At 40.3% G+C, this 72,089-nt stretch overlaps 1 protein-coding gene, 1 long non-coding RNA gene and 1 other non-coding gene across 4 annotated transcripts in view; all 3 read left to right on the forward strand.

Annotated features, from left to right (window-relative positions):
- The first annotated feature begins 19,839 nt into the window (after nt 1-19,839).
- Nucleotides 19,840-53,633, forward strand: LOC139763874 (uncharacterized). Of its 2 annotated transcripts, none has more exons than XM_071690260.1 (6): nt 19,840-20,312; nt 47,392-48,527; nt 48,719-48,881; nt 49,108-49,298; nt 49,475-49,609; nt 49,859-53,633. In XM_071690260.1, exons 2-6 carry the CDS (start codon nt 47,439-47,441, stop codon nt 50,090-50,092), a joined length of 1,812 nt encoding a protein of 603 aa, XP_071546361.1. In that variant the 5' UTR covers nt 19,840-20,312; nt 47,392-47,438; the 3' UTR covers nt 50,093-53,633. The 2 variants fall into 2 exon arrangements, with proteins under 2 accessions (XP_071546361.1, XP_071546362.1); XM_071690261.1 differs by lacking the exon at nt 19,840-20,312 and adding an exon at nt 28,239-28,494.
- Nucleotides 53,634-56,492: 2,859 nt separating this feature from the next.
- TRNAR-CCU (transfer RNA arginine (anticodon CCU)) lies at nt 56,493-56,565 on the forward strand. Its single transcript has one exon. It is a non-coding gene; the product is annotated as a tRNA-Arg (tRNA).
- Nucleotides 56,566-58,814: 2,249 nt separating this feature from the next.
- The window catches only part of LOC139763877 (uncharacterized), a 38,225-nt gene continuing 24,950 nt past the window's right edge, over nt 58,815-72,089 (forward strand). The window contains exons 1-2 of the long non-coding RNA XR_011716284.1: nt 58,815-58,976; nt 69,692-69,839. This is a non-coding gene — a long non-coding RNA (uncharacterized lncRNA). The remainder of the gene's footprint in view (nt 58,977-69,691; nt 69,840-72,089) is intronic.

A 72,089-nucleotide genomic window follows, 5' to 3' on the forward strand; every position in this document is an offset into this window, starting at 1 on the left:
TATGATTATGTTTGAGATCGATATGCCTGGTAAGATTAGGGTTGTCGTTTTCGAGCGAAATCAGTTATATCTAACCCACAATGTCCTCCGACCTCCAAAGTCATTCTGTATCTCTCGAGTATATCAAAAGCAATTTACTCTCCCGTCACAAATTCATATTCCTCGCAATTGATTAAACTATCATGGGTACCCAGCTATTAACTGACTGTGTTCTGCAGTGCTAGTGTAGGATTTAGAAAAATAAATTAATAGTTGCGAAGCGTTGAGTATAATGATTTACGGAACGATATAAACTAATGCTACAAACGTTACAGAATGAATACCAGGGAAAATGTTGGGCTAAATAATGTAGACATACGGATGCGTTCTCCAGCTGACAAACCGTAGTTCTTGAAAGCTTTAAGTCGTTTCCCATTCTGGTGCATTTCAGTGGTAAAATCACCTGTCATAAAACTGCCAGAAAATTTCTTAACTCTTCGCTGTCGATTGAAATATTATTCATTCACCACTTACGATGACAAAATGCTTCATGAATATTTTCTGGTAATCATTAAGTGACGCTTCAAAGAAGACTACTGACAAAGAGTACATCACTGGATTTGTTACAGTCAGAACTCTTCCAACCTGCATCGAACACTACGGATTCTAGGCTAGGTAATTGTCTTGAGCTGGTATCGTGTCGTGTATATATATATATATATATATATATATATATATATATATATATATATATATATATATATATATATATAATTATCTGAACTTATCAAATTGTTCAACAAAACTAAACCGAATGAACTGATAAGATTTTGGCAGTGTTTATTTTTTCAATACATCGGCAGCAGGGGGTCGAACGATATTATGCCGACAATTCATTTTCTTCGCCACTTTCTTCCCGCATTTATCAACATCTCTAGTGTGAAATATTTTTTGCAAATATGGTTTCACACTCATCAGTATGATGAGCGAAAAGATGAATTTTTATTTCATGAAGTTTATCTAAAAACGCACGACTCTTACAGCGCTTATGAAGTGCAGGGAAAACACTCAAACCAATCAACCTTACCTAACTCTCGCGCGGGAGCTCCACCCCGAGTCCCAACCTTGGCCTACCTCAAAGTAACTTAATCCTTCCTCGTCATAAGCCAGGTGTGGATGATTGTGCAAAAATGAAGAGAGAAGAGTCAGAAATTCAGGAATGACATCTGTATATTACCATCTTCACCCATCCGTTTCGTCGGTGTATAGAAATAAAATAATAAAATAACTACGTCGTATGATTGTATATTCTAAATAATTACTAGTTAAAATCGCCTAACCTATATAAAGCAATTACCGATCTAGTATACCTAAATACATACTACGGAAGGAAAATATATAACGTACAATAATAGAAATTTTCTCACCTCATTTCCCGGCAGGATCAAGTTAGGGCCTTGTTAAGAGTTGGTTTCGTACAGCTAAATTGGGTCAGACAAGGGATTGATCACACACATTTCCAATAATTACAAGTTAAGTTTGTTTATGGTCCAATCGAACATAGCGTCTTCCACAACGTTCGGGTGTTTCAGTCACGTCACTGCTCTTTATGTAATCTGTTGATCAATGTCAACCTTTCTGTCATCACTGCAGTAATGTACATCATTCTGAATAATATGACAGACAAATGTGCTCCAGGAAACTCTATAGAAACCAAATAAACGCCACAGTAAATCACTAAGGTAAACAAAACTCGAGCACGAATAATGGGCGTGGCTTTGTGATGTTTATTTACATTCGGAGATACCTTTAAATTGGCCCAAATAAAAAGAAGCCAATGAAAACCTGGAAACTTTTGGAAAATATAGTGAGAAAGAAAATATTAAATGTTGCTTAAAGCTAGAAATGGTTTAGGAGTTTTTGATCTTACGTTTGTGTTCTCATGTTTTAAGTCCTTTTTACCTTAAGATTGATAAACTCCGCCCATTTAGAAATTACAGCCAATCAGAACCTAGAATTAACGTTATCGTCAAGAGATAGCGAGGGCCAGATAATGCGTCACTTACACTTAAGTACTTTGAGGGTTCTAGTTATTGATTTCTTAATATAATAGACATATCATACATAGGATTTAAATTACAAACTCGCACACACGACAGACTGCCAGGAATTTTAGCAGATTTGGGACAGTCGTAGCCATAAAATGTTTATCTTGAATATTATTGGTTTACATATATCAGTAAGTATATTGCGGTAAGTGCAGTATAGGAGTATATTCGATGATTTATGAAAGAGAATTCTACTGTATAAGTTAGATTTAGCCTGTCATATCCCAAGCGATGCTGGAGCGTTGATGTAATTGCTTTTGTATCATTACCTCTGGCGGGATTTCACCCGCGAGCAAGGTAACATAAACGAGAATTATGATTACCAATAGTAAAAAGCGTAAGTTTAATGTCAGTTTTGAAATCTCCCAACCACCATCTCCAAATGTGACTCGAACCTTATTTCAACCCTCTTTTCGAACCAGTTTCGCCTTTGCAGGCCTTCACCCTCATACGTACTCCTTGCTAACAGTATTTGTTACATTTTCCTCATTGTGTACTTTATCTTCGCCTCTGACTCACCATTACCTCTATTTTTACCTCTCTCTCTTACACACACACCTTCACCTTCACCTCTCTTAACCTTACCTCTAACTCTTACTTCCTCCCCACTTTAACCACTTTCTCCTAGTTTCACCTTGCAATTCCCAGCCCTCTTCATCTCATTCGAATTATAGTCTTACTCTTTTTCTCTCACCTACACATATATTTATCACATATTCATTGACCTTGGTTATGAGTCTCCATATTACCTTACTTTTCAGCTTGAACCTCGTCATCATCCTATGTCAACTAACTCTTACTTAACTCTCCCTCTGCTCTTCCCGTTGCCTTCACCCTCACGATGAGCAAAAGGCTCATCATTGGTCCAGTCAAGACCAACAACCTCATTATTCTCTCACAAGCCGACCAAAAGCCTCATTATTCGTCTACCTGGACCGGTTCACCAGACCTGCTACTGGGATAACTAACGTGTACTGTATTCGTACCTATGTATTAGATACATGCGACCCTCATATACACCTATGTATACTTCGTTCTATATACTCAGTTTTTCGAGGAGTCATGTTATACCGACGCTGTACAGCAGCCATGCACGCGGGGTGGTAAAATGATTAAACAAAACTATATCAGCGTTCAGTTCACATCAGACCTGTTCTGAAGGCGAGCCACAACCTGTTCAGGCTCAGGTTCGTGGGATATATGAGAAAAATAATAAAAGAGAGACCCGTTAGATTACATAATTCCGCAAGTATGCGGTAGAACGAGATAGGCTTTAGAAAATATCGTGACTATGCGCCATATTACCTGATCTAGGGTCTAGTTACAGGGAGATTCAAAAACGTTAGATAAGACACCTTTGCGTGAATATCACCATGCGCTCAAGTTGTATTTAAAGCACAGCATAATCTTGAGAAGTAATAGTTGAGTCAGGATGTTACGTGATACGTTGCTCTATTATGTTATTTGTTGAGGATTATAACTCTTTTACCATGAAGTCATGATTAGTGCTTTGACATATTCATATGTTGTATGTGAATACAAAATCTAATCACTTCTTAGCCTACAGCATTGACTTAAAATACGTATCAGAGATCGCTTGTTACGAAAGACAAAGCCTCACCTTTACGAGCTGCTTTTGTCATGGTCACGTCACTGCATCTATTGAGCAGCTTAGCAACCAAGCATACCTTCCAAGAACCTGTTCAGCAATACAGAGCATGGTTTTAATACTTTGTCACCACATCTCCCAGCACTACTCAAAGAATCGTAAATCTTCACGAAAGACTAAGATTATCAGAAACCTCTCTCTCTCTCTCTCTCTCTCTCTCTCTCTCTCTCTCTCTCTCTCTCTCTCTCTCTCTCTCTCTCTCTCTCTCTCTCTCTCCAAGTGCACTTTCGAGTAATCATCTCATCATCAGGGGAGATTCAAGAGATATATAATAGTCAGTTGATATTCCTAGTATATCAACTGATTATTATATATCTCTCTCTCTTGTATCTCCCTTGATGATATGATCATTACACGAAAGTGCACTTGGGAACTTATTGTGTTTCATTTTCCTGTGGATTACATGGATTTACTAGATCACGCGGACTATATATTTAAGATCTTACTTCATTGTAGCGCTTTATTTGCCTCCCCATGCGTTTGAGATTCATGGCGTTGTCTTGCAGACTTCACTGATCCTATACAATGTCTTTATTCCAGCCTCCAGCGACACTTTCTCTCATTTTTTTTCTTGGCGTTTTAAAGTTAATCTGTCTGCATCTGGAGCTGGTTATGGGGGCTAGTGGTTGTGCGCTCTTGCGGATGCTATGGTGCTGCCGTGGTACTACAACGCAAATATTTTGCCCTCCATGAATCTTAACATTCATTGTTTACATTTACCTATACACATGAATATTAGCGATGCTGCAAAGCATAAAGACAACAAATGTTCGTCCTCACTCGCTGCACCTGCACAATGCGTGCTGAGAAACTTGGCTTACGTCCCGACCCACTCACTGCTGCTCCAATTATGATGATCCCGGCCTCCAATCTCTCCCACGTGTGACAGTATAATGCCCGACCGATGATGATAATGAAAGATGACCCACACTCGTGGCATAATTTCTAAATTTCAGGTATCGTTGAAATTTAGAGTTCATACCCTGACGGTCTGTTTGGAAATACATGAGAGTAAATGAGAAAGCCAGATGACAGGACCTGGTGGTCTGTGACATGGGTATCTGCTGGAGAACAGTAGTAGTGTCCTAAATTCTTAATCTATACAGATGGCGGCGAGATAGGTAAAGCTGTGATTGTTGGGGGAGGTTGATGTTCGGCTTGTGAACAGGGAGAGAGAGGGGGGGGGGGGGGGGAATGAGATGCGAAGGGTCGTCTCGACGTATTGATTGACTGATCCACCTGCTGACCAGCAGCGTCTGTCCCTCCCCACCTCAGATTCGCCCCGCTCGAACACTCCCCCAACATCCGAACTAAACAAGTCAACACAGACATATTTACGAAGTGCTTCTGTTTACTTCCCAGATGTTCAGATATATACGAAAAGCACATGCAGATGACCATCGTTTATCTGTTTTTGATTCTATTTAATGTTACCTCACGTAAACATTTTAGAGATCACACGTAAATATTTTGGAGATCATCTTTCTTTACCCCAAGACATTCGGATATTTCGTTGATCCGTAACCTTACCTTATCTTGGAGTCTGACGAGATGAAAGGGATGGCGAAAGGTCGAATAGATAACTCGTCAGAAAAGGTTCATTCCTTGTCGTATGACACTGGTGTTGAGAAGCTGAAATACATCCTGAAATACAAACTGAAATACATCCCTTCCCTTTGCCGTAATACAAGGGTGACTGACTTGCCAATACAGTTAACCATAATTAAATCTTGATAAATTTGTAACGGGTAACTAATCAACTCTTTCTCATGGGAATCTCAGAAACGGATAAAGGCTTGCTAAGTACCACTGATGTCAGATTTGAAAATGAATAGATTCAAACGGAAGTGATCATGAATGAGGAGGATTGTAAGGCTCACAAACACATTCTGCGCAAACATTTCCTTTATCACTTTAGAAAATAACTTAAATCTTTATCACAAAGGAAGGAGAGGAAAATATAGATGGTTACCAAAAGATTTTAGATTTAATCCTAGACGTAATGCTATAGACTTGGGTACTATCGATAAAGTGGCAACACTCACCAGGGAATGCCATTAAGAGGGATAGAGTACGATGCTTTCACTTCATTATCGTCATTTATGACCACGTTTTTTTATGCCATTATCATTTCTGACAGACAGATTCTTCGATATTCGTGAATGGCAACAAAAGAACGGAGACTTATCATCATCAAAGAATTTAAAATGCTGCTGGCGTGTCGCCTTTAATTCAGTCTTCAACAGAAGGCAAGACTGAATATCAATGAGCTCTATTCCGAACGCCACCGAAGCACTTTCAAATCCGCGGAAAGCTTGTCAGCAAACAGCTTTCGATAATGGAATCATCAGAACGAAGGTAATCACCTTGTGTGTGTGTGTGTGTGTGTGTGTGTGTGTGTGTGTGTGTGTGTGTGTGGATAGCCTCATCTATAATGTCGTTTGGGACAAACTAGTAATATAGCGGCAGCACGTGGCCGGATTCTGTACATGTAGACTACATGATGGGTCTCGTGGAGCTTCTGCAGAAGGGAGGAAGCGTTACTGGGATCCTGAGTTGGTGGGCGGTTGCTGTTTGTGCTTTGTGCTGTAGGAGGCGTAGTATTAGGCTCCACAGTTAAAGATCTTTCAGGAGACAGGCTTTGCCAATGTTCCATGGGAGTCCTTCCCAAGGGGCAGAAGAGTGAGAGAGAGTAAATTAAGAGCTGCTGTCGACGAAGGTCTCGGTCGAGAGGGCACCACAGAGCCCCTGTCGGGGAAGAGTAAAGAGCTAGAAGTCACATGGTTGATGCTCCGAAGCGCCCTGTCCCTAGGACCGATTGACTGACTGCCTTGACGCCCGGGTATGCTTGAGTCCGCCAAATTCTTATCGGTGGAACCCTGGAGGGCCTTAGACCTCCCTTGTGACGATCAATGTCTTCCCACTTGTGACCTTGGCCAGTGACCTACCAAGGTCACACACAAGGCACTTCCGGTTGTGAAAGACAGTCTTGTCCCCCTCGGTGCCTAGTCTATTATATGACCCATCTGGGTCGCACGGGATCACAGGGGGCTTAATACCAGTTGTTTGATGCTATAGCGACAGTGGACTAATGCTCTCCATAAGAGAAGTATACACACAATGTCAGGTTGCTGTCTCTGAAGTATGCAGGACGTGTGTGTGTATGTATGAAGAATGACGTTACGGTATACATCACTGTCATTTCTATCAATATAGACCCGTCTTAAGAATCTAGTGACGTAATTGTTTACGTCAGTCACTGTAAAGGGCTAAATGACCCCCGTCTTCTGTGACAAATCAGCTGCATAGCTTCACAAATCTAGCGGGACAAAAGTTTTCTCCTAGCTTCAGCACGATGGTGCATACAACCCTGGAGCACTTCCGTAAGGTCTTTGAGTATGACGGTTTGATGACCTTGGAGTCAGGTAAAAGGTCAGGCCATTGTACCTATGTATCGTACCGATGTGCTCAAAGGTCGCGCCGTTGTCCTTAATATTAGTCTTACTATCGTCCTCAAAGGACCTTAAATGGCATTGCTAGAATCATCTCAATGTATCTTTATTTTCATTTTTTCTTCGGCCAACGTGACAATCAGGATTCTATACTTTTCACAATTACTTCATCCTGAGGTTTGTCGACCCTTCTCTCAACTGTTTCTTCTGTGGACCATCGCGGAACTCCTCAGTCTTTTGCATCTTTCAAAGTTATTCAGCTGCCACAAAATATATTACCTGTTTTTTTTTTTCCTTTGATTAGGCTCATACGTTGTAGATTAACCTTCAAGAGTTTTGATTCATATTTCAAACGTCTATCCTCAAGAGAAAAAGGAGCTCATTCCACAGTATTGTGAGGTGTCAGTATTACATAATACCAGTTGTAACGAGTTGGATGTGCGAACATATTTTGATGTGGCGTCCTAAAGCCATCTTGCACACTCCGTGTTGGGTTGCTTGTCTTGAATTCCTCCTTAATAACATTACCCAAGACTGAATATCTTATCCCTAAATCCAAAGTGATTTTTATTTTTTATCAACTCTTGTCTTTCTACATGTCTATACACCTTTTATGCTTATCTAAGCCAACTTCTGTTGCATTCCATATCAGGAGGTAGTGCATCATTTGCAACTGTGAGAAATGACATGGTAATTCTGATATTCTCTTCCTTGAAAATATCTTAAATGAGAGAAAACTAAAACTTTAACATTATACTTTAATGCCATCAGTTTAACAGTTTAGACAACTTTCAGAATTTAAACTGCCGGTTCCTTTATTTAACGCTTCTTCCCTCCGCGTATCACTGGATGAAGTCTGTGTTGACGTAGCGGTGTCCCGCCAGCAACGCGCGTCGGTATAATAACAAATCCCGTCTTTATCCACGGACCCTATCACGTAGGCACGACCGTACAACACATCAGCTACATCCTTCGTGCTGCTGAATAGAAGTGACACCTTCGGCTTTCTATAGCAATGTGATGTGTTATAATAGTCCTCCTATAAAAAAAAGTTTGTGTGTGTGTGTGTGTGTGTCTGTGTGTGTGTGTGTGTGTGTGTGTGTGTGTGTGTGTGTGTGTGTTCTGTCGTGTCTGCGCTGCTCCTGATGACATGAAGTCCAAATCATTCTAATTCTCTCCAAGAAAGAAAACGTGATGCATTACATCATCAGATATCCATCAGCATACAGTAATGTGCCAAGATAATCAAAAAGCAAAAGATGAATGTGCATTCACCGCTTATGAAAACAACAGGTTGTAAAACATCAGTGAATATTATTTTTTCTGTCAAATGAACCTTCCAGTGTGGGCCTCATACGTGGTGAGAGTTTCTGTAGTCTTAGAATTTACTTTGAGACTTGGGAAGGTTTTATACATTTTTTTCAGTTGGTATGTAAATCTTGACGATAGGAGCCTTAATGACCCCATTCATCTATCTTTCATTCTATCTATCTATCTATCTATCTATCTATATATATATATATATATATATATATATATATATATATATAATTTTTTTTTTTTTTTATATATATATATATATATATATATATATATATATATATATATATATATATATATATATGTATGTATATATGGCCTTTGAATTGCTCTGTCAAATATTTCAAATATTTTTTAGGCATTAGTTAGAATTGTTTCAGCTGCTTTCCCACTTTCAATTCATGAAAACGTTGCTTAATTAGACTCTATCTTTTCCTATAAAATTTCCCGCCTAGATTTGCATAATGTATATTTCTAACTGCAGAATATGATTTACAGTTTCAAAACTCCCGTATAAATTCACAATTTATATTGTTCTCCGTTAAAAGCACAAAATAAACAAATTTCATACCAGGTACTTGTTAACCCCGGATGCGACGTTTCCGTTGAGGGACCTGAATCCGATGAGGGACCTAAACAAACAAAGGCTATTGTACCTCGACGTCTGTTGGCGAGAGACACTGTCACAATCATGAGGGGAATTTAATGAGAGAACTTTGAGGTCAAACCTGAATCATAAATTAACAGACTGAGAGGGTAGGGTACTTACTTGGCGAGTACTTACGAGATATTTTTTCCCGTAGAGTATATATATGGACGTATATCCTTACCAATTTACGAATATTTACGACAATACTTCGCAGTGAGGCAGGGCTAGCGTTTGGCGCCCACCACAGACAGAGTGAGATTCAATGAAGAAAAAACTAGAGCATCTATCAGGGAGGAGCTGCAGCAATAAACGAAAATGATGCCATTTTCTTTTGAAAATTGGTCCGTAAACTATCAGCCACAGGCGCGTCTATACAGACGGAAATCCTGAATCATAGTGGGCGTGAGAAGATTTAGACGTGCAGCCGTGTGTGAGTCATGATAATGCTTCACTGCGATCTGCCTGTCGACTCTGTCTGGCTGGGACAAGGAGTAGGGAGTGGGAAGAACAGAGGTAGGAAGGGTGACGACACTTGAAGTGGTGGATGTGGGAAGGACGGTTTGGGGAAGGATGGTTGACAGAGCGAGTGAGAGAGTACAGTTAGACTAGATCGGAGAAATGGAAGGAGAGCTGGAGTGAAAGGAAATGAAAAGGGAAAAGAAAATGAGTAAAGGAATTGAAGGTTGAGGAATGGAAGCAAAACGAGGCACGATTTTAGAAAAGGGAGACAGAGTAATGCGAAAGGAAATAATTGAAGAGCATTGGCGAAAGAGGAGAGCCTAGGAGGAGCGGAACAACAGCAAGGGAAGCAGAGACGGCAACTCACAGGCTAGCAGAGGTTAACGGCGGCGGGTGGAGCCTCTCCCACGCGACGTGATCCGGGTTGGGGGTGAGATGGAGGGATTCAAGTACCTCCTCTTTTAACTCGTCTCCCTCCTCCTCCACCCCCCCCCCCCCCCTCCATCGCCATCAAACTCCCCCACCTAAGGCCCGGGAAGTCCTCAGAGGGGAGGGAGGGGTGTTGAGTGGCGGGTGAGGAAGGCTTGCTGATATCAGATCAAACCTCCTTCCTATACTCTCCAGTCCCCACTGAGTCTCCACATACCAAGCTACATCCCAGTCCCCATCCACGCACCTGGTTTCCCCAAAGTGAGCAACACCCCAATTCCCACTCACAAAACATGGCAACACAAACTGCGACAGGTGAAAAACACACCATAACAAAAACACAGAACGCCACCGTCTACGAATTATAAAACCGACTGGTACATTTTGATACAAACAACACAAAACATACGGCAGAAATTAGAAGACAACAAAGACACAAGCTACAGACATAACTCTGAGGGGTAGAAGACCGCCCTTAAGACAACTCCAAGTATCTCTAAGACCTCAGCAGCAACACAAATATGAAACACTTTTGGTTCCTTCAGACCCTCATCAATTGTTTATTTATTCATATTCACCCAAGGACCTATTTTTGTGAAAGAGTCCTGGTGCTATCCAGGACCCCTTTCTAAGGGCTCCTGCAGCCATATTTGCACTACTTTCCGTAGCAGGGAGAGGCAGACTCCCTTGGAGTATTGAGTTCTTTGACAAGACTGTGCTCAGTCTGTCATGCATAGGTATACACAACGAACGACTCTTAGGCTAACTCAACTACTTTCATTTCAAAACCAAAACACACACACACACACACACACACACACACACACACACACACACACACACACACACACACACACACACACCACACACGAGGCATTCATCAACAAACCTCCCACACAGTTCGGTAACAATTAATCATACATCATCACCGTCTAACAATTACCTTCTGTTTCTCCTCTTAACCTTCTCTGTCGAACCACTTATTTCTCTCTCCCTCTAACCACACAGGTATAAAACAGAAGGCGAAGAAGGGGTGTTAGAAACGAGCAGAGGATTGGTGGAGATGACGCGCGGGAGGCGGTGGGGCTTATGGTGCTGGAGAGGCGGCGCTGGGGTTGATGGTGAGGGAGAATGTCAGGAGGGACGGCTGATAAATGATGCAGAAGGTGGTGGCAGAGGTGTGTGTGGTTGTGATGGAGAGGATAGTGATGGTGGGGTGTGACAGTGATGGAGACGATTATGATGGTGAAGCTTAGAAATACGAAAGAGTAAGAGGGGGCAAGGGAGAAAGAAATAGCAAGAAAATGAGGATAGGAGGGAAGGTAAATGGAGATCATGACTATCAACTCAGACACGAATGAAAATGGGGATGGTAGTAATCCGCAAGATAAAAGAAATTCTGAGTTCCGCCAATGCTTATAAAGTGAGGACATGGTCGCATGTAGCACAGAGCCTCCCAGCTTGATGCCTGCACTGGGAAATAAGCTAAGAATATTTTGTCATACATGCATTTTTCAACCTGCCTGCCTCGACCAGACTTACGCACTAAACGCTAAACTCTTTTGTTTTTATCGTGAGATATACTTCACTCCTTGAACACGACGGAGAGATTCTTGAGCACAACGGTATGGCCTTAGAGTACGACCATATGACCCTTAAGCACGACGGTACGACCCTTGAGCACGACGGTACGACCTTTGAGCATAACGGTAAGACCTTTAGATACGATGGGATGGCCTTTGACGTAAGCCATATCAGTAGAACTTACGTTATCAAGACAAATTCACTGAATCAAAAAAAGGCATCCCTGAGAGTGAAGGGATCATAGTGGTAGGGGAGCGTTATATCCGGGTCTCCCCACAGCAACGCTTGGTTCCACACCTCACCTCTAACGACCACTTGTGCCCTTGAAACACACTTTTGATGAGACCCTCATGTGGTGATAAATGAAGAGAGTCTTTGGCGTTACGATGCACGTAACAGAGGGACTTAATGGATTCCTTAGTATACTTTTCTTCATAGTAAATTGATCAGAATGTCGAGAGGGTAACTACTTTTCATTATTGATAACATGAAGATAAGACTTTCAAGATCATATCCATATGTCGTTTTAAGTTAAAAACGAGTAATTATTTTATGAATAAATTGTTAATGTCATAAAGTAGCTCAGTAGCATATGATGTCATAGAAGACTGGCTTTTGGTGGGGATCTAATGAGGATCCTTTGTTGCCTCTGTAATCCTTTTTTGCGTCACCGGTCACAGGATGAACACAGGGGTGCTGACACCAGCAAAAAAAAAAAAAAGCCAGTGCAACTAACAGTCCACTCAACCTTTCTCGCATATGTAAATATATCATATATATATATATATATATATATATATATATATATATATATATATATATATATATATATATATATATATATATATATACATACGTTAGACTATACACGATGTATAACCACCCTGAAGTATGATGAAGTGTGTCAGAACGCCGGTTTCCCTCAGTGTGATGTAACATGTTCGACGTGGCTGATGGTATCTCTCCCTCAGTATGATGAAGTGTGACTCATGGATATGATCTCGTCACACCTGAGGTGAAGAGGTGAGAACCAGCGTGAGTCACCGTCACCCTGTGAACGTAGAGCGGAAAACATATAGCACCATACGGCAGCATGTGTGTGTGTGTGTGTGTGTGTGTGTGTGTGTGTGTGTGTGGTTATACGTCTTTGGTTTTGGGTGAGCGTTTGGTTTTGTACATGTACATATCTGCGGCTCCAAGTGCGTGTTTGTGCTCATGTATATCTCTATGCATCAGCATGTGTGCGTCTGCAGGTGTGGGAGCCGTATGAATAAACAACTGCGGTCAATAATGTTAATGAGACTAATTTTCCTTGCACTGGGAGGAAAAACAGACAAAATGCATATAGAAAAACACACCTATGACACACACACACACACACACACACACACACACTCAACTATGTTGTGTCGTAGTTAACTTTAATTACTGTGAGTCAGGACAGGCCCCACCCGCTTAACGTGGGTTCCATTCTTGGGGCGCGGCATTCCGCTAACACCCAAACCAGGTATTCATTCTCCCCTCCGGGCTGGTCGACGAATAAATACTAGGTTTCGGCGGGTGTGTGTGTGTGTGTGTGTGTGTGTGTGTGTGTGTGTATACGCATGGCAGACAAAAACATGCTAGGTATATACAAGGGTAAGAGACGGGGTAATACACAAATGATCACACACAGTTTTAAAAATGGACCGTAACGACCCGCCTTGCCTTTTCTTTTTTCTCTTTTCATTAACCTCTTTATTTTTTAGTTAAGGCTCAGCCTTGATGTAGCCTTTTGTCCATGACGGAGCCTCCACCATGAAAAAAAAAGAAAGAACAAGCAGAGACCATTAGAGGGAAATGAACAAGAGACATTAGTGTTAAAGATAGTATTGTAAACTAACTGAAAAACGAAGATATGTTCCATTACCGAGAAACGAGAATGGACTTGCAGGGCTCTTTTCCAAGTGGAATTTGAAAAGATTCAAAGGAAGTCTGTCAGAAACCCACAATTTTTTTTCCCCCCCATGCTGCTTATAGTAAGTCCCTGAGTAACATAGGCGTTTAATATATAGACAAAATTTAGTCATTTGATGAATATAATTTCAAGATTAGTAATAGTCTAAAAAATGTTACATTCACGTTGACAAACAGAAATTTCAGTTTTCTTATTTTTGTCTCTGCCTGGTTCTGTCTCCACGATATTGAACAAGACCAACCTAAATCCCTTAATACGGACGACAGCCTTGACAACAGAACTACTTTATCCGAACCCTTGAACTGAATTTAACATTCATGGTTTTTATAATGGGTAAGAATGCATCCTAAGAAGTTTTTACCATGGCGAGCTTTGCTTGTGCTGAAATGGGGTGAATATTATCCATTTCACCTGACCATCCGACCAGTGCGAGTCCAGACCACATACTAATGTCCATTTTCCCTTAATTTCTGTCTTACTTAGTCTTTTCTGTTACTCTTTATCTTTGCAGGTGAAAATGAGGACGAAGACTTGAAGGACTTAGTTAAATGTGTGAGATTTCACGTTAACATTTTGCCGATCGCTGTTGACGGATGATTTTGTTTGTTCTCTATCGTACCGCGCATGCGCACGAAATCCGCACGTCCTGTCCACTCTGTTAGCCAAAATAGCGAGACTGTTTCTTGCCGTTTTATTGCACGCATGATGGTGATTGCATTCAAATAACTGTGATGTTCTAAGCTCGGATAAAATTTCATCTGTGATGCATTTACTAGTTAATGCGGTGTATTTACCAGTCATCTTATTTCAATTATCTTTTTCATTAGAATTTGCCATGGTCAATGGACTTACCACATATTTTGAGAGATTTATCTATATATTTCAAGGTTTTCTATCCTAGATAGTAGGTCAGTCATGTGATTCAGACTGATTAGTTAGATGTGGGTAACTGATCCAAACCAGATTAACCCAAACGGGTCTATAAATGGCAAAAGGTTTGACGAGGTAAACTGTGAATTGAGAAGGTGCTCTGGGCTTTTTCAAGGTGTTAATCCTCAAACACACTAACGTCATCCCTATTATTTTTCTTTATAAGCTGATGTGGCACGGGCAAAAGTATGACACAATAGAAGCTGTCACTTGAAAAGTAAAATGATTAATATATGTATATGTATATATATTTTTTTTTTTTTATACTTTGTCGCTGTCTCCCGCGTTTGCGAGGTAGCGCAAGGAAACAGACGAAAGAAATGGCCCAACCCCCCCCCCCCCATACACATGTACATACACACGTCCACACACGCAAATATACATACCTACACAGCTTTCCATGGTTTACCCCAGACGCTTCACATGCCTTGCTTCAATCCACTGACAGCACGTCAACCCCTGTATACCACATGACTCCAATTCACTCTATTTCTTGCCCTCCTTTCACCCTCCTGCATGTATATATATATATATATATATATATATATATATATATATATATATATATATATATATATATATATATATATATATATTCATTCGCCATTTCCTCACTTTGGCCCCCCTTCTCTGTTCCTTCTTTTGGACGAGTAAAAACTAGAGGGGAGGATTTCCACTGATGCGATGACTCCTTAAGCACGACAGAATGATTTCGGATGCAATAGCGTGACCTTTAATGTGACCCCAACGGATCAAGAGCTATAACGAAAAAAGAAGACAAAAAGCATGTAACACAGAATAAATCAGAGGAACTTCCGGCAGATAAGGGGAGGGGAGGTGTCAGCTGCACTCAAATTGCCCTGCGACTGCTGACCCGCAGTACAGATAACAAAGGCGTTTGCTCAATACTGGTCATAGTCATACGAGACTGTAATACATTCAGTAACACATGCAATTAGTCCCCACATGCTTAAACACACACACACACACACACACACACACACACACACACACAAATTGATGTGTGTTTTTGGACATAGTGTTTGAGAATATATATATATATATATATATATATATATATATATATATATATATATATATATATATATATATATATATATATATATATATATATATATGGTTAAAGACCTGGGCTTCACGAACATAATACTCTCCATGTAGTATAAGAGGAAAAGCAAGCATTAAGAAGACCTTTCTTTACGAGAACCTGCCTCTCCACTCCCCCTTCTTCTCAGTTAATGTCTTACTATATATATTTACTAGCCATGCCGGCAAGACAAGACGAAGAACAGACCAGACGTTGCCAGTCTGGTTGGTGATGATGATTCATACACTCTCTTGGTCTTTTATCTTTTCTTCTTACTTTACATATGATTGTTCGGCCTAATATATGAGTTAGCTAGTTGTGAATGTGTTATCTAGCTTGAAAAGTTTTGAACAATTTTGCAGGTGTGAGGTAGCTTTACATGTGTCTGGTTGTTGAGCATGTGTTTGCTGGACGGTGTCATCGAGTTTAACAAGAATTGGTCAGCTTTAAAGTGATAGCAGGCTTTAAAAGTATTTGGTAACTTTGCAAGTTCTACTTGGAATTACAAGTGTTAGCTAGCTTTTTAAGTGTTAATTAACTTCACAAGTACGAACTATTTTCGGATTGCACTTTGAATATCAGACTTAATCATTCTGACAGTAGCAGAGTGGCGGTATAAAGTCGCTAATTTCTTGTCAGATAAATCAATAATGGAATTGAATATAAGAAATCAAAAAGCCATTGACTCTATGGTATATGAGCTGCCAAATATTGGAAGCTAAAGTACGCAAAGGCCCGTTTTGATGAGAAATGAGATTTTAAATGATTTTTGGGGGAAATGGCATTTGATAGACCAAACTGACACTCTAGTATAGCAACCACTTTTGAGACTGGAAATAAGTTTTTCAGTAGTATAGATCAGGTATACTTTGACGGAAGAAATTAATAACAAATGCCTATTGTACGTACGTCAGTGGAACTATCAAATACCTTAAACGTTTTTATTGTTTATGTATCACAAACCACATAAAAACCTCACGGTAAGGCAAGATATGTAGTACTGGTAATCACATATGGGTACATGAGATAGATAACAGAAGACTTAATCTGCTAAAGGACAATGATAGTGTCTTCAGTCCCTAATTTATTAGCGAGAGACAGGACACTAAGTAAAAAATCTTCATACCTTCCCCTATTGATGCAGACAGGATCGTAAAGAAGGCTCCTCCCCCCACCACTATATAGACAGGAGATGGGAAGAGGCTAGTTAAGTAGAAGACTCCTCCTCACCCACCACAATAACGATTGAGCAGTAAAGCAGAGGGTTCCTTTCCATTCTGCATTACGGACAAAGACAGGATGATAAAGCAGAAGGCTCCCCCCAGTCATTGTTTGGGATCGAGACAACAATAAAGCAGAAGGGTCCTAACTGCGTAGTGTTACAGCAAAAGCTTCCATCCGTCACTCACTACTTTCACATGAAAGATAAACCATTGCCTGTTTATCATTTATCATTGCCCTGCATTCGAAGTGGGGTTACTGGCCACCTCCACTCGCTGAGGTGTCAAGGTCCATAAATCGCTGGATGAAGCGTGCAGACTGCGGGACTGTGGCGGCTCGTGGTGGATGCTGCTAGGCTGTGGCCGTCAGGGAGAGAGGGCTTCCCGTGCACAGGCTGGGGAGTATCGATGCGTCAGCCGGTGTGGCGAGTTTTGGATGGGGAGGGGCTGGGTGTTCTGCGAGAGAGAGAGAGAGAGAGAGAGAGAGAGAGAGAGAGAGAGAGAGAGAGAGAGAGAGAGAGAGAGAGAGAGAGAGAGAGAGAGAGAGAGAGAGAGAGAGAGAGAGAGAGAGAGTATGAAGGAAAAGCGAGACAGGTAATAGGTAAGGCGGAGAAGAAATAGAGGTAGAATGAGAGTACTTTGAGATGTCACGTGTCCATCTACAGTATATCATGATATCGTCATTCCTTCAGATTTATGAAAAATTTTAATGAAGGTTAAAGTATATAAGTAAAAATGGCTTTCAGATAAAAGTGCGATTCTAGAATTCGAATTTGTTACATCTGCTTACGAAAATATTTCGTGTAAACAATTATACTGGTATTAAAACGTAAGAAAACATCAAATATCTTCCACACAGAGTATGAGATGATCTAACAATAATACAAACGTAACATATACCGTTGCAAGTTACCATTCCTAATCAATAAAGTCTATGTATATGCCAATTATTCGTAAGCAAGTTTGTGGGAGTGGTTGACCTTCAACCTCGGGCCAACAGTGAGTCCCCGAGCGACGTCTAGCATACTGAGTTTCCTGGTTGGACTCGGCCCTCGGGTGAGGTAGGACCTGCTGGTGCGGTAGAGGCGGCGTCACTGCCACCACGCCCGCCTCCCAGCACCTCCCACTGTAGCCGTGTTCGTTGGCGCTTTTGTAAGACGGTTACATAAGTTAATGTGCGAAGATGTCAAAGCCACGTACCTCATTGTTCCACCTGCATGTATGACACTGTGAGTACGTTTGTATTCAGGCGATAGACCGCAGGTGTTCTACATCATTTATGAGAAAAAGTCAGTCGACAGTTCCAATAAGCGCATAGTCAGACACATATGTTTAAACTAAATTTGTTATTCCCTTAGTCTTTTCTTTCTTTTTTTTCACTAGTCGCTTACCTGCCAATGACCTCTGCTGTTAGTAGTACCCGACAGATGTCAATATTCCGTAATATTTATGGAGCAAACTCCCTGCACTTATGCCAAATGTTAAAAGCTATCGCAAGCTGATCAAGGCCAAGATCGTAAACCAGCACGAATCACAGCCTACAAAATATACGCCGCTTTTTCTCTGCCTCTTCTTCTGACCTGGCTTGATCTCGCCAGCCAGCCTGTCTTGTTTACACTCAAACGTTCCTGGGACCATGCGTGGCAGAGTCGTAGAATGATTTGCAGAATCGGCAACTACTGCGTCGCCAGTCTATTATTCCTTTACCTAAATACTTCAAACGATTCTCCAGAGAATTTTACTGGTTTCTACCTCACCTACCAAGAACTTCCTCTCTTGGCCTCATCTCAAGTTTCTCAGGAAATACCATTTTCCATAACGTGATTGAGTTCAGAGAACTAGGTTCCACGAAATATAACATGAACGTGTGCCAACTGAACCCCTCTCATGAGAGCTAAACGAATATCTCTTCACAGGAACCAAAGAGCATCACCTCTGGAAGCATAAATAGAAACCCTCACTTCAGCTACGATAATAACCTCCCTCGTTACATTACCAAAAGGTCACTCATACCTAGGTTGCAACAGAATTCTTATAGCCTCCCTCAGGTTCTTGACAGAAACTCGGCCTTCATTAAGGGCCAAGTGAAGACGCCTACTTATGAACAAGTAGAACTCCCTTTCTCAGATCTCAGGAACATCTCTTCATCTGGTCGGAAAAGAGCATCACAACTTTTTAAGGAACCTAGACTCAAGTAGTACATTAAAAGACCCGTTCTTACCTAGCACCCAAATGATAATAATAATGATAATAATAATAATAATAATAATAATAATAATAATGATAATGAAAATAATAATAAAAATAATACAATCAGACACTAAAGAATATTCACTTCTTCCCCAAAAAGTTTAGAATGTATATGAGAAGTATGGTACAACTTGAGATGATTTACTTTATTCTTTCGGATATGAATTCATTCCACACAGTCCAATTCAGGTTAAGCAATAGCTACACGCTTCAAGGATTAAGTATCGGGTACTTGCTTACTAAACCTAAATCTCTGATAGATTAGGCTAGAGTAGTCTGCTTGTTTCTGAGCAACTTAACGCATTTTATGACGCTCAGATGCTCAACTGAGCAGCATGGGTGAGAGGGCGAGAAGGCCTTTGTTACCTGCTGATGAAAAATATTACTGGGAAACGCCCTATCTGAAAGTAAGACTTATACATAGAGATTTATCTTTTCTAAAGAAAAACTTTATTGACCCAGATATATATACATATCAAATAATTTTCATGCTTCAGAATCGTTAACTTACCAGGTTAGTTTTTGAAAGTGTATTTCTTTAGGACTATAAAACTACTCGAAATTTCGTTTAGAATTCGAAATAATTCCTTTACTGTGCTAGTGTGCTTGAACTGATCTCAGAGATGTGTAGGAAGAGCAAAAGAAAGGAACAACAGCGGTGGCAGCAGCGACAGTTGGCAGCCACCACCTTACTCATTATAACGAACACATCGCTCTCTCTCAACCCCCGACCGTCCCACCACCACACATGTGCTCGGACAACACACCCACCGCTTGCCTCAGTCAGTCGCCAGCTCTGAAAGTGGGAGGACGTGTAGCAAACTCACACTTCACATTAACACGACTGCGTCTGCCTCATACAGAGACATTCCTTAGTTCTGAAAGACTTTGAGAGTAGACAAAGTACTGGCGAAGGTACCTTTTATACGTTTTAGAACACTCATCGCTCAGAAAACGCTTTTCGGATTTATTGTTTTCTGGCGTTGTCATCTTGAACGTTTGATAATCAACTCTTCGCTAACAACAACGTCAGTCAAGTGGTCCACAAGTACCACCCGTTACACGGAACAAGCAAGATTACCTCTGGTGTTAGAAAGAGGAGCAACAGGTTGTAACTCACGAACCTACCCGTCGACCCAGAACTTCGTCCACCGTGAGCTTTAATTCAAGAGGAAGACTTATACCTGCAGCCATGGAGGTGAGTTATTACCTTATAGAGGTAGTTGGTGTACTTTATATGTAGACTGGGTGGGTAAAGTGATTTTGCCTTTTTACCATGTAACTTGAGTGAAAAGAAACATGATATCTTTGAGTCACGAACTGGTTGTTTCGAATACACCTAAAGGCCATTTTTCCCGTATAAAAAGGTTGAGATTGAAATCATACCTGTCGTTATCAGTTCATTATCAAATGCTGGTGCGAAATCTCCCTCGGTAAGTGTCACTTGCCTCTGCGATAAGGAGACCCAAGTGCTACAGTGGGAAAACAAAGTGATGATAGATTTTTGTTTACCACAGCGTTAAAGCGATACTCTGGGATTACCGTAGTCCGACAAACAAAGCGTGGATGGGGAGGTGTTTACCACAGCAATACATAACCAAGGGGTTACTGTGAGCCAACTATAACTCTAGGTCTATTCTTGTGAGCCAACAGGAACTAAGATTACTGTGAGCCAACAATTACTAGGATTACTGTAGCTCACCAGTAACCATTTGAACACTGTAACCCAACAGTAAACATAGGATTACTATGACTGAATAGTAACCTCTGGATTACTGTGGCTCAACAGACAAAGTAAGCATGAGGTCGTGTTTACCGGTGGGTGGGCGGCAGGTGATCACGTGCACAGCGGCTGCTCACACCCGGGCTGGGGATGTAGCACACGTGCGCCCGGCCGGCCCGAAGGACTGCGTCGAAGGGCATCACTAGAAGTTGGGCAATGCCTTACATGGGGCAGAATGTTGATTATGTCTCCTACGGTTCTTTGTTAAGGAAAATTTGTACCTCATATACGCCTTGTTTACCTGTGAATAAAAGGCACATATCTTAATGTTGCGGTTTATAACAGACGATGTTTATTAATGTGTTTAGTATGTTCATATGGTATAGCACTATCCTTTAGTATACATCTGTGGCGTTTCATCCTAAGTTGTATTGGACTTGCATGACAGGAGAAACAAATATGATACTCCAGGCAATCTCCCACTGAAGTTCAAAGACTTGAAAAGCATTAAGGAAATATGCTCTAAAAAAATTAAGTGAAAGATCCATAGTATTGGTTATTTCTGCTAAGTTTTGAATTATAATGTGTTTATGGACCTTAAGACCAAGTTTGTGTTTGATATTGAGACATGAGGTCTATGAGGATATCATATTGTTAAAGGTCTCAGTTAACGGGACATGATTAAGCTTGTTCAGTTTCATCGTGTGTTGCAAAATGTTTGAATGAGACACTGGCTGAAGCACACTGTGTGGACATGTGAACATCGAGTGATGGCTGGCATCTGGAGGTTGGCCCAAGGCTCCTCCGGCCAACACACCACAGGTCTGGTAACTCCAGTCAGGTTGCCACATCCTCGGGTGCGTCGCGTCATACGTACGTACTGGTGATGTCATCCTCGCATCTAAGGAGTCAAGCCATGCTAGTTTTTTTTTTTTTTTTTTTTTTAGCGAGGTAGCATTAAGAACAGAGGATTCGGCCTTAGAGGGAATATCCTCACTTGGCCCCCTTCTATGTTCCCCCCCTTTTTTTTTTTAAGAAAAAAACGGGAGGGAAGGATTTCGAGCCTCCCGCTACTCCCTTTTTAGTCGTCTTCTATGACACGCAGTAAATACGTATCCATTTTATCGACTAACCCTTAGGGGCGGATGAACAGCTAGGTTGACTGCGGTCTGCATGCTGCAATCAGGATTCGAACCTGTGCCCTCGACTCTGGGCGGCTCGTGAATGCGTCACGGTCAAGGAACGCTAACTGCAGCACCATGAGATAGATCCAGCGCCATAGAATAAGAGTCTAAACTATAAACCTTCGATGTTTTACTTACGGTATCGTTACTAGGAGGTCGCTGCATACGTGATCTCTCACTATGGCTGGTGGATCTGGGTACCAGTGGCAACTGTACATAGATACGGTGGAGCTAAGAATAACAGGATGCGATTTCCTGTAGCGGAGATAACATTTTCAACGATGTAACATTTATATTTTTTTAACATTTCGACGTACACATCTGTTTTTCATTTATCAGATTTGTAAGGATTCATCAATTTAACGATTAGTTTCAAGATCACTGATTACATAGTTTGTATTATCTACTTTGCGGTTGTCACTGCAATAGTGTTACTTGGCAACAGTAAACCGATGTGGGTTCAGCTGTCCCAGGAATGAGTGGATAGCATAAAGGAAAAGTATGAAACGTAGTTAGTAAAGAAACCACTTAAGGTACTGGACGAACACAATAAACCACCTGAAGACTTGAGAGTCCGAAGATTAACAGAAATAACGGCTTTTGGGCAGGACATGGACAGGTGACTTGCACTGTATTGGTTACAAGTGGATTAACATGGGTCACCTTCCAGTAAGTCTGTAGTCTCCATTTTTTTTTTCTTTTTTATCACTGGCATTTTCACAAGGTTGGTGTAGAAAAAAAGATGTAGCATCTGCCTCGTGTCCAAATCGTTGAAGGATATTAGACGTAACTTGGCTCTGGTGACTGCTGCTTCATGAGATCTCAACGCAGAGAATGAACATGAAAAGTATATCTGATATGAATTAGGGCAATATGATGATATGGAAAAGTATGGTATTCCTTTGGGTTAAGAAATTATTCACTTGATCTTATTCAAACTGCATATCCTTCCAGTCGTCTCTGAGACAAGATACGTGAATTTGAATATTATTTACATTCAAGAGTAAAATTGTTAATACGTAACTTGGACCACGAGTCCTTTCAGACAAAAGTATTTTTGGACGTATGTACGGTAGTGAAATGGCTTGCTGAGCTACAGTTCCCTTGAGGCTACATAGCTATCTGTATCCCAGCATGCACAACGGATATTAGTGCTGTTGTCCCCAAAAGTCACTGTGAATCATACTTGTAGACTTTTGAGGAAATCTTTGAAAAAGAAAGAAATTTAGCTGAAATTTTACGCAAAGAGTTGAGAACAAGGATTTGAAGATTCACACAACAGCTTCCATGTTGTAAATTACAGCCATAACACTGATTTTATTGCGTCGTCTTGGGAGCGTTATCATAGTAAGACAAAGGAAAGCAGACAAACTAACATTTCTGCTTATTATAGTGTCTTCTCCTAAGTTTATGATAAACGTAGCCGTGTAAATGTATATGATGACCACATGCAGAGAGAGATAAAAAAGGCAGTGTTTTTATAGAGATTCGGGATTATTTTGATAAATTGAGAAATTCATTTTAAGGAAATCTAGGTGCAACTATGATTTTTTTTAATACTTTTTTTTTTTTTTTTCTGGGAGCATATGGGAAGGGCGTCGGCACCAAGAGTAGGAAGTTGAAGGGTATTAAGGGCACTAGACGACTCACTTTGCTTGTTCTGAAAATAGGTGTTTATTGGACCATTCTTCAACAATAATACCTTACCTTGTAAGATTTGAATTCGAATCACCCTTATAGTGCCGACGTTTATGTAATGACTGCGGTATACAGGGAGTGCTAAGTCTTTCGGGCTGTTCCATTGGTTATTGTGTGTCAAGGCAGAAATCTGTACATAAAGTTTTAGGAAGAATCCGAAGTATTTCGAAATATTTCTTACTTGAAAGTTGAAATAACCAAAATTAAATGACATACCGATTGTTGCAGGAAGGCGAATATGTGTCAGGATCCGGGCCAAGGTTATTGATAGACAACAAAGCATGTCAGATGTATCACATTTTGTATCATGTCTAAATATATAAGCTGTGAAACTGTGTACCTGCATGTTGTTAAAACTCGTGAACGAGGACATAGTGTTCACGTGTACAATTCGTGAAAGAAATACTCATTCATATTTATTATTAAGTTTAACCTCTGCGTCTTCATGATTTCCTTCATTGAAAATTATGTGGACCCTTCTTTTCAATAATCGATGGTGCTTCCTTTTTCTTGGTGAACTAGATCTTTATATGTTGGGAGAGTGTTTATTTGCGCTCTGGGGCAGTCTTGAGTTGGCAGTCTTGATGTGCTGTTATTCTTAACCGCTACACCCTTGAGAACTTAAGAGTTCTAAGAACTCTTCTAGGACTGAGTTAAAACAGGAAAAGGACTTAGAAAGATGAGAATCATATTTGATACTTTTTATTTTTCGTTCATATACCAGATAGATATTCTGTACCTGACTTCTTTCAACAAATACATGATACAGAGAAGCCTGTTTCTCTCATGGCAGCCTGTCATACAATAGCATGCTTTCTACTTTTTACGTTTTCAAATAGAGGCCACGAGATGCAGTGGTTGTGATACGTGGAAAGGCGTATCTAATCGCACAATCTCGACAGTATTCAGGATGTGAGATGTTATCTTTTTACACGTTCTAGTACATGGTGTAAGTGTTATCTCTGAGATGTTTCACTTTTTTCTTTCTCTCACTTTATCATTAGTGTCGTGTTTAAGCAGTTTCCACTAGGGCCCTACATGAAGATTTTCTTTGTGGCCATCCTACACAGGTTGTCATTACTGAGCTCAGATATGGAGTAGCTTGACAAACAGAGGTATCAGAACGGAAATAATGAATGTCACTGTGCAATAAGATACGGAGTGCATTAGAGTAGGTGGAATAGAATGAAAAGTAATGAAATGTAAGCATTATGAGGATTTTGTGTATAGTGAAGGTATTAATCTTAAAAGTAGGGAAAGGAAGCGTATATTTACTTGTGTAGGTCTATGCCAAAAGCAGCAGAACATTCACTAGGAAGTCATGGGAAACCCTACAATGTTTGCAGTGAACCCTTCCTGATGGTATCTTGTTAGTATGTGTTCCTTTCAAACATTACGCTAAGCCTTTTCAAATACATTTGACTTGTTTTGTCTTTGCGTGGGTGTTCAGTTACATTAACATAAAAGCTGCAGTATGCTGATAAGAGCCTCAAGAAACCCTAAGCATGCTCAACCAGAAGCGATAGGACGTGTTTAGCAACGGTGGGAAGCCCTGGACATGCACCCGGAGCTTGCGGAATGTAGGCTGACAGATAACTCACTCCAAGCCAGGAATTTTAACGTTAGACCCCGTAGCTGAAAGTGGCCTGCAAATTACCCAAAGATGAGCTTAGATTTCCAACAAGGGTCCTTGTAGTGTAGCAAGGATTTCTCCATGCGGAAGTCGAGGTAGACGTTATCGTAGGCATAACACCAAACCTGTACACGACATTAGGACACAAAGCGGAATAACCTTGGGGAAACCAGCTGTAGCAGGTAGGTTAGCTTGTTACCCAGGGAGAACAGATTACTGGGGTCCATGTTACGGAAGATAAGGCTGCGTACGCCAGGAAGCCAACCCCCTTCACCTTTCCTGTTACTCAGCCGCGCTTCCCCTGGGAGTACTTCGTGTTAAGCATAACAATGAAGTGAATGTAGGATGGAATTAAGGGCCGCTGAACAAGAAAGCAAATTTCCACGGTTAACGACATGGTCTTGTACCTCTTTTATTAGCACATATGGTAGATTCTATCTGCCCTTAAGAGCTTTCTCGTGAAATTTTTGTTTAACTCAGTATTATATTACGGGAAGTCATCAGTACCAGGTGTCGTTTTTGCTCGATGCTCCTCAACAGCCTAAACAATGGTGGGAAGATCAACGTGGAAGGTGAGTCGCTGAAAACTGACACACGTCAAAAGAAATTTTGCAGTTCACTTTCTCCTTGTCTGAGTATATATATGTGTGTGTGTGTATTTTTTTTTTGTGTGTAAGAGCGATTAAGTAAAATAAATATGTATATATGAAAGGTGTCCAAATAACTTGCGTTGTTGAGCATGTTAAAATTACTGAAAGTTCTCAAATTAATTGTGAGTAATATTTGATCAGGAACATTTTAATGTGAGAACATATCTTACGCCATTATTTTTTTTACTAGATTGTCTTACACACGCTCATGCTAATACTGCAGGCAGCGTGGTTAGCATAGCACTATATTGCTCGGTCTCGATTTTTGGGTTGCTTAGAGTTGGCAAGTCCCATACATGAAGATCCCGCATTGGCGCCATATTCCGCAATGCTGTAGTTGCAGAGATAGCTCTATAGTTTAGTATCTCTGAGTTTGGGTAAATCCTGCTTTTCGTTATATATATATATATATATATATATATATATATATATATATATATATATATATATATATATATATATATATAAATATATATGTATATATATATATATATATATATATATATATATATATATATATATATATATATATATATATATCCATTGTTGCTGAATTTTTTTTCTAAGTTATGATTAAATTGTTGTTTTTGTCTGCAAAAATGGCGTTTGATAGTCATAATATTGTCTGAAAATAGTGCGTGGAGATGAAATTCTAAATTTGGTTCGTCTTTACATGTGTGTGTGTGTGTGTGTGTGTGTGTGTGTGTGTGTGAAAAACTAGCAGGTGAATATTGTAAAAACCTTAAAGGTACCACCCTAACACAGTGCTCATGTTCAGCTTCACAGCACAGTATTTCCCATGGGCAGACCCCCTAGCAACTCATCCGTGGCTTGATCTCCCTTCCTGCCCTGGGATTTCTAATATTAATTCCCTTCCCGCCTGTTATGGTGTAGCCTGTGTACCGGCTGCCAGGTCCCCATCACACCCTCTCGCGCCCTTCTCTATAATTTCCTCCTACCTGTATTAATAACTTTATTTCTTTGGCTTTTTTTCTTTATCGTCATGTCGTATCATAAGGTAAAGGGATTTTGGTGAAGATATGTAGTTTACCAATGTGAATTTGAAGGAAAAGTTGCAAGACATTGTATGGAATTAGTTCAACAATATTAAATTAATTTTTTTGTGAATTCTTACTTATTTATCTTAAATGAAGCTGTTAATATATTTTCTTGTAAATCCCTTAGACACGTAGCACCGCTACACCCAAAATGTCCTTGGCATGTACAGTATGTTTATTTAGAATGCTGCTAGTACGCAGTGTCCGCCTTTACCCTCCTATAACCTCATCCAATATACTTACCAAGCCTCCACATGTTCCTGCTACAATATGAGCTCCAGTTTTCTCTCCCCGTGGTTTTGTGTTTCTAGTCTTTTACCTAGACTTTGCTAATCCCCTCCTTTTACTTTTTTGCTCTTCCTGTTTTCTACTATAGTTGTGTAGTTAACACTGCATAATATAAGAAAATCTGTTAATTGTATGTGCTTTGAGGGTGTATATATATATATATATATATATATATATATATATATATATATATATATATATATATATATATATATATTATCCCTGGGGATAGGGGATTAAGAATACTTCCCATGTATTCCCTGCGTGTCGTAGAAGGCGACTAAAAGGGGAGGGAGCGGGGGGCTGGAAATCCTCCCCTCTCGTTTTTTTTTTTTTTTTTCCAAAAGAAGGAACAGAGGGGGCCAGGTGAGGATATTCCAAAAAAGGCCCAGTCCTCCGTTCTTAACGCTACCTCGCTAACGCGGGAAATGGCGAATAGTTTAAAAAAAAAAAAAAATATATATATATATTTATTTATATATATATATATATATATATATATATATATATATATATATATATATATATATATATATATGTACTGAAGCCAATGTTCGAATGTCCAAATGGTGAAGTGAACCAATTGTCCAACAAAATATGATTCTGCAGTGTGCATTTAGACGAACTTAAAGGTATAAAGTATTCGTTACATGTTTGGTAAATGTCGAAGCGAGGCGCAAAATCTCACGGGTGGAGATACCTATTTCTTCATGACCAATTGCATTTTCAGGTGCATATATTATTTCAAAGAATAACGACATATACTAACACCAAGATTTGAAGAAATACCTTGAGAGGTCCTGCAGGAGGAGGGAGGAGGAGGTGGCGGTGATGGTGGTGGAGTGGTGGTGTGTTTGGCTGGATCAATATTTAGCGAGGCTCGGCCCGTGTGGGGAGGCAGGCAGCCAGCCAGCCAGCTTGCCAGCCTCTAGTTGTGCCCCGACCCACCAGAGTGCACCGTCACGCGTTCCGCCTCCACCAGCCTCATGCGTTACCTCTTCACTGGGATTTGAACGATTTATTCAGTGATGTCTGAGTGCTCTACAATTGGTTTGTGATGTGTGGTGATCTGGTGGTTTAACAGATGGAGAGACCTTAAACTGGCCATGTCTTGAACTGCAGAGAGCTTCGCTGGATATCTTGAAAGTAGGTGATGATGGCGTAGTACAATGTTTGCTAGAGTTCACGCACGTACTCCTTGTGGTAGTGTGTTGGAGCCTCATAGTGACAGTGTGATGACATGTGGTGTAGGCCATATCCGAAGGCAAAGAGGACGTATGAATGATACTTAAGAATGTAGAGTGAATGAAAGAGATACGTGCGTTAGATAGCAAATGTAAAATCCAGTATTTTTGTTGTGTATTGAAAAAAAAAAGTTGAAATAGAGAAAGTGGCATTAGTGAAAGGAAAGAAGGTAAAATTCACGGGAAGTAAGTGAATCATTAAGTAATGTTTCATATTCAAGGAAAAACAGGTAGTGTGTGTTAAATGAACAAGTTATTTGCTTTTTAAATAAAAACAGTGTTAATGAAATACTGAAAGGGTGGCTGCTCAACACAAAATATTTAGAATTGTGAGTAACGTGGACGCTAGAATGGTATGTGTACGATGGTCTTCCAATATTCAGTTGGCCCAGAAGGATGCGTCACTACCCACCTTTGGCCCGGTTGAAAAATACATATTTTTAAAGTCCTATGGAATATGCAGTAATCTAAAATTAAACGTTAAATTTATTCATTACTTTCGACCCAGGCTTCAGTGAACACAGCAACGTAACAGCGGATTGGAGGCAGATTCGAGACGTCAGTTACCTTGGCAACCGTCGCAAGGTACAATTATGGGGTAAATTGGCCAGGTGCATGCAAGAAGCCTTGGGAATTTACCTGGAGAACGATGGAGGCATGAGGCCTGGATCTCATGGCATTTGTGTAATCTTTCTTATTGTAATATTTTATTGACGGAAAGTATTAACCTACACAAGATCATATGATAAGGTTTGGAACTTCAGACTTTGGATGACAATCGCATCAAAAAAAGAATTTGGATGACCTCAGACACAATTGATACAGGTGAAATAGCAAAATTTTGGCCCGGGTTACAGAATTCTGAGAATGACTAAATTTGGCGTATCACCAATAGATTTTACCTGACCCCTTGAACACCTAGACCATATAAATCCATTTTTCAGCATTGAAATATTACCCTGACTGAGCTGTAATTAGGCAGCCTTGGAAGACCTCTGTCTTGGCACACACACACACACACACACACACACACACACACATGTATAGGTGTAACGAAGATAGAAAAGGAAAATTGGGTGTTCACCACTTGCTTCAGAAAGATGTTTAAAACTTTACGCTTACTCTACTAGGGTAATTGTGGCCAAGAGCAGGTAATATTCCATTATCCAAGCCTAGTAAGGTCCTGCGTCACAAACGAGCAGGCTAGCATGACGAGACGTGATTTGGAATACTGATACAGACTGTTGGATCAAAATATAGATTTCTCTGACGGTGAGAGTCAGCTGCCTGGACTCTTCTTTACCGCAGCCTTCTATGTAGGTACGTTCTTAACTCCCAGTTGACAGGGCAGGGTCATGTCTCATCCATCAGTGTTGCGTGGTGCTGTTGAAATGTTGTCGAATTTAAGGATTCAGCAGAATAAACATTTGCACTTCTGATTAAAAATTTTGCGTCTTGATTCATATGCAAACACCATTTGTAAAAAGCAACCAATTTACTTTGCACCCTAGCTCATCCTGTGGGCAGTGACGTTAGAGGTCCGGGAACACCTGAAAATATTGAATTATAGAATGTTACATTTTGAATGAGTTATTTACCGGTGTGTACAGTAGTACATATATCTTGTAGTGTATAGTTGCAATTATCGCAGGATTACTAATTTTACAGCAGGCACGTATGACTTGGGTCGGGCCACAGTATCACCATATCACCACGGTGTTTACTGAACTCGTTTGTGGAGGAGCACATATAGGTTTCCTCTTGCATGTTAGTATGATTATAGATGTCAGAAAAACAAGAAGCCAGCCAACACAAGGACATGAATTTCTTGTCCCGAGTGTTGCGGTGCCAGACGTAGGAGTTGAGGGATCATATAACAGAAACCTCTGACGCTCTGACTTGCTTAGATGTTCTTACGTTGCTTTGGAAAACACGGTTATTGATGAACGGAGCTGGAGATTGATTTAAGGAACTATGTTCAAATTGGGTATTGCTGAAATTTGGAGTCTGTAGTAATATCAAGATTTTCACTTCTGAGGTAAAGTATATGATCTATATTGAATGCCAGGTGGAATAGATCATCGCTCCAAAGGTCCTCATCCTTTTCCTTGTCTCGGTCGGTCGGTCGGTTGTGTGTCTGGTCATTTCATTGACATATGTAATATTTTACATCGATATTTGATTAACCTTCGCTATTAAAGAAACTAAGATGGTCTTCCATGAGAGTGCCGTTGTTTTGTTTAGCTAGCTTTGCTCTGGAGAGGAATACCATCAGTTATACTCAGTTCACCAGTGATCTTTATACACTGTCCTGAGTTGTAAATGCAGAATTTATACTTTGCCCACCGCACACAGCATTTCTAAGCGTACCTTGGGGGTTCGCAGAACAAGTTAAACTTACCCTGTAGCTTCTTCCGGGTATTAAGAAGTTAAAGCTGTTGCTCTGCATAATGCAGGTGTTTTACAATCTGGTGGTCATCTTGTCTGCAGACCTGACCCATCACACTTAAATTTCAAGCTTTAAACAACCCATGACTTACTTAAGATATTTCCCTGCTTTCATTTTACGCCAGCATGAGTTCAAACTGTTAACCTGTTATGCTCAGTTACGACAGTTAGACGTATGAGGAAGATGACCTGATCGTTGAACTAACACTTAATGGCCAGGGGAAGGGCAAGAACATTATTATACTCAAGAGATATGCTGTCTTACTCAAGCAGAATGTAAGATTTTTTTGTGCCGAATCACGTGCTTCTATTGTGTTCCGGTGATGGAATTCAAGATCAAGGTTTCCGCGTCAGTTGATTGATGGTTTGTCATGGTCATGTTTTGGCTTCGTAATTATTGACAGGTGAATATCATTCAGTTTTTAACGTACATTTAAAAGGAAAAAGTAAATGTGTTGGTGTTGGGATTCTCGAATGATTGAATAACTTTGGGTGTGATATGTAACATTTGTGAACATAATTTGTTTTCTGGGGTGAGATTTACTTCGTGTGTAAATCATATATATATATATATATATATATATATATATATATATATATATATATATATATATATATATATATATATATATAATGTCTTCGCACCTCTCTGAATATACTCACACCTTAGCCTAAGCCAGCTATGTGTGTGTGCGTCTCAGTTGTCTTTTCTTTCAACTCATCTTAATGTCATGCAGAGTTTTGCTTTGGCATGTAAGGGCAGAATTTTATTCATTATAAAGGGGTATCATAATAAAGTTTCTAAGAAGCTTTGTAGATTGGAATCATCATTTGAACTGTCTCGGCCACATGCTTTGTATTTTCAGTAATTTGAAGGAAATCACTTCTGGAATATATTACTGGGAATTATATCATTTGTTGTATCTGTATAACAATTATGATATTAAAACCAAAAATAAGTTTGTGTGGGTAATGTAGGTAGGTAGGTAGGTGACTTGTCTGTTTAATTTTCTCATACCTGCATCTTGCCTTGCCCTTCACCTACTTTCCTTTCGCTTCATTTGCGTCTGACTTCCCAGTTCGGCCTTTTCCTGTGTTTTCATCATTGTTGCCCAGTCAGTTTTTTTTTTCCCTTGTATCATATTTATCATTGCTCCTAAGCTTCACATTCTCAGTTATTTCTGTAATTTTATAACTTACTTTGTTTTCTTAAGGTTTGTCACTCAGAAATTACTACTCTTTTTTTCCCCTCTGTTTATTGGCTTCACTCCCCCTTGCAACACACCTGTACCCGTCTCAGGCAGGCGGCCCCAGACCCTCCAAGGTCGCGGCCATCTCTTCCTCCCGGCATCTCTTCACCTCCTCCCTTACTCCACCCTGGGAGAATTAACACTCGTCTCTCGACAGATGTTGTTGTGGTGGTGACAGTGGTTCATTATTATATATATTTTTGTCATGATAACAATTGGGTTAGCTTGCCTTTGAGTCTTTGATCAGTTAGGTTTGATTTTACTTCTACATGGAAAAGCTGTTGCTACTATTATAACTAGATTTGCATGCTTGTATGGTAACCTTGTCATCAGAAACGCACTTTATTTTCAACCATTCCTGCTTTTGATTCATGTGTATTTTCATAAAAAGAAGAATTTCCCCTTGCAGAATACGTTTGGGGTTTATGGTAATGTGCTCTCCTAATGCTTGTACTCCTTATCTTTTAAATAAACTAAGTATAAGGCTCTATAGCAAGAGAGAAAATTAAGTAAAACAAGTTACGGTGGTAGGTAACGTGTCACTGATCTTTTATCCTCTTGTTTCCAGTTCTTATTTCGCCTCACCGTTATGAATTCCTTTATCAGTTTCCATATCACTTATTTTGCCGTTTTCTTCTTCATTACTAGTGTTAACCAAAGTTAGAATTACTGCTTTTCCCCGTATGATTCCTCTTCAGTAGCTTTCATCTTTTCAGTTCTGCCTCAAGTCTCTTCCTCTAGACTCCCCCCCTCCTCCCCTCTTTTTTCTTTTTTTCCCCTCAGTCCTCGTTTCAGCTGACTCCTTTCGCGGGCAGTTGTTTCAACCCACTCCAAGGTGAGTGCCGTCTCCCAGCACCCTCAACCTCCTCCCGAAGATGTTACCGTCAGTCGTGTTCCCTCAGGTCACAGAGGATGACACCAGCCTAAGTGACTGTAGGACTTGATTGACCGAACGCATCTGTCCCGTGACTAGCTGTAATGATGATACGTGGAAGAGATGCTTATTCAAAAGATCAGTGAGGCAGTAGACTTTCCCCTTCATAGTGGTTTGTCATTTATTGAATGTTGTATATGACACGTCATTCAGCAGCGCTAATTAGCTCCGTCTTAATTTACCCACAGATTAGGAAGGGGGTTGGTGGAATGAGCATAATTATAAAGATGTCAACCGAGGCTGACCGGCATTCGGATCTCACGACGTAGATGGCGTCTATGACCCTACCTCTGGGTCTTGAATCTTTTTGCCATAGACTGAGTAGATTTTCTACCTCCAGTGTTACATAGAACTATGTGACCGCTAAACAGATGCTGACGATTTAGATATAGTTGAGAAACTGTCGCATGAAAAATGATACCATTTAATTGTGACAGATTTTTGTTCTCTTATCTAGTTAAATCAACAATGATATAGTAAGATTAAATGAATTTTATTTCATTTTGGGTAAAAAGGTATGAAATGTAATTTTAAAAGCACTTCGTTCAAAAGAATTCAAAAGAATTGCATGTAAAATGTACAATAATAGAATTTCGTTACCCAAAGGTGGTGGAGTAGTCGATTTCATCCATCTTCTTGGGCCTATGAAGTTGAAATTAATTAATTTAGGAAGCGGGTGCGACTATTCCTGCCGGAAACTTTGCCTCCGGCCGTTTCGAAACCTTACTGTGTCACTTGCTGTCCTCCTGTGTGGCAAACTTAAATTGATTCTTTTGTTGGACTTAACGTTAGTTGTTCATTAGCAAATGTTTGGATGTCCTGTTATTATTTAGGTTTCTGTTTTATTCCTATAAAGCGATGTAATCTTTTTGTCCAGAACTTGTAATCTTTGTAAATTGGATTTTCGTAGCAATGCTTTCCTTTACGTAGTTTTTGTTTGTTTGTTTGATTGTTTTTGTGCTTATAAAACATCTCTACCATATTCAGAAGCTCTCACAAATAGATTTAGATTTATTTCCGATTATGTATAGCCTGGGATCGCGCTGTCTGTCACACTTGGGAGCTGGGGGAAATGGATGGCTTTGCTAATAACCAGATAGCATGCAATACACACTAAAGGAGAATTCCCTTGATGTAAGCTACTTGTCAGTTGCAATTGAATTTTGGGATTAGTGAAACCTCGTCCGAGTATTCGGTGATGCCCAGGCCAGATCTGATTTAGGTTTCCCTGTCAGTCCAATTGGTCTTGCTTGCAGTGATTGCTAAAGCTAGGTCGTGTTGTTGCTCGCTGGATATTATCAGTGAAATATTATTTAACTTCAAGAAGGAAGGCTGTTATAGAGTCCATGGATTTGTAGTACTCAACCTTTCGAAGAGTTGATATGATTACATATTAACGTGTGGGCTCGAGTTCTGCGAACATACATAATGCTTCATCATCATTCCCTAATGGTGGCTGATGAAAAACTCACAATAAACACTGGTGTTAATGATAAAGAGGCAGTGATCAGTAACCATGGTGTTTCATCTTCAGTTGACGAAAGGGGGTGCAGTTTCTGCGTAGAACTTCTCGCTTGGAAGGAGGCCATCATTTCCTTTCTTTCCTTCCTGAATGGCCTGTTGTACTAAATGTTGTTGAAATATGAACTAGTTCATTCATGGAGGTCGTGTCACGACTAATAATGTAATGTAGGTTAGGTTTCTGAGACCAGACGGTGTTACACAAACTGTGCAATACAGAAACGATGATTAAGCTTTTAACAGCTTGATAATCATCAGCGATAATCGTACAGCATAATCCAGTACGACTTCCTGTTCAAGGGGCACACGAAATTCATAACGTGAAAATAAAGAATCAAAGAGGGCGGCGTGTGGTTGGGTAGTGAGTTGGGTAGGTAGGGCCGGGAGTATAGATGTGACAGTTGTCATGAAGGTTGATTGGCGGGAATTGGCGGTAAGAGGAGCGGTGCAACAGACTCGTCCTGCCCGAGATATCATTGTATAAAAGTGCGAGGAATCTTCATACCATCTGACAGGCGAGCTACTCGATTTCGTTGAAGATTTTGGCGGGTTGATTTGGTCTATTGAGGGGCGTCGGTGAGCTATTTATGCGGTCAGGGTCGGTTCGTCTGACATGTTGGGGTTGTGGCAGTGGCCTTTTCTGTTGTCGGAAAGATGTTAGGTCTCTCGCGTTTAAGTGAGTTGTTTGAGGTAGTTGAGCGTTTTGTCCCTGCCTTGCATGACAAAGTGTATCTGTAAAGACAATGTATGCTGTTTGTATATACGATTTTTTAAGTTTTGAATGTCTTTGTGATATTAAGTTGAAAGAAGAGCTAACAGCTTGGCTAAAAGTGATTAAAGATTTCAACTTTGGAAGAGCCATACATACTATGGTAAATAAGGAACTGGGGACGTAGGAAAAAGAAGACTAGCGCACGGATTTTATCTGTTGGCAGAAAGAGACCCAGAAGGTAAACCATATACTGAATGATTATCAGTGTAAGCAGGAAAGGCATATGGCGTTAAGTTTGATATATATTAGTGTATTGCGTATACGCACACGGCCGCGCCATCTTCCCGTAGGGAAAGAGACATCGGGTCAAATAAATCATTTAGTTATGATGACATACCTAGAACTGGTGGGAATGTGTCTAGCGCCTGGGCTGTCAAAGAACAGATAAATCTCTCTCAACCCCACCGTCCCGCCAATAAACCCCATCCATCCTTCTCCCGTTCCCTCCTACAAACCCCCTCTCACTCCCGCCCCCGAAGAACCCAAATGTCACTCATCCTCCCAGCCGTCTCCGATAGCACCTGCGGCCTGTATCCTTGCCAGTTGTGAATATATCTCGGGGCACTCGTATTCGACGAAAATAGCTACTCAGAAAAGCTAAAATCACAGGAATATTGCTCTTTTGTATATCTTGCATACCTGATGAATATCAGAGAGTTTTTCTCTGTAAAATTATCCTTTTATAGTTGTACGCGGAATTAGTTTCATATTACATTAGTGTGGTACGATTTTGTAACTAACAAATTTGTTGGTTTATGTTACACGTTTATACACTTAAAGATATGGACTAACTTAGAAAATGCTCCTTTCTTGTGATTTAGTTGTTCCTGCTCTCTTATGCTGCTCTGTTTGCATCAAGAGATCCGTTCAGTCCTCAAATCATTGACCTTGTCTACCCATCCTACCCTTAAACCTTGCTGTGTGCCCTTGTATCCAGCTTTTCCTTTGTTCTTATTTCCTTTTTTCATTTTTTTTTTATTACTAGATGTAAAAAAAAAAATTGCTTCCATAGCGACATAGTGGATCCACCACGTAATCCACGCGTCTCCTATTGCCTTTTTTTCTTCTTAATCTTAAGTATCACAGCTCCATCCCCATTTCTTTGTTTTGTACACCCTTCTGTTCATCTTTTCCCCCGCCCATCATTGACTCTGTTATTGTTCGACATCCGTGAATAAATCCTCCGCTTTATCATATTATTTTCAACTTTGTTTCAACATTTTTCGGTACAAAGTTTTGGATTATGCAAACTGCGGACCAAGCATTTTGACGGGTTCCCATCCTCGACCGCTAGGCTCAGGAAACTACTTGAAATTTCGCTCGAATTTAAAAGAAAAAACTTTTAACCACGCATGGAACCTAGAGGGTAAGTATATAACGGAGAAAATATGCCGTAAAGAATTTATGATTATGCCCGATCTTGGGGATAGTTTAGCTGTGGATGCGCGATAATTTTCAGATTATTTCATATTACTATAGAGGATAAAGAAACGCTTCTTTTTTTTTGTTACTCTAGGCGTGTTGATTAGATGAGCATGAATTAATACGGGAGACTGTGCTGTTTTTTTTTTTATATTGTTACTCTTGGTGTGTTGATTAGATGAGCAAGTATGGATTGAGTGAACAGCATACGTGTGTGGGTAAATGACCCTTCACATGGTTAATTGCGATGACTAAGAATTGCACCTGACTGCGTGTGATTCATGGGGTCAGGGGTTTAGTTGGCTCAGCTTAGTGACTGTGTCTGAGCTTGTGATTCATGGACCATCCGTGTAGTCATAAGTTGGATGTGAGGCAGAGCTTTCCTAAAAGAGTATCACGGACCGTCGTTGTTGCTGTGGAACTCATCCCGGATCCATAATGTTAGAGTGGAAACTGTGTTAAAACTCTATCTCGAACTTGTTGTGTTGGAGTTGAACCTTCTCGCAGACCTTTAGTGTTGGGATAGAATCCTATCCTGTACCCTAAAGGGAAATGGAATTCTATCCCGGACCTTTAGTGCAGAAGTGAAACCCCATCCCGGACTGGTAAGGCTGGGATGGAGCTATATCCCGAATCCTTATTGTTGATGTTGAACACTATCTCAAACCAATACTTTTGCGATGGAAGCCTATCCGGGGCCCTTAGTGCGAAATGTATCGTGAACCACTACTGCTGGGACGGAGGCCTATTCCGGGCCATTAATGCTAGAGTGAAACTCTGCCCTAGATCCCAAGTATTAGGGGTAGAACATTATCCTCTTTTGCACTTTAAATGTCACGAACCACGTAGAACGAACTGATGCTTTGACAAGTGGGTCATGAAGCAGGACATGGGTGGGCGGGAGTACTTAGTGTGGGTGCGTCAGCAAGATAAAGAACAGTGGCTCACTCATCCGGTCAGCATGAGTTGCTGAGTTGCTTCATGGCGCATCCTCCCATCATAAGTTTTCTACTGAATATGTTTTATTCGAGTTATTTAGACTGTCGAACTTTGATGATAAGGGTTCAGTCTCTGTGAAGAAGAATGAATTACCTTGTTAATGGTGGATTACCTTGACCAGTAAGAGCGGATACTAAGAATTTTCCGTTATTTCTCTCTCTCTCTCTCTCTCTCTCTCTCTCTCTCTCTCTCTCTCTCTCTCTCTCTCTCTCTCTCTCTCTCTCTCTCGTGGAAATATCAGCTTACGTTGTGGCTTTCACGAATCCCTTCACCTGAGCTGCTTGGCCCAGCGTTCCGGGAACGCCCGTGTTGTTTTACTACAAAGTCTGGACCACTTTCTACCCTTGGTTACACACGTTGTACCACTGTGGTGCAAGTTCTGGTGACCACGGTAATGCCGGGTTCTCCCTCCCTTACTGTTCGTAAAGGCGAGGTATTTCGCTTTCGCTTGGGGTTTTTATGGGGCAATTCGTCGATCTAGGGTGATTTCGTGGTAGTTTCGTGGCAGACGTTCGTTTCACCTTGACAGTTCGTCCAGCTGACGGGTCCGTTTCCGGCTGTTATTATGTTTGTGAAATGATATATTTTGTAGTGTAAAAATCATTTTGAAGGGTAACGAATGTAAATATATAAGAATATTGATAAAGAAATAAACATGGATTTAGAAATAAGATTGCCTGAAAAGGGTCTTCGTTAACAGCTTGCGTTTGTAAAGTACCGGAATTTAGTTAACCGATTAATGAATGAGTGTTCAGTTTACCTCTTCTTCCTCGAATTGGTGCCGTATATGAAATCCTCCACGGTTTGCGACGTGGTCGAATGTTAAAGAAGCTAAGAGTAGCAGTTTCAGAGGGCAAACAGCAAAATGGAGCAAGAGAGAGAGAGAAGTGCGTGTGTGGTGGCGGCCGCTGGGGTCATCGATTGTCGGCGGCGGGGCTGGGGAGGGAGGTGTTCAAACCGTGCCTCGCCTACTGTGTTATGGGAGAGTTTGAGTCCTCTTTACTCCCATCAATCTGACCCCATCTCAGCCTCTTTTGCTCTCTCTCTCTCTCTCTCTCTCTCTCTCTCTCTCTCTCTCTCTCTCTCTCTCTCTCTCTCTCTCTCTCTCTCTCTCTCTAAAAGAAGTGGAGGTATTTTATTTTGTAAGAAGACCAAGGCTTGTATGTGGGGGCTCTTGTACTTTGTTTCGGGATAAAGGAATAAGCCCTTCCTTTTGTGGTTGAATACAAAGAAGATATTCAGACCGGTTGTTGAGTGATACCTTATTTTTTTCTCGTTAAATCGGATGTGTTCCAGCCTTTTACCGAGCATTCATAGTGTAGTCAGTAGTCTGACATGTATCCACTATATCCTCTCCGTCATGTGTATTTCAAATGCTGGTTCAGTATCATAACGATAAAGCACATGGTACAGTTGGATTACAGGATTAGGTCAGATAAGGTATGAATCACTGAATAGTCTTGATTCACTTGTACTGTACGATAAGTGAGATATGATACGAATGAAGAATGGGCTCTGCATGATCGAAACGAATGTTGCAGAAATTAGTTGGGAGTGAAATTGACCCAAACTTTATTTACCAATCACTGCCGGAAAGCAAGCTCATTAAAAGCAGGAACTGAATATGCGAAGACCTGAAAAATTATTAACAGAGTTCAGATGAACATTCACAGGGTTCAGATGAATATCCTAGTTGTAGCAGTGTTCAGATTATAGCGTTATCCTCAAGCGGGTGAATGGTTGAGTAGATGAAAAATGACCGCCTCCGGTGCTATGTTCTTGACTAAGTTATGTAGTTATTGTTGTTTTCACTCGATAAGACATCAATGCTTCATTCTTGAAAAAGTCGCCAAGTTTGTAGTAAGGATCTGGCACTTGCACGTTCTCTGGAATCTTCGCGAGGTGGATGTGATGACGCCGCCTTCCACACTAACCTGCCACAAGACTAGTCAGGAAATGATGATATTTTACAAAAGAGATAGACTTTGATTATTACAGAACAGAACAGTTATTAACATCCCAATTTACTGGAGGATGATCGTATATTATTTTTTTTCTTGTACGTAATGTTAGTTTTTACATTTTCCGCTGTTATTAAACATCAAAAGCTTCAAATCAAGTCGAATTTATTGTGATTTTTCTTCACATTTTCCTGTTTTTGTTGTTTTCGGTATCCTGTTTAGCTATTCTTTACTATTTACTATATCGCATTCCTTCTCAGTACCTTGACACGGTTACCTCATTCACATTTGTGTCCATTCACGATTTCTAGTCAATTTGAGATGACATACAGCTTCACATTCCACTGTACTGACTGCCCCCGTGTGCGTCGATCTTGTAACTTATGATTCGATGTGACGTTGTGCTCCCGTTCATCCGGCACCACGAGAAGAAACAAAAGAAAATGTTTATTGATCAGGCGGGGGCAGTCATGGGGCAGCGGTGGACTCTGCTCTCATGCAACTTCGCGATTCACTGTAATTTGGAGGCTAGGTTCGCGTGCTCGCGAATGGGAAAGCGCGGCCTTCCAGCTAATGTAAGACCTGTCACAGAGTCCTGGTTGTAACGTCTTTCACTATGTAAGCTATTGCATTAGAGCGTCAGAGCGCAACCGTTTTATATCTTCAAGTAATTTAGGATGGTGTTCAATGACATGTTCGGGTGTTACGAACTCTGTGTAACAGTTTATGGCAGCACTGTAGGTAGTGATGAAGCCTTCGTGATGAAAGCATTCATTCTCCCGAGCCTCATCATGGTACCTCTGCTTTGTGCAATCATTTCTGAGCCTGATGCGTAAACGCCTCGAAGAAAGTCTGAACGTTTAGGGGCACCGTTATTTATTAGTATACAGTCTGATTTGAGAACGTTATGTGTACGTATATAGATATATGTTTTTGTGGTAGAGTAGCTTAACGGAGTGTACACAATAAAAGGCTAATGGTGGTTTAATGAAGTCTTTGATGAAAACATTTATTCTCCGGACGCTCATTGTGGTACATCAATGCTTTGTGCAACAGTATTATTTGCTTCATTGTGTAAACGCCCATTAGGAAACGTCTGAAACACACTAGTCCCAAGTAGTGGCATGTACACACTACTACCATGTTTGTGAATGTCGCGGGTCCTGGGGCGTGGCCACAATCCTGTCTGCTTGTCACGACAGCTTGTCTGTGAGCGCCGTGTTGCCACGTCTCCGTTATGGTGGTTGTACCGAGCCTGACGTCGCTTCTACCCGGTGTTCAGGTGATCATGTTATTATTATTACCGGAAGTAGTTCAATAGATGTATTTATATTTGTGTTACGATGATTTCCGTCAATACAGTTTTCAATTTTTTTTTTTTTTTTTTTTTTTGCCTTTAACACTCTACAAAGTGGGAAGTGTTTAACTTTTCCTTAGTAGGATAATTCTCACAGTGAAAGTTTTTGCACTTCATAAATAGACGCGGACTTAAGGTGGGGCGAGTGAAACGATAAAGAAACCAACGGACTCATGACTTAAGCTGGCTTGTTTAGGCAAAAGTTGTGTTTTCTTGTAACATGAGAACGAAAATTCCGATACGGTGTTCGGAGTATATAAAGAACAGCAGAAGTATAACGAATTTTGTAAATGTAAGGAAGAAAATACAAAGGAATGAACAGGTTGATGAATTTCGAATGGAGAAAATAACACAAATACAGTTGCAGATTAAGTTTCTGAGATAGATGATAGACCAGGGATACGTACTCCTAATGGATTTAGATCTTGTAAGTTAATGATAGGGTATTATTTTGTTGTGCGTGCCTGTGTGTTGGTGTGTGTGTGCGCACATCGTGTGTTGAGTAGGTCAGCTTGAAGAACTGATCCCCACGAGGACCAGAGAGAACACGTGATGGGAAACAGCACTCGTGCCACCGAGTCTTCAGGGGAACATTTAGCCAGGGGCTGCTCCGGGTCGCTTTACCTTAGAGTGGAAGACTGCTCTCTCTCTCTCTCTCTCTCTCTCTCTCTCTCTCTCTCTCTCTCTCTCTCTCTCTCTCTCTCTCTCTCTCTCTTCTCATACATTATGGTGTTCCTCTTGCAATCAGACGTCATAAACACACTCTTGGAAATTTCTTGAAATTTCACTTTCACCATCACACAAGACCTTCACACGTCACCATAAACTGACATGTGCTTTAGTAGTAATGAATTTTACGTTCATTAATTCCTCCAGCGGGCAGTCTTTAAGTCTCAGGGTCTGCAGGGAAATTGATTTTCATTTTGAGCCACCCGGTACCTCGCTACACTTACCAGATGATTAATGTATTTTAAGGTTAGCAGTAACTGAATAAGTGATGCATATAAAGGTATACATTGAAAACTTATGTATGCATTTTGGCGTGGATGTGTCGTTGCTGTTTCGTGTAAATGATTGTTCTGCTCAGTATGTTGCGTGTTGACTGACGCTGGACTGCGGCTGGCGTTGGCAAGGATACGCCATTTTTTTACCAGTGTATTTTATGGTTTGGAGAGAGAGGTTGTAGACAGCGATCGTTCCTATTTGTAAGCTGCCAGGGCCCTTAGATTTGCTCTTTTTTTTTTTTCTTATGATGAGTGGGACCTGAGTTGAATGTGGTGTTTGGGAAATACTGAATATTGATATATGAATGTGTACATAAAACGTCGTTGCGCATTCTATGGTGTATACATACACCTGCGCGTATATGAGGAGTTCACTCGAAGTGACATGAGAAAACAAGCGCATACAGAGTGGATCTGGTTTGCACTGGCAGCGATAAGGAGCATGCGTGCTAGATGTGTCTGAACGACCCCACTGTGCCTGGCTCGGTGCCACTGCTCTTAGCGCTCCCTCTGTAGATACTGCTGCATTGGTGGCCATGGAACATCATAACCACCCGGACTCTCTCTCTCTCTCTCTCTCTCTCTCTCTCTCTCTCTCTCTCTCTCTCTCTCTCTCTCTCTCTCTCTCTCTCTCTCAGAGCTTTCCACCAATCCACCATAATCCCTTGAAGACAAAGACATGATCCTGGAGTATGATGGCCTGGTTTTTAACGTGACTCGTGAGGCCGCCGTATCCAAGGGTCGTACCGTTCGGTCAAAGGGGTTAAACCCCACGAAAATGTTTCTCACAGGTGCACAACAAGAAACCCTTCCCTTGCCTTCCAATTCCCATTATTTCGCCTACATCGCTGCGTATCCCGTCATAGCTGCCAGAGGTACTCAAGGCCAAATTTTGCCCATGATTCTCCGGCTCTGGTAAAAAACATTCTGCTACACCAAGGCCGAATACAACCTTGTTTTCCCTTGAAAGAGACAACGTCTATATATAAAGTCCCCTTACGATGCCTCCACTCGTGTTCTCTCCCTCTATCTCAGACTTTGCAATCCTCAGACATCATTGTTCGCTTTCAGTTCAAGCCCGTCTTGAAAACCTGAGGGTTGGTTTTTCTTTCTCATAGCAGGACCTATACATGTGTGTTTACTGATGTTTACATTTCTGTTGGTATTACTCATTTTTATAGTCAGCAAATTTTGACATTTAAAATACTGTCAAGAGAGTGGGGTGGTGTACGTCACGGACCTTCCTTACAACTAAGTTCTGTGGGCGCCTGTGAAGCTTACAGCAGTATCTGTCATTTGTTAGACAAGAAGTCTTTAGAAACATTGGTTGACTCACTTTCATAGCACTTAAGCAATGTTTGGTACATGAAACTTTACAACTTCTAAAAGCGTATATCAGTTCGCTCTTTGGCATGCAAGGAGTAACATTGTTAAATGCATCGTCACCCTATCAGGACAGTAATAGAAGATTGGCATATCGAATGAAAGAATAGAAGGATCTATCAAATCTGTATATCGTGCTCTTACACGCGTCTCTGGATAACGTCAATACAGTTACGTAACTTACAGCAAAGAGGTGCTATGGCTATGTTCTCTGAAAGTTAAATTGACACGAGAGTTTTGTTATATCGTTGGAAGATTGAAGGTCTGGAGAATGCTCCTAAGATCTTATTGTTCTACAATCTACACGTTGAAAATCCTAGGTCTTTTTTCCCTCCCTCCGTGTGAGAACTGGGGACCTGGGAGAGCTGTGGACGAGGGTGCAAGAGGCATCCGCTGGACTTGTTTTGATGACGCAGTGGTGGTGGTGGTGGTTGTGGCTGCTGTCTCCCCTCCCAACCTTGTGGGGCCGGGAAACGGGGGGTCCACCAGCCCTGAAAGGTGTTGTCGGTGTTGCCAGACGTCATGTAGGACCTCGCTTATATTCACCCAGTTTCATTTTTTCTTTTTCTTTCATTGGACATTAGGCCGTGATTCGTATCTGGAAAGGTTACAGTGATTTTTTTGTAAGTAAAGAGATATGTTGTTTGCATATACTTTAGCAAACGAGACACAAAGTGTTTGTTAACGAAATGTAAATTACTTTCGTAGAGCTCACGGCTCCACAACGAAATCTATGAATAATGATCAAAAGTTTTATCGCGGTCGTTGCATGTGTCTGGAAAAAGTGAATTAAGTGTAAGGTGTGTGTGGGATGAGTGAAGTGTGGCGTGGTGAGGAGCGGCCAAGACCTCCCAATGGTCTTTCGGCGTTGCCGTGATCAGAGGTTGTAGACTCGTGGGTAGGTGGCCCGCCTGGGTCTGCTGGCAGAGGGTGTTCAACTTCCATAATCTTACTTTTTATGGTCTCTGTTCCGCAGTTTCTTGAGTTATACATCATTTCGGTCCCCTTCTGAAATTCCTTTTGTTAGCCACGGGGGTTTCATGGAAGGCCTGTGTTAATATGCTATAGTAATTCAGTTCTATTATCGACTTCGCAACCGAGTGAAAAAAAAAAAACTTGTAAATGTATAACTAACTGAAAAAAAGTCACTCATACTTTCTCTTCGTAAGGATATTATTCTTTCAATGTGCTCATTAGCTGAAGGTTGCTCAAGGTGATTCAGTCACTGCTCCTAGGGCACAGTTTGTGTATGTAAGCTTCACTGCCTTGGCGGAGAAGGTTGGCTCACAGAAGGGAGCGAACGTGTGCAAGCCGCCATGTCCCTACCACTGAAAGGTATTATGTATGATTTAACCTACCACTGAAAGGTATTATGTATGATTTAACCTATGACATTTTACCTCATTTTTTCCTCCGTTTGTCACGCGCACATGTTTTTATCTTTACAAGTGCAATATTTTGTCTTGATATTAATTGCGTCTGCATTTTTTTTCTTTCTTCTTTTTATGCACTACAATTCTTGTCGTTGTAACAAACGTAAGCGTTCTGGGATGTATGTAGTCTCCGATGAGTACATGGCTTCAATCACGTATCATGGTGATCTGACGCAACAACGCAGAAACTTGTTTCTGTGTTCCCGGACTTTTGAATGAAGCGATTTTGAAGTAAGGAACAAATCGGCATATAAACCCGTGATACGAAGAATTGTGCTGTTTAAAGTGAAAGCCAAGATGAACGATCGACAAATGAAAGTAATGCAAGGCTTCCCCGAAAGTATTTCGTGTGAACAGTGCAATGTATACTGATTAGCATAAACATCATCCCTTTGTCAACCCACCTGTCACAGAAGCGTGTTTTTTTGTTTACACTGGGACATGTAAAACATTGTTGATATGATCAACATTGATATTCGGCCTTTAACTTACAGATTGATATCGTTCATTGGTAAAGTCATCACTTGTGTTCTGTGGTAGGAGGTGGGAGCTGGGGCACGTTCCTGGGCATGACGTCAACTGTTGGTGTTGCGGCTTGGAAACCTGTTGGGCACTCCTCACCACGCTGCCGGCAATTTAGGCTGCTTTTTTGGTGACTTCTTTAAAGTGTATGGATTATAGGCTAACAGCGTCCAGGCTGTAAGATACTGTAATGAATTTTGATAGGAAGTTCTTGTGGTTTAAGAAAAACGTCTTTAATATACTGGTCAAAACATGATTTAAGATTTTCTTTTTTAAAACTAAGGAAGAATGTATCATGGAAGGGGTTTCTGGGTAGAATAGCATGAAGGGTTACGGAGCTGAACATACTCGCGGATTAGTTTAGGTTATAGAAGACTTTGTTTTACTGTAGGTTAAAGAATAATGTGGTTGGCTTTTGTATAGAGTTAGAATATTAATGAGATGGAATTCCAGCTGCAGGGGGCTGCATTTTTGTAAGGATTTGTGGAGGCTGTTGGTTTTATGCTGGTGGTTGTGACGAAAAAAAGAATATTTTAGTGGAATTATGTCTTAAGACGAAAATTTTCTTAGCGTATGGAAATGAAACATTGTTCTGTCATCCGTCTTTGAATAGGGTACTCATCTCCTCAGTACTATATGCTAGTACAAAGGAACATGATCCGTCTTCAGATTGCATACTCAGCTCTTCGGTACTTTGTTCTCACACAAAGGACATGACGCACGTAGCCTACCCTCCATGATTGCGTGCTGTGAACTTTACTACGCGCTTCGATACCGAAAGAGCGGATTTACTTTTGGTAAGATAGATAAACCTTTTCAGATGGTCATCGTGACTTAAGATGTACGTGATGGTTCATAGCTCCAACAAATAATCAAGGTGGGACCGGTCTGTGCTGTGTTAATCTGCACGGGCTAAGCTTAGTTGCATGGCGACACTCTGACTGATGTATGGATTGTCACGCCTTTTTGTTCCATTATATTCATGAGAATCTTTTCACCAATACAGTCTTTACTAAGCCGTAAATATTTCTTTTTTAAGTGATGAGATACATTTTGGTTTCCATAGAGATTTAAGATAATTAAAGCTGCTACGTTATTGATAGGTTGGTCCGAGAAATTGCACTGGGTATCGTAGACTTGCTCTCCGATCAATACTTAAATGGAAACATAAAGAGAAGGATTAAATATATATATATTATATTTGCTGTTATTCATAACTTAGCAAGTAAATACGCTCATGCAGTGTCTTACTTGTCATATGGTATTTGGACTAGACTTACGATATGAAGTGACTTAGAGATTCCTTGTGGTACTACTAATAAAACTATTGTAATTTATCTTAAAATGTTATAACCCTGATAGCAAGTTTTCTGTTGTTGTCTGTGTTGAATATCATGTATGTGGCTGACAGGGAACGTGGCATCCCAACTGACTATGCTGTCATGTTATTGTTGGTACTGGACTTTTGAAAATTCTGAACGTATTCATTTTACTCGCTAGATTAGTAATCGTAAGTAACAGTAGAGGTTATCATTTGTCATATTCCGATGGGTGTATTTTGAATGGTGAAGTTATGATTATGATCATGCTCAGCAAATTCATAGTGGATTGGGCAGGTTCCAGCATGTGAAAGATTGTACGTTGTGTGTCTTTAAAGTAACATCCACAATATCTGTGATAACGGTATAATAGTCGTGGTAATTCTTTTGATAAGCAAAATTAAACCAATGATTTTGTACAGTAGTTTTTATTGTTTGGTACGTATGTTCATGTGCTTCATTTTCTGCTTCCAGGAGAGTGTGATTGCACGCCTTGCGGTGTGCACCCAGGGGCCGTCATCATGAGCACCATACCTCTGCTGCTACAGATCCCACAGACGCCCTCGTCGCCGTCACCACTGCACCACCCGCTCTCCCGCACGCCAACGAGCCTACACCACTCGCGCAACAACAAAGTAAACAACAGGAATTCTTTTCCACCCGACCAGCGTCAAGAGTCTCGGTGGGCTGCACTCCTTGCAAGGGCCACTCCTGCCAAGCCTTACGGTGCTTGTAGCCCGGCTCCTCTGCACGGCTGCAACAATTCCTTGGCTAGCCACCAACCAGCCCTCGTACCCCGCCAACTGTCACCCGTTATTCACCAGCAACCTCCACATCAGCCTCCTCCTGTCACTCACAAGCCACGTGTCACAACTCGATCTTCACCTGTTCAAACCTACCAGCCACCTTCAGAAATCCAGCAGCCTCGACCAGCAGCTCAAAACACAAGTGTTCGGCCTCTAGTGCCCACTGCATCCTTCAACCGTGCACTCACCTCACCCACAGCCATCAAACTTTTTAACCCAAGTCGCCGGTTAAACAAGTCACAGTCTCAGCTCATAATGCCACGCATGAAGTCTCTGTTTCGGGCGGGACAGGGGTCCCGGTCAGTCAAAGAGAAAAAGGAGAATACTCGAGAAAAGCTACCGCACGATGGCTCTGTCAAAAGTCTATCAAATTATGAGGATGCCACTTCACCAGAACCACTGATTCGAAAGTGCCACACAGTTCTTGCATTGTCCTCAGCTACAGGTACTGCTGCCCAAACTCGTCTTGTGAAGGACAAGAAGAGCAACAAGCTGGACTTCCTCAGACGTATGTCACCATCAAAATCAGCTGTATTTACATCAAATAAGATGACTATTGATAAGTCTCCTTCTGTTGTCTCGGATCTGCGACGCCTTCGGAAGGACTCGAGCATGTTGTTCCCTCAGGTTGAACTGGAAGGGGAAGGAGGCGGGTGCTCTCGATGTGCCTCTGCCACCTCTATGGCCTCAAGACGGTTTTCTGGTTTCGCTCAAGACACTGTTTTCTGCAAGCTTTGCCTGTCAGACATCTCCATTAAGGAAATGTACCAGCTGCAGCAGTGCCTATGCCGATTCTGCAAATATGTAAGTTGATGCATAGATTCAAACAGTATTATCAGCATGCATATAATGTAAATTGCATTGAACTAAAATATTTTTAAGTTTGAATGAAAACCAATTAGAGGACTGACTGAAGGGATATACGTATGTTTTGTTGTTGATACATTGTGTGAAAGACTTTGAAACTTAAAAGTTGCTTATTATTTTATCCACAGTGTATGGCCGTCTATGTTGCACTCAAGATACGTGAGGGGGACTACATTATTGAATGTCCTGATTCCAACTGTGATTGTAGTGGGGAACTAACCCTTGAAGAGATGGAGAACTTAGTCGGCAGTGAACTGTATCAGCTTCACCTGAAGTTTAGAAAGAATACTGGTATGTACAGCTTTCATATGCCATATAGATAGGTGAAACTAGTGTATGAAAAAAATAAATGGTACGATATATAGTTTTAAAAAGTCGCATGTAGTTTATCCCTAACAGAATTCATTTATATTGCAAACTTAACGGTAGCAGCTTTCCCATTACAATTTAGATTAATGACACGTCATGTTTTAATGGTTTTCTGGCGGTGAAATTCATAACATTTTGTTTTCAACAGAGGTGGACATGGACCCAGTCAGAGCGTGGTGTCCGATGCCTGGATGTGAGACTGTGGTTAGTCTACCCATGTCCAAGTTAGAGGGACCACAGTGCACTACTTGTCCTACTTGCACTGCAGTTTTTTGTGCTGCCTGCAGTGAGCCTTGGCATCCCAGTCAACCGTGTCACGCGGACACCGCAGAATCACTGGTAAGAAATGCATTCCTAATATAATGAGAGCTTTTCAGTGTTATGAGCATTAAGTTGTGATTCTCTTTGTTTATGAGTTAAAAACACCGTAATTGTAATGGGTACACTTCTAATAACATTTTATTAATACAAAGAATATAGCATCTCTACAACTTATGTGTTATTGAATTTATCAGGCAGTACCAAATGATGACACGATAAAGAGATGCCCCTCCTGCAAAGTCCCCATTGAGCGAGACGCTGGTTGTGCGCAGATGCTGTGCAAGAAATGCAAACATGTTTTCTGCTGGTACTGTCTCACCTCCCTCGATGTAAGTATTTGTATCAACTTTGGCACCTCACATGATGATGGTTGTTTTATGATATTATTTGGAATAAGATATTAACTTTTAAAATCCTCTTAACATGAAATTTTATATATACGTATTGCCATCATCCAATTGGACACACTAATATTCATTACATCTTATATATATATCATCGTATGCTATCACCTAGATATATTTATCTGTTTCTCAGTTTAAGGCTAACATTTGATCTCTTCCAAATTTCTCCAACAGGATGACTTCCTCTTGCGTCATTATGATAAAGGCCCCTGTAAGAACAAGCTGGGTCACAGTCGAGCTTCAGTCCTGTGGCATCGAGCTCAGGTTATAGGAATCTTTGCTGGATTTGGTCTGCTTCTTGTAGTGGCATCTCCCCTTCTTCTCTTTGTTGGACCGTGCCTCTTGTGCTGTAAATGCAAGCCCTGCTCCAAGCATGAGATGGAAGATGATAGCTTATATGGCATCTGAACAGAGGTCAGCCATAGAAGTATTTTCCGAAACCAAAGAAAAAGGTCAGAGGAATCGTATGATTTCTACTGAGGCTAAGACAGTAATTCTCAAGAAATGTTATCCAAAGGAATTTTGAGAAGTCTATGCTGACATGTACAGGGAAGTTTTATCATTTTATAGATTGAGTACTATTCAGAGGAACGGAAAGTGCTCAAAAAGTGATGAATGTAAGAGTATACAGACATTAGTATGCTTCAGTGACTTTTTTTTCAGTGGTTCTCTGAATGAACGTGGGTCCCAAGTGACACAGCAAGAAAAATATGCTATATTTTCTATGATAGAGAATTACGGTCCAAGTGTATATTGCCCGGCATTATGAGAAGCTCTACCTCAAGAGCCTCAGTGAGGAATCTTTATTGTGGAATGATGGGATGTAATGTGCCTGAAGATTATGGATGGATCCATGAGGTAATGGGTAAACTAAGGTGTATGGGGTGTATAGTATGTGTCGAAGAAAATTCCTTACACAATATTATGTGATTGATGATTATATTGATTGATCACTGCTCAATAAGGCTAATGTGTCACAACCATGTTAAATAGTTATGAATCTTACTGGAAAAGTAACATTTGGGATGACAAAGTATTTAGAGTATTTGTACTTAAACTGAACAGTTTGCAGGGATATGTGTGATTAATGATAAGTAGACACATTAAGAAGAAGTACATATTAAAAATCAAAGGTTTTTCTCTAAAAAAAAAAAAAAAGATCAAGAATACCCCATGTATGGAAAAATTTGATGAATCTGTTTTAGGATTCATAAGAAATGTGTGCTTTAAATTCTCTAAAGAGGGTTGACAAAGCAAGTAAGTGTATTTATCACAAGCTCCTAAGAAGTCCAGTAAATCCTGTGCACGAAACATTATTCCTATTGCTTAAGTAGCTTCTGAATGTGAGCTTTCGTGTATTTAATGGCACTTCTTAAATTTGTATATTATTTGTCATACTTCAATTCTCCAGTCTTTTTTTATGGGAAATGAGCCAGTAGGAAAATTTATTTCCCTATGGTATTCCTGGATTAACGCACAATATAGTGAAAATTACTGTGATGCTTTGTAGCCTATATCTATATATGGGTATTAAACACGAGACTAGTGTGGTTAGACTGTGCACTCAGCTGCCTTGTGTGAGTGGAGAGATTATTGTGGTAAACTAAATGATATAACAATGCAAGGAATGGATAAGAATGGTCACAGTATACTTTCTTTTTAAGAATTAAGATAGTCAATTTTCAGAATTGGTTACTTTTTATTTCATTAACTGTAGTAAGATCATTGTGGTGTTATGCAGACGATGTAATTGATAATGGTTTGGTGAAAATTTCTGGAATGTTTTCTTCAAATTCTTATCGGCAAGCTGAGTCCTGGTTCATGGAGCAGTGAAGTTTGTATCAGAATTGAATTCCTTCCCTGTGAAACCTTCTTTGTCAGGTAATAGACATTTTATGTATCAAAATTTTGTGATAGGATTGTCACAAAAAATTATCACTTCATTTGATTTAAAAGGCTTCTTTATCTGTTACTAGGAATATTGGTAAATGCTCCAAGATTTATATGTAGTCCAGAAGAGCTCAGCAAAATAAAGAGATCTCAGTGTGCTGTCATATATCTGTATGACAAAGGAGATAATCTGATGTCAACCCATTGTATGATGGGACCTGGTTAAGGTATAAGTGACCAGTCTATGTCCTATGTACCTGAAAGGAGGAATGTATGCTAAAGGAGAAAATATCTTTGGTAGTCTGCCAGTTTAGCATTTGAAATTGTTTTTGAAGTAATGGATTTTATTAGTGAATAAAATTTTTTTGATTCGAGGTGTAAATTTCATTTTTATACATTTTTTTATTGGATCATCTAACTTTTGGCATACATATCCATAAATTTCCCTTTAGATTATGGAATACATTTATAGAGGAAAGAATTGATTTATTTCACTGAATTGGGTCAATCTTTTATAGGTTTATGTTGCTACCTAAATACTGCTCCACTTTTTACCCATTGTATACTTTGTGCACAAGTCTGAAACTAATGATGTCTTATGTAACAGTCTATGACAGTTATATTACTTTATACACAATTTGTAAAATAATTTTCTTTATTAAAAAGTGATTTTTCACATTATATAAAGATTTAGTGACTTTGATATACCTATTTTATTTCATCTGGTAAAATTGGCTGTGATACAGTAATAAGGTGAATTTTTGGGTAACACTTTAGAATTTGATATTTTCTGATACCTATAACTACTAAAGCAGTCAGGTATATGTGAGTGTGTGCATGTTAATAATTGTTCAGGGAGAGCTATACTACTAATAAACTATTTTTTTATACTTCAGATAACTTTTATTTCACTGCACTCGTGTTCTGTAAGGATCAATATTTCACATTATTTTACAGTGATCATATCCTCATATGTTCATTATACAGTACAATATTCTCATGATTTCTTTAAACTGCAAGTGGTGCTAATAGGATTTAAACTTATGTATGAGTATTCTTAAGTTTTGTACGAGCCAGTGTGTATAGCTCCTTAATGTGATTGTGTTAGTTACCTGTGACTCCAAATGGACAGATGTGTGCATTCACTAAATGGTGTATAAGATGAATATAAATGTGATATTTTGTATATATCTCACTGTAAATATCTTCACGCTATGATATCAACACATTTAATATGAGCACATTATCACCTCCCTTTTGCCAGTGTACAGCTTACAGTCTGCCTCCCTCACCCTTTTCTTATTTTCCTCTACATGTAGTCATGAGTTTGTACTGTACTGTATGTCCTTTTGTAGAGTACCGTGTTCATAATGCCTTCAATACTTTTTGACCAATATTTCAAGTGACAGGATGCTTTACTGTCAACTAACTGTAGAGAGAAATTAGCTAGATCCATCTTGTAGCATGAACTCCTCCACTGCCATAGCGATATATTACAGAAGCCCTGTTTCTATTTCAATTTCCAATCTATCTTATTGACCTTATTAGTAATCTTCAAAGCCTTCTGTCATTTGTGAAACTTCTTGCTACTTGCACATATTGCTCAATGATTGGTACCCGCGTAATTTACTGTATACCAGTTCAACTGCCGTATTTGGAAAGTGATGTGCCTACTTAAATGTGAAACCGTGTGAACTGTTAATAGATGAAGAAAAAACCTAGTCCCTCAATCGGCAGGAAAACTAACGATCATGCTTTGAATAATAAACAGGTGAATTACACCAATCATATAATGAACAATAGTAAGCTGGTGAATGACACCAGTACTTTATTATCATTATGCATTTTAGTGTTTGAACCCTCTTCATATTTTGCTATGCCTGTCATTCTCTCATGTCACCAGGTCATACAAAGCCCTCTCAAGTATGAATCTCCGAGTTTAATGATCTCTTTCACAAACTTTGTATGTATTGTATTGCTCCTATACTCGTAATGTGAGGAAAATGAGTGCTCTATTTATGTACTACTGTGGCGCAATAAACTCCACTGGTATCTAAAACACTTTGATTCATACCTCTTGAACATGATTTTACTTATATTTTGTGTGGAGTAATTCATATTCGATGTAGATTTATTCTAGGCAACAAATCTGACATGTTCAGTGTACAGGTGTGTGAAATGAAATCTTATAACCGCTTTAAAGAATTTTGAAATAAGAAATGTCGCATGTTTTCATGTGAAGACGAGGACAAGTGACGCACTGTAACTAAACACTGCAACCTTGAGTTCCATTTTTTTTTTCACTGCTGTATATACGTAGTGGAAGTAGGTGTAGAGTCATAAGGGATAACTGCACACCTTTGGATTTGTTATGAGGAAAGTGGTGGAAGGAAATATGAATGCTGTTCGTATTGTTAGAAATGGCCACTTGAGATGTTAATGAGATCTATCAAAGATACATGGCAGACATACACTGGGAGACAATTAACGATTCTGGTGAAGAGCCATTGATGAATGCCATTTAAGAATCTTAAACAAAAATGAAAAAAATTCTGAAGTAAATACAATTATCATGTTACGCACGAAAGTCATTGAAACAATGCACGTGTTCAAATTACACATTATAGGAACGTTTGCTTTTAAGGTCTGCTTTATGATAAATCAAGAACAGGAACATACATATTGTTTTACAAGAGTTCAGGGTGAATTTGATACGGAATGAAGAAAGTGGACAAGACTTGGTGCAGGTGTGTTTGATTAGAGTTACCTAAATGCTAGCATGAACGAGTTTTTACAAAGACCAGGGCCTGTGAGAGATATCTTAGGCCTTATCCTGTGATATTCCACTGGGGTTAATTGGCCATGTCCTAAACACTGACTTCCGTGTGAGCATTGCCTGATATCTACGCTGTTAAGGCCTGTCGCAATATAGTCATGGTAGAGAGCTGGTAGTAACGTGACAAAAGGGATATTCATGAAATTGAATTGTTCCAATGCATCATTTCCTTATGGACTTCAAATAAACTTCAAATTAACTGGAATAAAGAATACTGTCTTTGTGACCCTTTTCACTCATAATTCTAAATCAGAGAAAACCAATTTACCGGAACAAAAATCAAATGAAACTGACCAACAAATCAGGATTGAGCGTATTTCTTTAACAATCTACAACGAATATTGTTATATATTCAACTGGATTCTCAAATTTACAGAATTTCAATAAAAAGATCTAGTCAAGCAAATTCTGTTGTGGAAATGTTAATAAAAACATATTTCATTAATTATGTTAATACAATTGATAGTATTCTTCACACAAGAAAGAACACAATAAACAAATAAGAATCGCATGAAAGAACACCATAAAAAAAGATAGAGATAAGGAACGGAAGAAAGATATTAACAAGAACGGCAACGACACGATAGGAAGAATGATAATCATGTGAACAAGTGAAATGGGAAATCAGAATCCTCAGTCATTGATACATACCCTTGAATCAGCAGTAGTCCAGGGCAAAGGAAATGCAATGGTAGTTCTCGGCCACATCAACGTATCCTGGTTCAGATATATATATACATATAAATACAGAGTGTAACCTAATAATTGTGTGAACCGATGACCATTTGTCTACTTTTGTAAGATATTTAGGCCTATGATAAATGGTTATTAATTCCTATCAACACGCACATATGAGGTTAGATTTTATAGTAAGTGATACCTACAATTTTGTGGATTCTATCAATTTCATATCAGTTCTGATCGAGTGAAATTTGGAAAACGCAGACAGGGTGACGCATCAAATATGAAATCGGATGTCTTCATATATATATATATATATATATATATATATATATATATATATATATATATATATGTTAAGAAGATATCCACTTTTGTGGATTAACAGCCAAGCAAAATTACGGCAAAGAAAGTAGATTGTATAGCCCTTAATCTAATCCGAACGAACTTAAGTTCCCCTTTAAGGGACGCTCTTGATAATTCGTGTGTACCACTTTTCATGCCGATGGTTTAGAGGTAATATAGGTTGTGGAAAAAAAAAAAAAAAAATATATATATATATATATATATATATATATATATATATATATATATATATATATATATATATATATACCTAGAAGACCGACAAGAGAAGCTTTCCAATTAAGCTTAAAGAGGTTGAACTAATCATTGGAACAGGTGGGGGGGAGACCTTACAATTTCAGCAGCTGATGGGAGGCACAAGGTTTGAGAGTTGCCATCAGCTGCGATATCTGGTCGCTCTCTTTTTATGCTTGCCTGGTTCTCTCTTCATTGATGAGTCTGTCTGCCTGCCGCATAGTCTCGTCCTCAGTTTCCTGTCGCTTGTTACGTGTCACCACACACACAGACACACACACACACACACACTCTCTCTCTCTCTCTCTCTCTCTCTCTCTCTCTCTCTCTCTCTCTCTCTCATGATCGGATCTCTTATTTTCTTCCATTGTATAAAACCTTCCGACTGAGAACAAACAGAAGGAAACAACGGAAACACAGAACCCCACACACATTGGCTTCGCAGACGCTCGTGTCAATCATTCAACACAAAAGTTCCATACAGGCAAGGGAAAATTCAATTGGAACCGAAGCTCCCGTAGGTGGCCACATTTATCGGCTGGTTCCACTCTCTTATTACTTTTATTCGTTTTCAAATCCCTGCTGACATGATACACAACAGTTTGTCCGATATATGAAGGGACCATGGTATGTAGATAAGGTCACTGGCTTTACCTCATAAATACTAATGATGGTGACGAGATGTGCTGTTGTTTTTCGGAGCTACTGAAATGTACACTTGTTTATATATTCTAATGTTAAGCTTTTATGGAAATACGATCGTTAAGGTTTTCACTGCAAGCTCAATATAGTGCAGTGTAAGCCCCTGTGGCCCAATGGATAAGGCATTGGCCTCCTAAGCCAAGGATTGTGGGTTCGAGTCCCACCAGGGGTTCAATTTTTGAATAGGTAGTATGTGGCAGGCCACCACCCACTAGAGCAGCAGTACCGCATGGGTGTCGGTTGGCTTAGTGGCGATGGCATAGTAAGACAGCTTTACAGTAGCTATCAAATTTCTTTCCTTATCCTAGATAGCTGTCTTGTGATTTTTGCCTCACAAACACGTGGGGTTTTAGCATCCAGTCTACAATCACAGTTCCAGAAGTATGCGTGAACGGAATCGACTGAATGATGGGACTGCGACTGTGGATAACGTGCAAAACTTTAAAATGTTGGCTGTCTGTAGAAAAATCTCAAGAGATGAGGCCTTACTTGTGTAAAACTCCCTTCCCGTACAGCAAAAATAGGCAGTTCTATACACACACACACACACACACACACAACTAGGTCAAGAAAAGAGGCAACACGAGTGCAGAACTCTCATGACATACTAAAAGCAATCACAATATTATCTGTTCATCACAGACTACGTAACTGGGTCATTTTTCTTGTTCTCTTGCTTTATGGTCACTCCTCCCGGTTTTCGTTCTATGCAAAGTGATCTGTGATACGAGACAAGGTTTGATTCTAAGAAACTTACAATAGTTATTTCTAACTTAGATATATCGGAATATGAATGCTCTCAAGCATGTTTTAAGTGCTTGTTTATCGCTTCAAACGCGCCTCATCCCTTTGAGTACGACAGCTTGATCTCTGAGGCAGAACACAAAGATACAGCCCTATGATGTTCTAACTTATAACATGGGGTCAAGTTAAAGGTTAGGTCATCGTGTCAAGGGTCATGTCTTCTTGCTCAAGAAGTTATGTTTATATAAAACTACAAATAAACCAAAAGACAGAAATAATTTGCATTGTTTTCATTCATTGATATGATATTTGCCGAAAACGACTTTTTTGAGAAATAAATCCAAGAGCCATCTAACCCACCAGGTACGGACTCCTCAAATCCTGTGAAAGAGGCAGCCGTAAAATTCCGTCCTGGCCACTATATCCTTACGAAAATAAACATCCTTGGCTGTAGGTGGCCTGTGCGTGTGGATGGAAGCGTCTGAGGCCATGGTTGGTTAAGGCGCTTCCCCGATCTTAGGTGTGGCTTTCCATCATTGCCAGACCATGTGACCGACAGTTCCTTCCCCCGAGCTGGCTACACAATATATATATATATATATATATATATATATATATATATATATATATATATATATATATATATATATATATATTTCTTCTTCATGTTCATTCAGCATACCTTCAGATTTGAAAAATTCCAAACCACTCATATTGCACTGTATATTTTCTTATAATTCTAGTGAAAGTCGCCAACTATATCAGTCCGCTGGCTTTACCTACCTGCACCCATAACTGACATGAGCTACGGTGATTACAACTTTGGAGACAGTGATACAGATTCTGTTTTCAGATACTGGTGTAACTTCTCGAGGACATCCCTTTAAGCACAAAGGAACCCTTAAAGGTCGTATCGCCAAGCTCAAGGATCGTATTGTACTATCGTTTCTAGGGTTTGTAAACAGCCTGAAATGTTTACCAAAGTATTTTCAATAATAGCTTGATAGCTAAGGAATCGGGTGGGTAGCTAGTTATTGTCTATTGTGGCATGGGAAGATGACAAAGTACGTTTTGTAATGCTAGGTCACAGGATTATCATTAACCAGGGAATAACTGAGTCGCAGGGTCAGGGATGAGTAATGATGATGATAACTAAGTCACAGGGTCAGGGATGAGTGATGAGAATAACTGCGTCGCAGGGTCAGGGATGAGTGATGAGACGCAAGGACAGGGATGAGTAATGCAGAGTCAAAGGGTCAGTTGTCAAAGACAGCGTGTCAAAGTCATGGAATGCTGGGTGAAAAGATCAAAGGTCAAAAGGTGTTGAGTATAAAGGTCTAGGATCAGACAATGTTAGGTCAGGTGTTAAGAGTGAGTCAGGGGCGTATTGTAAAAGGATGTTGCACCACAGAAAAAAACAGGACACCTATGGGTACAAGGTATCTTTATTTTTAAAGATCATGCCCGTTACTGGTCAGAAATACGCTCTGCAGTTGAATAAATTTCGAGAAAAGAATAAGAACTCATGAACTATTCTCTCACGTCTAGTTATTGTCTAGTTGTATCAGGTAAATTGATATTGTGCCGTATATACAATCCCCAGCCGGATCCAAGTCGACGAATCTAAAAAGAACGTTGTTTTGTTTACATTTTGGCACATCCTGTCATGGCGTCGAAGAGGCGAGACAAAGCTGCGCTTATTGTGTGTTAATTTTGAATTATGTCGAGTCTCGGAGTTCGTCCAGTCAACTGTGTATGTCCACGATGACCTTGGTAGTGCTGAGACGCAGTTTGTCGAAAACATCCGTGGCTAACTAATCTAATGCATCTAAAAACTTGGTAAGTGAAAGCAAGTTAGTAAGGTTTGATTAGTTTTGGATAGCTGCTAGTGTTTGGCAGGGAAGTAGCAGGATTTGTAAAATGCTTTTTGCAAGACTAATATTTTTCGTGTTTATGCTGCAAGGGAGGTGCAGGTCATTGGTACTGTATTATTCAGTCCGGTGTTCGAAACCATAAACAGCGTGTAGAATTGATGTATCATGATTTCAGCACATAAGGCACGAGGGTATGAAGGCTTGGCTGTAGATCAGTGGTCGCATCGCCGTACGCATGAGTTACACCGTTGTACTCAAGGTTAACCCTTAAATGATGTCATTAATTAACAGCATAAGATTTTTGTAGACTTAGTTTTCTTTAGCATAGTATTTTTTAATCTAAAGATATTAGTTAATCTAACTTCTTATACACAGCAAGTTTAAGAACTGATGTTGATTTTGGTGGCTTAACCCGATTCAGACGGTGTTGGTAGTGTGGACTTAACATGGCTTACTTAAATGTGGCTCTTGAACCTCATTTTGGGCTCTCAGTATGTTTAACCTACCGTTTGTTTGTCAAAAGTTCTTTAGAAACCTTGTTTTTGCTTAGACACGATCTGTTTAACTTGGCGTCAGTTCATGTCATGGCAACATTACCCAATATAATAAGATCGTATATACACATTAATCAACTTACAAGAAAAATAAAGAACATCTTCCCAAGCCTTCATGTGCGTTCCAAGACCTGTTCATATATATATATATATATATATATATATATATATATATATATATATATATATATATATATATATATACGTGTGTGTGTGTGTGACCTAACAATAATGTCATTATTGGGAGGTGTCATGGTCTGCGCTGTGTGTTCTTAGGCTGGCATATTCGAAGTGAATTAAGCACATGCTCATAATGGTAAGATTCTTGATCACGACCCTTGGATCTAATGGCCTAGAATTTGATCTGACCTTTAAGGGTTATGCCAGAGGCGTTGCCATCATACCTAAGGGTCGAACCGTACGACATCAACAAATAGCACCAGTCCTAATCAGAGGCACAGGAAGCCAGTGTGAGTAGGACGGGTTTTTACCCTCTGGCTGTAGGCCCTCCACGTTTCGTCGGTTTATTTCCTAAGTTGGCTTCACCCGTGTCCAAGGACTTGATATAATTCAGAACTCGCTAATACTTGCTAACCTGTGACGGCGTTAGGTTAAATCCCGTGGAAGTAATTCATCTAGATGTCATTCACAAAATTATGTCTATTACACGCGACGTGTAGCTATGCATATTTGAAAACTGGTTTTGTTCCTGGCACAGATTCGTAGGCATGGACTTCAATGCGGTTATCGATCAGACAATTTCTATTTTATAGTTATTCTGATTCAGCACTTATCTATAACGTATAAGTAATGGATAGGATATCATTTCACATCAGATTCCTTAAAACGGGAAATGTAAAGCGGCTAGGCTATATGGCGGCAGCACACTCGAGTTGACGTTTTTGGCTGAAATAAATGTTGACAAGATGCTTTAGTCAATGTTTTCTGATCAGGTTATCATCGGATAACTCCCCTGTAACGCACTGTTTGATATTACCACGTTATAAACGAACAGCTTAACTTTATGTTATTTACTAGCAAATATATTTGAACATTGTTTCACAATATTAAATTTACAGTATGTAGTCTTAGTTTAAGGGAATCATAATGACCTGATGTTATATATGTTATAGGGTAATAAGTGTGCCCTGGAATATGTTTCCCAGGTCATATAGTGCCCAGGTCTCAGAATAAGGTGCAGGGAACAATGCCCGAGCGGCCGTGGGGCTACGTTAAGGCAGCCATCCCAGTGAAGAGCGTCATTGATCTCATTAAGATAGGCTGCCTCGCCTGGCCGCCCTCATCGAGCCCTCGACTCACCTATCTCGAGGAAGTTGTTGGCGAGATAGTGAACTGCAGCAGCTCCAAGCTTCATTTACATTAATTAACAAACCGCAAGAGGTTTAGTTTTAATATTTTTTGAGAAAGATTTCCGTAGTAATATAGAATACGAAATGGGTTTTTAACTAATTTACCAGAGTTTAATGCTCGCTATTTTTCATCCATTCACTATCGTTAATATTGATAAGAATATTAACAACATAGGTAGTCAGGTTGGTTAAAGATAAACAAGGAGTTATCGTAAAGGTGGTATGAAAGTGTAGGTCAGTTCGGTTTTATAATTGAGGGTATATTCTGGTCACTGAGGTTTTGTAGAGTATATCTGTCCTCCCTCCGTTATGACATTAACGGGATGTGTGTTCTTCGCATTTCATTTTCCCTCTGCAAGGTCCCATTTTCCTGCCTAACCATGCTCGGGCGTCGCTAAGTATATGAGTAGCCTAGAGTCCACATACATCGAAGTAGTTCATAGGCAGGCCACAAGGGCAGCAGCAGTCAAATGTTGTTGCCGGAGGAGGATGTGTTTGTTCTACTGAGTGGTCAGCGGTCAGAAATCATTACCTACAAGTCAAATAAACATATTACAAAAAATAGTTTTCTTAAAGGGTGAGGATGTGGAAGTTATCTCTGTTGACAGCGCTGGCGGTTCAATCGGCCCACCTAGTTAACATATCCAGTCGTCAGTTTCAAATTACCGGAATACTTATATTAGGTAATTTCTCTAGAGTTATCAAGCGCTGATAACATATAGCATGAATTAGTCAGGGGCATAATGATTAATTTGTATCTTTGGATGTTAATAGACAACATAAACCAAATAAAGAAAGGATAACCAGCCGTTCCTCTTCAAAGAAATCAACCACGAGCTCCCTTGACAGCGAGCGACCGTTGAGTATCGGGTATTAATTACATGGCCATATCAGTTTCCATCTCGTTACGTATAGGTTTTATTTGGTGAGATCAGATCTCTCTCTGTTGTTTTCTGAGAGCCAAAAATCAGAGGAACCAAGAATAAAGTTTACCCAACTTTTAGTCTGTTAGCTACCGAAACGTGGCGCTTGAATTTGTTGAAATGAGAAAGATTTGAATGCTGGTAAGAAAATGTTACGTTATAACCCTTGTATGATGTTTCACGAACTGTATCAAGGCGAAACAAACTCCTGTATAGCCAAATATCATTATCAAAGAGGCAAGAGAAGTACACTTGCGTTGCCAAATGTTATCAGACAGGTAGAGTGTGCCTCAACTGCGTAGTCAAAAATCGTTAACAAAAAGGCAAGATCATTTCAACTTTGTAGTCGAATATCGTTATCAAAGGGGCAAGAGAACTTCAGCTGTGTAGCCAGATATCATTATCAAATAGGCAAGGGGACCCTCAACTGTGTTGCCTAACTCATATTGGAGATGGCAGGATGGGGTGAGGGCGGCTGATCCCGCAGACAATGCCTGACGGTGACAATGGCGACCGACCGCCAAGGGGAGTAGGTGGGGCGACTCTGGCTAAATTGTTATTGTCATGACCTTAATAATATAGCGTTCAGTAGGCAGTATGCACAGTCTTTATTGTATCTCTGGTCTCTGGTTATTTCTTTGCGAAGACGATTTGTTGCGTAGTTACCACGGCAATTATATTCCAGTTAGATATATAGAAACACGCAACGGACGAGCGTTGACAATCTTTCTCTCTCTCTCCCTCCCAAGCCCTCTCTTTCTCTGTCATCCCCTCTCCGCTTCATCATCCCACACAATGGCCTTTGTTCTTGAAAATAAAATACAGGGTGCTATACAGCTCAGTACGTACGCCCTCGATGAAGCTCTACCAATACACTCGAAGCCTTTCACGACCTTCTCACATCTCTTCCCTCGCGACCAGAGTCATATTTCAAAACTATTGACCCTGCCCGACGAATCCCTAAAGAGTGAATCCTCTTCACGGGTACAGGCCAGAGGGGTTCACTTTTCTGTCTCTAGTGGGCTTATGCTCTATCTGATGCTATTGTCTTCTGATTCCTTTTTCTCAACAACGTTAGAATTGTTCAAGCGTATTCTTTCATTTTCCGTCTGTATATATTAAATCTCCATAAGACTAGGTTAGGGCTTAGTCGTTACAGAATATATTTTCATTCAATCCTCACGCAAAAGTTTAACTTTTTTGTGTTCGCCGGGAAGGATGTCAGAGACTAGAAACACTCGAAATTTAGCAGTAACTTGGGTACAAAAAGCCCCGACTGAGGAAACTTGGCCTTCTTTAAACTGGGAACGCTCTTCTCAGTTGAGACTCAAAGTGCTCAAGTTTTGATGGTATATATATATATATATATATATATATATATATATATATATATATATATATATATATATATATATATATGTGTGTGTGTGTGTGTGTGTGTGAGCGATTTCCAAGCGAATGAGGCACCGTTCAGAACAAATCATTGAGCTTTTGAGGGGGAATAAAAATCCGGCTTGTCTCTTCTTTTGTTTTTGAAAGTAATGCAGGATTTTCAGCCCCCGTTTCTGCCCCTCTTAGTTGCTCCTTTACGACACGTAGGAGGAATGTAGGCAGTATTTTTTCTCCCCTATCCCGAGTATATATATATATATATATATATATATATATATATATATATATATATATATATATATATATATATATAATCATGGTATATCCCATCCCAGTTTAGCTCCACAAAAATTCTGTGTATCTTTCATATCCATTTATCTGAACCGCGATTTCCTCTTTCTGTTTCGCTTCAAATATTCCATGTTGATATAGTTTTCATTAAACGAGAGCAAATTGATACAACTGAAGTCAGCGAGGAAAATACATCACGGTGTTCCATAAGCCTGATGTCCTGCGATAGACAGCTTTAGCACAGTGTTGTGTGCGTAACACTGGATTGAGTAGGGTATCAGTAACCACGGGATAGAGAATTCGTACCATACCTCACAGCTTGAGGTACAAGCATCGGTTTTCTTATTTTGGCATGATTTAATACGTTGCGTTTGAAGTGTGTCTGGTGGTAGCCAAGAACACGGTCAGGTTACGTAATTTCGAATTTTATTATACATAGATGGGGAATTGTTGTCTGATATTTTTGCCTAATCTGTCAATGTCTTCACCACGATCGGTTTTTTTTTTCTTTTTTTTTGAGAAGCCCGTCATATTTAGTTACAATCTATTCACCAATTTCATCTATGTTAGGAGTGACGAGGAGTTATATCCCCATGGTATTTTAGGAAATCATTCATTTGAAAACACCATCAGGGCAAGGATGAAGTGATTAACTGTTTGAATGATTTGTTATGTAATAATTAGAGAGGCACTGGACTATTTCTTTGGTGGGGAATACCTATAGTGGATATAGAGAAAGAGTGTACAGTACATTATTGCAGAAACTAAGAACATTTTAGTATCTAGTTATCTGCCAACTTTAGTGACGCATTATATCTGGTGTAGGGTGGACTTGTATTACATCGTTAACTGGGAATATTGCTCATTCAGTTTTATTCCACCCCACCTCCGCCCCACCCCCTCCCCTCCCCCCAAAAAAGTGCCAAGCAGGGGGTTTTGGACCTATGCTCAAATGAGCAAGATGGTACGATCCTTCGTCACGACGTTACCAGTGTTCAGGGAGTGACCTCTCATCTGACCCAAATTAGGTCAGGTTAAAGGCCAGGTTATCATGGCTTAGGGTCGTACTGTTCTGTTCGTGGAGGTAAAGACTACAAACAGTCCTTGCCAGTCCGACGTCTGAATTCGGAGGTCGGCGCCATCGCAAGGGAAACTTTAGAATTTGATATCGTGAAATACGATCCTCTGGCGGTGCTAACGGTGTGAATTATGCGATAATCTGAAGTGAAGGAACTCGTGATGTCTTTCATTGCCTTTCGTTTGGCGAATCTTTTTTCACTCGAGCGGGAGAGGCTAGGCTATCTTTGTGGATGACGGTGATATTTACTGTTGGGGGAAGAGAGTTTGGAAGGAGGGGATGATTGTCGTAGCGAGAGAGACAAATGGAAAACAGAGGGTATTGGGAGTGTAATTTGGCGGTGAGAATAGTTGTAGGAGAGTGAGGTGAGTGAGAATGGAAGAGGAAGGGAATAAGTGCCTGTGATTGACTTGGGTATGTGGATTACGTTATACCTGACTAGGTAGTGCCGCCGGACGAGTGTGTGTTTATTTACAGTATAGGGAAGGGAGATCGGCACTTGTAGGGCCTCATGGAGAGAGAGAGAGAGAGAGAGAGAGAGAGAGAGAGAGAGAGAGAGAGAGAGAGAGAGAGAGAGAGAGGTTTACCATCTCCTTATATTGATATTAAAAAGCAATTTTTACTAAAGATCGATTCATGCTTAACCTAATTCTTTCGGACTTGTCTACAGTTGTCTAGGATGACGCCACTTATGATCATTCACTTGATACGCTCACGAGAAGCCCTTGAAACGTATTAGATTGTGTAGTCGTTGGATTAGAAATGAACTATATTCTACTTGTCAGGGCGTGCGACGAGCAGCATGGAACCGACTTTTCATTAAATTCTATGGCCAGTAACTGACATGAAAAGGATATATGGATTGGGCAGTGAGCCTAGTTCATTCAGCCTCAACGGTCGTATGTTTGATTGGATAGTTGTGAGAGATGCATAATTCGAACAAGTGTAGTCTATATATAGCAAACATTCTTTAACCCTCTTCACTGTTCTCAGCACCCATTGCCGTACATGGTGAAGACTTCAAGTGCATGAGGTCTGGGTATCATGCTTGGTTCGTGATATCACTGGCAATTTGCTGAGCGAGGTTAGCATAAACTAGGCTAGGGTAGGTGAAGCTGGACGGGGCATAGTAACTTGTCATGTAAGACACCATTGTCCATTGGCAATAAGCCCAAGTTCCTGTAGGTGGTTTATGCTAATCAACTAACTAATTAGCTAACCCGTATTTTTAAATTTGCGAATAAACACGAAAAAAATAAAGATTCTTCTCGAAGACATTACGGGAAACATCTTTTGTCTGCAGGTGTAATTGAACTTGTCGATCATGTTTATGGTTCCATGTCATATAGAATAAATGAAATAAGCTCAAGTCCTGTATTAGGGTGGTGAATGCTCAAATTTTAAACTGTTTATATCTAGTGTTGCTGAGCATCAATATCTACTTGTTGATCCTGCTAAAAGATTCTTCTGGTCACATATGCACTAAGAGTTTTAAAAAGGTTTGACGAAAAATGTCACCAGGTTTGCTGCATAAAGTCATGCCCGTTTTAGGCCACTCGGACGATTATTTGGAACAGTGTCAAAACTGAAGGCGGCTGATCGTTGCCACGCGTGTTGACACAATGACAAAAGAAACGATGTTTATTGTTCTCTAGTGTTTTATAGGACTTACCAACGTATATACACATTCATGGATACTTTGGGGCACATAACTTGGATCAGTTAAGGTAAGGGATTCTCGCTGAGTGTTGGAAAATGACTGAAAAAGTGGTATTTGATTTGAGGAAGGTGAAAATTGATCGACTGAAGCGTAAACACTGGGATTTAAACTTAGAATCTTTCAGTGCTACGCTGGAGGAACGTTTAGCGTTGTAACACGGCGCTGATAAAGCGTGGAAAACCAATCCTTGGAATGCGGATAACAACTTTTGTGTTCAGTGTCAGTGTGACACTTTTCCAAGGAAAATGTTCCGGTGATTTCTCCTCAGTATTTGAGTCACCCATGATGGTGAAAATTTTCGAGTGCCATTGCCTGGATTGCGAGTTGGGAGGAAGAGGCTTTTACGTTCTGTGATACCGGCAGTTGCCTCTAGATGGCGTCGATTACAAGGTCTGTAAAGAGAGAGAGAGAGAGAGAGAGAGAGAGAGAGAGAGAGAGAGAGAGAGAGAACCCAGTTGCATTGGATTATTAATCACACACACACACACACACACACACACACGTTGATGGTTTTGATGATTCGTTAAAATTCCATCAGATGGATCATGAAAGCATTGATGGGATCGGTAGATTTAAACTGCCTTTTTGAATAACGCTACTGATAAACTCGGAAAGTCCGACGTCTGAATATCTCCAGTCCTGACGACGACAGCCCTTTAGTATGATGACTCAAGGCTTAAGGCACCGGAGGTGTTAAGCCGTTGTACTCAAAATAGAAGGATCTTACGTTTATCACTAGACATCTTGGGAATTACATCAGTATTGCCATCACAGTCATGAAGGGGGTATAGCATGAAAATACATAGTCGGCTATGAACACAATTTAAACTCACTTTCGTCATTATCTTCAAACTTATGGTAGGCACACATAGGTGATTGTTTAGAATTGTAAGTACGACACACCGTAGAAATTTGTTTCAAAATTACATGATGTAACTAGTGTCTTTAAGGCGATAGCAACGGATGTAGATGCAGTATTGCCAGATGTACGTTGAAACCTTTCCTACCCACAGGCCTCGGTTGCTTTTCAGCGTCCGTTGACTTTGACGTATGGCATTGATTAATGACACTTGGCCGTTGATAGTCTCTGGGTGTCACAACATTCCTTGCCCTTCAGTCCTTAATGGAGCAGAGAACAAGCAGGTATTGAAGTCATTTCTGTGACAGAAGCACGACTAAGATTTTCCTTATTTAGATCGACTTTTCTTTTTATGATTAGATATTTGTTGACATTTCAGCTAGAGTAGGTGCCATGGGTCAAACAGTTCTTAACAAAAATAGCATCTTCGACTGTCTGCGGATTGCGTTAACCCAAACTTCGGGTCAGGCTAAAGGCTATCTACACCCTCATCTTCACTAACCTGCCATCTCCATCATACAGTACAGTTATCGTCAGTGAACTACATTTTCACTATACACCCTCGACACCCCATGCTTTTAACCTGAGTCCTTCGGGTCAAGTCAGTCTTCCTACATCCTCATCTTCAAGCCACCCGTGACACTATTCTCCTTTGACTTGAACCTTATGGCTCAGGTCAAGTCACTACACCCACAGCTTCACTGTAACCTCATCTTCATTACCTCATTATCACTATAGCCTCATTTTCACTGCACTTCTTTGTACCCAAGTAAGACACAGGCTAAACATAAGAATGAGATTCAAATGGAGACATGGTAATCCCAAACTCGACCTGTATATATTCGTTCTTTTAGTATCACGGATTGTACCATGTGTTTTTGAATATACATGAAGGGTTTTCCAAGGGTTTAAAAGAATATCATTGTTTATATCACACAGAAAACGGGGAAATCATATCATCCCCATCAAAACTACAATTCGCTGGTGATCATTTTCCAGGCGAATATCCAGTGGTGTGTGATGCAGGGAGGTGTTGGGTCCCGGTTGATGTGCTGGTCTGAATGGGCGAGTAATTGAGCCCCGTGAACTGGAACCAGCGTTATAGACCCGACAGGGATTTCATTCATCGTGTTTTGAATAGGACGAGTATGATGGCAACGTAAATGGTGCATCAATAGTCTATGTGAGGCAAGGCATAAGAACTTATTCAAAGCGTTATTCAGAGTTTTGGTAGTGAGATTTTGGTCCTACTGGGAATGAAGTTTCAGGCGATATCAAACTTTAAAGAGCCTGAGTTCGATGTTGTTCCGAAGTCTCGTTTAATGACTTCGTTAACGGTGAATAGCCTGATAGTAATTGATGATGGCCTAACCCAGATACGTAGTGTTCGACCCTATTGATCCTGTTTCAGTAAACGATTCAAAACCCTTTCTTATTTTTTTTTACTTTGACGTTTGACACCCAGGAAATTACGACAGCGCGGCTAGATCCTTACAATTTGTTCCATTCCCACGGCAACACGCGTTAACAAGTATATTCTTGGATTGTATTTATCATAAATATGACAATAAAGGACTAATATAGCGTCAGTATTTACCATTCTTTAGCTTCCTCTTAACGGAGGCTGCCTTGTCAAGGGGCAGTTCAAAGTACAGGAGTTCTAACCCATTTTCAAACCTAGCAGCCTAGCTTAGCCCAATGTGCGCGTTGAGACATGCAGGCGTGGAAACAGGAAACCACGGACTCCACATGACATTGGAAACACGGAAATAATTTCTTCACAAAAACGTTCCTTTGTTGTTTATACTTTATAGATTTACAGTTCATTAATTACACGCATGTATATATGCCTGTGCAGTAAAGATACAGAAATATATAGAGTGTAACATCCTTGATTATTTGTGCTTTGTGTGATGTCCAACATGGTTCCTTTTCAATTTTGCTAATGTGTATATAATGATTTATAATCCTTATCAGAGCATCTCTTGAAATGTGCAAACAATCTATGTCGGGACCTATCAAATCCTGGGGAATTATCCCATTCTAATCACATATCTGTATATGATTAGACGCATATAGAAAAAAAAGTGTGTAAAACTAACTATATTGCTATCAAAGTGTCCACCAGTTCCATACAAATGTTCTGACGCCCCGCTGGCTTCGCTTTAAAGGATCGTACTCACATGTCGCTGTTCGAAGTCACAGGGAGAATTGTCATGTAACTTATTTGCATAAGGGAACAATTGTAGTATGAAGTACCTCATCATCTTCTTTGGACGTAAAGCAGTTTGTAAGTCATGAATTTTACTTCATGCCAGATTAATTTGTTGAAAGAAAAATGTGCACACAGTCTCCAATTACACCGTTTGCATATTGATAGTCGTGTGTATGTGTGTGTGCGTATATATATATATATATATATATATATATATATATATATATATATATATATATATATATATATATCAGTTAACACCTTGTTTTTTTTTCCAGCCATATGATGACCATGTCTAACGTCATCTGACACGAGCGAATAATCGTAGCCGTCGACCGTCATGACGTCGCCGCTGTATCCACGCTTGGGAAGGACTGACTGATATGGGAACTAGGCTCAGGCAGCTGGCAAACGCCCCTGGTGTGCGTGAGTAATTTGTCCCCTGTGATTGATGGCGGAGATGAAATTTCTGTTGTCATTAGAATCAGTGTAGTTTTTGGTAGTATTTGGAGAGTAATTTGTCGGTGTCATTTGTTGGTGGATAATTATGGTAGATAACCGTTTGTGATGGCGGATTCTGCCATTACCAAAAGGGTCTTGTGTGTCCTGCAGTTGCACTTTGTGAACATTTTGCCATACCATATCTTGCCTTTACTGATTTTTTTTTTTACCATGCCGTTCAAATATCATTGTAGGCAACCCTTCCACGTTTCCATTCAGAAATCTCGCAGCATTACAAGTGGAAACTGGGAGTTCATAAAAGTTTTCCTTGCCATAATTACTTGTCATAACTTGCCAGCGTAAGTTCACGGTAGCGAAATGTGTGTGTGTGTGTGTGTGTGTGTGTGTGTGTGTGTGTGTTAGATTCATTAGGTCCATGTGGTTCATGTCACTGAAATTTCTTTGGAATGCCCTCCTTGGCACAGGTCGTGTGTGTGTGTGTGTGTGTGTGTGCAGAAGCGCATTTTCGGTGCATGTATCTCTTGTGTATATAGGTGTGCGCTCGAGAAAAGACATCACGCAGGCTTATAGACTAACGGTATGCTTACATTTTTTTTTTTTTTTCATGAAATCATTAATGTTTGATTAAATGTTTGGTATACTTTGGTATTACTGACACACTTTCGTTCTGGCTTGTAAAAGAAAGATGTTTGTCATTTCTTACACACACACACACACACACACACACACACACACACACTGTCAGAGTAACACGGCATTATTCCAATGCTTGTGCCAACTTCCTTGACATGTTTTACAGCAACATTTTATTCAGGATCATATGTACCTCAAAACAATGTTCATTAAACTGGGCCCTAACAGTGGCATAATTCCACATCACATCAAAAAGCGGAAAAGCTCTTTACCCTTCGCTCAAAGAGTAACCGAAATTGAAATTCACCATGATTTATGCAATATTCATTCAGAGTCAAGCTTTTTTTTATATTCAGAATGGAGGACGTAAAAGATTAATAGAATCCCTTCAGCCAATGTATTTTTATTAAGAGTCTTCAGAATTAGTCTTTTTGGTAATATGATTTATGATAAAGCTCAGATGATCTACATTCTGCGATAAATGATCGTAACAAATGACTTTATTTACTGGAAGTTTGTATTACATACTACGATTTTCAAAAGTCTCTGCCTAGCTCAGCCAATACTAGAAAAGTATCCTCTCTGAACCTCCCTCTGAGGAAAGCGAAAGTTCAGAATCCGAATTAAAACGTCGAGGTTCTGTCTCGAAATAGCGGTTTCCAAGCTTCCAACAGCGCGGTTCAGACAGAATTGTGAGAATAACTCCAAACAACAAGATTCAGAAATCAGATTTTCGTAGATTCGAAACAGCGAGGTTCAGACTCATACTCAAAACTGATTGGAAGTGGAGGAGGGGTGTGGTTGGTTGTGTGTGGTTGCTGGGCTTTGCTAGGCTAGGCTGGGCTGGGCTGTGTAGGTTAGGCCGTGCAGTGCTGGTGGGGTGTCCGGTGCGACGAGCAGTGGTCCATCCCGGGGGAACACCTCCATTGATTTCATCGTTATTGCTGGAGGGACGGCAGTCAAATAGGTTGCTGGCAGGTAGGCTGCGGTAATTTGTTGGTTCTGGTAGTGGGTTGGTTCTGGTAATGGGTTGGTTCTGGTAGTGGGGTAGATCCTGGTAGTGGGGTGGTACTGGTGATACGATAGTCTTGGCGGTGGGCTGGTTGTGATTGTCTGATGGTTGTGGTGGTGGTGGGACGGGATGGATGGGTCCACACGTGTCAGGTACCGGAGTGAAGTGACAGACGGTGATGGGAACAAAGTCCCTCCGCGAACACCCGCACGTGATGAGCCACGCAACCTCCTCCTCCTCCCCCCCCCCCCCCCACACACACACACACACACACACACACAATCCTCGAAGACCCCGACGTGACGAAGACACCGTCCCTCCCCCCATCCACATCCCTCCCCTCGAAGAATCAACTTTGGCAGCTTGACGGGAGATTGTCGCCCTCGCAGCCAAGTCAAGGACTCACGAAGTCTGCTAAGTATTCTGAGAATCCGCGTCCGTCATTCCTGTTAAACCTTGTCTCGAACAGAGGAAGACGTTCGTACCCATGCTTGAGCTGGCAGAGGAGATTGGAGACTGCGTTGGATTATAGGTAACACACACACACACACACACACACACACACACAC

Source organism: Panulirus ornatus, chromosome 48 (assembly GCF_036320965.1).
Source record: "Panulirus ornatus isolate Po-2019 chromosome 48, ASM3632096v1, whole genome shotgun sequence".
Classification (NCBI taxonomy): domain Eukaryota; kingdom Metazoa; phylum Arthropoda; class Malacostraca; order Decapoda; family Palinuridae; genus Panulirus; species Panulirus ornatus.

Coding starts and splice junctions, on each gene's coding strand:
- LOC139763874 (XM_071690260.1), top strand. CDS start 47,439: ATGAGCACCATACCTCTGCTGCTACAGATCCCACAGACGCCCTCGTCG. Junction 48,528..48,718: donor TATGCCGATTCTGCAAATAT/GTAAGTTGATGC, acceptor TTTTATCCACAG/TGTATGGCCGTCTATGTTGC. Junction 49,610..49,858: donor ACTGTCTCACCTCCCTCGAT/GTAAGTATTTGT, acceptor TTTCTCCAACAG/GATGACTTCCTCTTGCGTCA.